At 41.8% G+C, this 68,123-nt stretch overlaps 4 protein-coding genes and 1 long non-coding RNA gene across 8 annotated transcripts; 1 reads left to right on the forward strand and 4 right to left on the reverse strand.

Annotated features, from left to right (window-relative positions):
• LOC8059226 (GTPase-activating protein GYP7) lies at window positions 2,476-6,188 on the reverse strand. The gene is made up of 11 exons (XM_002466004.2): window positions 5,804-6,188; window positions 5,622-5,717; window positions 5,318-5,421; window positions 4,938-5,209; window positions 4,579-4,701; window positions 4,395-4,483; window positions 4,196-4,301; window positions 3,990-4,087; window positions 3,193-3,453; window positions 2,950-3,033; window positions 2,476-2,832 (listed from the first exon to the last, which is right to left on the reverse strand). Exons 1-11 carry the CDS (start codon window positions 5,900-5,902, stop codon window positions 2,812-2,814), a joined length of 1,353 nt encoding a protein of 450 aa, XP_002466049.1. The 5' UTR covers window positions 5,903-6,188; the 3' UTR covers window positions 2,476-2,811.
• On the reverse strand, window positions 13,752-15,464 carry LOC110434520. 2 transcript variants are annotated; one of them, XR_002452025.1, is made up of 3 exons: window positions 15,135-15,464; window positions 14,702-14,967; window positions 13,752-14,304 (listed from the first exon to the last, which is right to left on the reverse strand). It is a non-coding gene; the product is annotated as an uncharacterized LOC110434520 (long non-coding RNA). The 2 variants fall into 2 exon arrangements; XR_002452024.1 differs by having other exon boundaries at window positions 14,702-15,461.
• On the reverse strand, window positions 15,628-33,759 carry LOC8059546 (ABC transporter G family member 48). Of its 2 annotated transcripts, XM_021458660.1 has the most exons (20): window positions 33,330-33,759; window positions 33,006-33,126; window positions 28,659-28,741; window positions 28,116-28,200; window positions 27,737-28,027; window positions 27,572-27,662; window positions 26,541-27,441; window positions 26,270-26,430; window positions 26,055-26,158; window positions 25,766-25,931; window positions 25,548-25,673; window positions 25,227-25,333; window positions 24,798-25,130; window positions 24,391-24,681; window positions 24,200-24,283; window positions 17,849-17,982; window positions 17,280-17,507; window positions 16,996-17,167; window positions 16,302-16,556; window positions 15,628-16,208 (listed from the first exon to the last, which is right to left on the reverse strand). In XM_021458660.1, exons 1-20 carry the CDS (start codon window positions 33,533-33,535, stop codon window positions 15,933-15,935), a joined length of 4,215 nt encoding a protein of 1,404 aa, XP_021314335.1. In that variant the 5' UTR covers window positions 33,536-33,759; the 3' UTR covers window positions 15,628-15,932. The 2 variants fall into 2 exon arrangements, with proteins under 2 accessions (XP_021314335.1, XP_021314336.1); XM_021458661.1 differs by lacking the exons at window positions 33,006-33,126; window positions 33,330-33,759 and adding an exon at window positions 29,031-29,284.
• Window positions 44,756-54,618, forward strand: LOC8059547 (glutathione S-transferase T1). 2 transcript variants are annotated; one of them, XM_021450934.1, is made up of 8 exons: window positions 44,761-44,930; window positions 51,592-51,607; window positions 51,679-51,752; window positions 52,027-52,087; window positions 52,556-52,609; window positions 53,369-53,448; window positions 53,872-54,077; window positions 54,150-54,618. In XM_021450934.1, exons 1-8 carry the CDS (start codon window positions 44,879-44,881, stop codon window positions 54,360-54,362), a joined length of 756 nt encoding a protein of 251 aa, XP_021306609.1. In that variant the 5' UTR covers window positions 44,761-44,878; the 3' UTR covers window positions 54,363-54,618. The 2 variants fall into 2 exon arrangements, with proteins under 2 accessions (XP_021306611.1, XP_021306609.1); XM_021450936.1 differs by lacking the exon at window positions 52,556-52,609 and having other exon boundaries at window positions 44,756-44,930.
• Window positions 54,779-60,602, reverse strand: LOC8059227. The gene is made up of 10 exons (XM_002466006.2): window positions 60,131-60,602; window positions 59,819-59,911; window positions 58,708-59,684; window positions 57,796-57,884; window positions 57,481-57,584; window positions 57,287-57,386; window positions 57,138-57,213; window positions 56,898-57,012; window positions 56,296-56,827; window positions 54,779-55,497 (listed from the first exon to the last, which is right to left on the reverse strand). Exons 1-10 carry the CDS (start codon window positions 60,381-60,383, stop codon window positions 54,999-55,001), a joined length of 2,838 nt encoding a protein of 945 aa, XP_002466051.1. The 5' UTR covers window positions 60,384-60,602; the 3' UTR covers window positions 54,779-54,998.

The following is a 68,123-nucleotide window of genomic DNA, read 5'->3' on the forward strand; positions in this document are numbered from 1 at the left end:
TATTGCCAAAATACTGACAGCTATTCCAGAAGACCAACAGCCTCGCGTTCCCACTTCACAAGTCATTTTGTGGAGGCCTTTTCACATTCTTAGTCTTTTCATTTCTATCTCGAGTTTACACCTATCTAGCAGAGCTGTTGTCCCCTAAGACTCATTGCAAACGAGGATTTTGATAATTAGAATACATACCACTTTGTTCAGCTGTGTGCTAACAAATCTGGAGAGGGATTCTCTACCCATTTGCTCTTGTGTTTTCCCTTATGGAGATTATGGAAGTGGCCGCGTCATCGGCACCCAATCCGTGCTCCTGATCTTCGTGTTTAGATTGCATAGGTTGGTTCTTTGAGAGTGTGATTGGATGAATCCTTGGTTCAGGCTGCCGTAGAGAGACGGAGGTTGGCTCCTTGTGCGTGTCGTCAGGTTGCATTAGTTATCGCTGCTTGCAGTAAGTTATCCGCCGTTCTTCGGCAAGTTATCAAGATCAAGATCCTACGTCGTGAAGATTGGGACAACGACCTCATCACCTCTACCTTAAGCTAGCGACATGGTACTAAACTTTCCACCCCCTAGGAGGAACCATAGCCCTTGGATCAAATCGACTTAAACGTGTGCTCAAGATTACTCCTCAAAGGCGGTGGAGATAGGATCCGCAAGGTTCACCCTGATTGGTGGACTTAGTGGGGCGGGCGCCCCTGCCCTTCGGGCGGGCGCCTAGCACCTGGACCCGTTTTGCCTCATGTTCGATTTGGAGCCTCATCGAACCTTCTAGATTACTCCTGAGTTGAAGTTCGCAGTATTCTCTCTATGTAAACCTGACATGTGGACCATCTTTGGTTGTTTTCAGCTGACACCCTGCAGAAACAGACAATCACCAAAACTCGTAGAATTCTATCAGTGATAACCCTATATCTACTAGGTGTTTGCATATAGATCTATTTTCATGTCTAGTTGACGGTTAAAATTAGGAGTTATCTACCGTCAACAACTCCCCCAAGCTTACCCTTTGCTCATCTGTGAGCAAAGATAACTCAGTGATGCATCAGGAGTTGCTACAATGCTTTCACGCCTCAAAAGTACACATGCGTTCAAACAAGAACTCTCCTCCAAAATAGAGTGAACTATTCTAACTCAAAACTTACTCGTATTACCTTCCACCATGGGTGATATGACCACGTCACCAAGCAAGATGTCACAAGCTCCAAGTCAAGCTACACCCACTCAAGTTTCACCTACACCCACTCAAGTTTCACCTACACCGACACCATCTCTAACGGAAAAGTTGCCGATGAACGTGTGTTTAGGAGATTCGGTTCGAGAAGTTGAGGGATTCGAGGTGCATGCTGTAGATCCGGGCTAAGGTTGTTTGGATTTGGTAATTAATTGCTGTCAGAGGGGAGTAATTGCGGAAAGACATCATTACTGAAGAGAATTTCGGAGCATTAATGATTTTATACTCCGAAATTGGGGGCATGTGTTGATACCGTTTTTTGACACGTATCCGGACAGATAGTGGAACCTGGATCGGCAGGTGGAAAAGTAATGGTTGATTGTCAGAAGAGTTACCGATGGGTTAAGATGCCGATGATAAAGCGGCAGGATGTGACCAAGTCCAGGGATGATGATTGATCTATGCCGATGGCCGATGTTGATGGTTGCCGATGCCGATGGAGGGTGATTTGTCGATGATAGCAGAGGAAGGCGCAGGGAGTGTCAATAGGGTGGTGACGGTGTGCCGATCGCCTATGGTGGATAGATTAATATTTTCCATAGTTATTAGAGTTTGTTTTACATACGGATTCCGTTCGATTTCGAATAAGTCCTAGTCGTGTCTAATTGTAACTCTTTTAGACAGGGTATAAATGTAGACCCCGTAGCAATGTAAGGGACAATCACAATCAATCAAACACAAGTTTTTACATCTTTTCCAGCATCTAATTTTCGACGACTTCGTCAACTTGCATATTTTCTTTTTACTTACGAGTTCTTAGGAATTCATCGAGTCAACCTCGGCGAGTTCTCAAGTTCTGCATGAATACCTCTTGACCGTGGCATCCGGGCGTATCGCTGTTGTCGGGACCAAAGTATTCGAGTTATCACCTTTGTCGGCTGTAAGGTTAAATCGGCTGGCACGCCTTAACATTGAATCGGGTATTAGCCTTTTGTGTTTGCAGATCCACTTTTGCATCAACAAATGTGCTATGTGTTAATGGGATGTTCTAGTGGGTGATGATGTGGATATTTTGCATGGCAACAAAAATAGCTAGTGAGATTTATCTTTATAAGAGATATAGAAAAGAACAACTTCAAGAGACTATATCCTTTAGAATCGTTAGGAATAGAGGTTTTGTTGGGAAAAATACCCTCAAAAAGCTTCTCTAAGTGGTTATCCGAATATAGTCATACTCTATTCTGAATTTCTCGCTAGTCAAAGATAACAAAAATAGCATATTCTGGATTTCTCAGTAGACAAAGATAGATAACAAAAATAGCTCTCTAGAGTATACACAATATATTAAAAAGTTGTTAGAGAGTGAAAATATATAGAAAACAATTTTATACAGATGATTTTCCAAATGATGATTCAAAGTGTGAAATTTGAAAAGACTCTTAGACATGCTCTAAGTGGAAGGAACAAAAACATGGGGTAATACTCATGCCAACAATTACCCTAAAATCTCTAGATATGCTGCTGCTCTTTGCAACCCAGTATGGCGAATATTGGCGTGCAATCTCGGTACGTATCTCGCCATATGATGTTAGGATCTTTGCAACCCTGTGTTGCGTGCAATCTCGGTATCTCGCCATATGATGTTAGGATTTCTTTTCCTGCAACTGCCAAGAGAACAAATATATATTGCATACGATTAGCAGGCAACTAGGAGTAGTAAAGTAACGCAAATCCCCACTTATAAAAAGATAAAGAGGAAACTTTATCAACAATTAATTCACCTTTTTGTGGTACTTCCTATGAAGCTTCAGTGCAACAACACAAGCCCTTTTCGCGTCCAGATTCCCGTTAACATCATTCAATATCTGAACCAAGCAAAAAAGGAAATCACAATTTACATGAGGCTAAATTCTGCCAAACTTTAGATGTGGGAGCAATTAGCGATGCCGCCTTTATCCTTATGCATCTCTGTTGTAAAAACAAGCGAGAGTTTCTAGGTTAAGTAATCCCTTCAGCTAGCTTACCCTAATAATGTCATCAATCCCTCGAGCCTCTTGCAGAAGCTTTGGACTGTTCTCTTTCAGGACACTAGCAACCAGGAAAACCGAAATAGGGACAGGTCCATCGCCACCATTTGCCCTGTTCTTCATATTCTCCCTCTCGTACTTGCCAAACTGACGTATTGATTTTACCTTTGGTTTAAATCCTTCAATTTTGTGGACTGCAGCCCCAGTCTCTTCATAAGTGGAGCAAATGTCAGGATCATATTCTAGAGCCCACATCATCTGCAGATACGATTCAGAACAATATGGTCATCAGTCGTCAAACCAATTTCTTCATACACCACATGCCAAATAAAATAAGTTCGCCTACCTTCCTATGGTCTCTGAACAGTTACCAATGGACAAACACAGCACATTTGTTTAGCCTTCATAAATCATAGGTGGAAAGATCTCATAAATACAATTCTTCACAATTATCAAAGTTTTAGATCATTTTCTTTGGTGAGGTACTGTAGAGTTTAATTCTATTTGTGAGAAGATTAATATATACTGAGAATATTTGATGATATGTACTGAGCCATACGAGTGCATGGCTTGGAGGGCAACAAGCCTCTCTAAGAGATAAGACAGGTTATGACAGGGTTGCAATCAATCATAAACTAACCACATCTGGAGATGCCTAATATAATCTAACACCATTGAACATAGAGGGCTTCACAAATCTTCAATTTTTGTCTCTTTTTCTTGACAAAAATACGTTGGCAGCCAACGTATTTTTGTTCCAGATTCAAAGTCACATGTCAGGATGTAACATTTACCTCCCAAAGGTACAAGGAATCCCCAAATGATAGTTCTCGCCGGAACAATACCATGAACATGCGGAATGCAAAGAGATAGTCACCCCCGCCAAGTGTTTCTGTGTTGAGGAGTCAACAAGAACCAATTGCAGGATGTAAAAGCAGCAAATTTTGACACAGAATTGAATGTCTAACAGTAACAGCCCGTACAAGTCTTTGTTCCATACCTAGGTGGCCATGCAACTTTGGATCAAGCACCTGAATGATAGAAGCAAGATGCTGAAGCTGGTTTTCCACCCCAACTGACTGCTGTGTACATCTGAAATTGCCTCGCTTGAAAATTTTAGAAAGATGGTGATTAAAAGTTCAGAAGAATGATGTCACAGGGAAAAGCATCGGACAGCTAGATGGAGAAGAAGTTTTTACCAGCCTACGCATCAATCTCTCAAAGCACCAAAATGCATCTGCTTCATCGTTGAGTAGCACTATCATGGGTGAACATAAATCACTCATCCCTAATTAATTAAGAGGGGTGGAGAAAAAAACCTTATTATGTCAGATTTCCTTGCGGGCAATAAACAAGGCCACTGTGCAAGTAAGAGGCACTGACCTTGACAATAACCAACTTCTTTGTCGATCCATGCATAGACAGCAAGAATATCCCACAACTTTGAAAGATTATCTTTGTTCTCGTAAAATACCATGGTGCGGTCAGTGCGCAGAACATCAAGGCCTACCATGCAGCAGTTATGTAAGGAGGAGAAAATAATGGCAGACAGTGGCGAAGCTAGAGCAATTTAGAGGGTGGTGCATTTTTCTTGTAGATGTAAAAATATAAGCAACAACCATGGTGAAAATTTAATTTTAGCAGTGTTTTTTTTTTAAAATTCTTGTGGGTGCATTTGCACCCACAAGCTATAACATAGCTTCGCCACTGGCAGATCATAGGAGGAGAAGAATCGACCTTACCTATTTGATGTAATGTAAGCTTCCAGCCAATGATTTGTTTATCCAAGACAAGGTTCATGGAGTTGTTATCAACATCAATTCCATTTCCACTGCTGCCATTGGTGGTGGTGGTGGTAGAAGTACCTTGCGTGTCTGAAGTAGCCTCCAGTAATACCAATGGATCCTTGATAGGGAATCCATCCTCAGTTATAACCGGGGCAGTGATAATTTTACCACTGCCAACATGAGAATCCATTTCTTTGCATTCTTCCTTCCATCTGGCATACTGCATCCTGATCATTGTTGTTCATTCAAGGAAAAGAATATACATTCAGTCCACTGGTTGAGAAAGGAAGGGAGGTACAGTAGCAGTGAAGAGAAAGGGTGGTTCACCGATCGACCTTCTCCGCTCCCTAATCTGGTCCCTCTCATCGAAGGTGCTGCCAGGGTCAAAGCAGCCGAGCAAGAACTCCCAAACCTCTCCCCTGATTGCGGGGTGCACACCCTGACATATTTTTTTTTATTTTTTAGGAAGGGATTAGTGAAATGAAATTTGGTGCGGGACGGATGTGAGCAAGGATGGACTCAAAATTTCATTTCATTTCAGCCTGACATAGAATACGTACGTAGGCCTTGTTTTCAATTTATTTATCTATCTATATATAGTGAAAAATTAAAATGGAACTGGAATGAACTGTAGCCTACCCCTCTCTGTATGCGGCTGAGAACAGAGGCGATATCCAGGCATCCGTCACGCGTGAAGGCAGCATGCCATTTCCGAACGCTCAGTGTCTTCCCCGCCTGAAATGAAAGCAGTGAAAACAAGTCAACTCAAATTAACATGGGGTGGGGATCTCGACTCGAACCAATCGGGGGCTACCACTCACCTTGATCTTGAACTTGGTGTTGGGGACGTTTTGGCTGCAATCGGGGCGGACCTGGTAGAAGGAATCGGCGGCTTGCCCGCTGTTGCCCCATTTCTTCATGGATTCCCTTCCCTTCCCTTGCCTTCTTTTACCTGCTACTAGAACCACAACTATCCGCAGCTAGTAGCAGCAGACCGATCCTCTTCCTCTCAACAAGTATGTATGAATGAACGGATCAAGAAGAGTAAGGTCGTACGGGGGGGCGGGAGGAAGAGAGCTGAGCTGAGCTGGATCGAGGGAGATAGGGAGGGAGGAACCGGGATCCCGGGAGGAAGATGCCACCGAGCGGTTGTTAGGTTGGGCGGGTCAGCTCCAACCGCAGAGGCTACAGCTACAGCTAGCGGGCGCTGCGCTGTGCTGCACCTGCACAGGCGAGCTCTTTTTTTTTTTCAGTTTCCTCTTGACCAAAAAAAAGAAAAGAAGGAACAGTTTTCCAGTATAGATGACTAGGTAGCATAACCGTGCGTTGTTATAGGATAGCTAAAATTTTAAACTAAAAATATACAGATCACATAATAACATAACAATACTGTAAAATTAAATAACGATGTTAAAAATGACATTTAATCCAAAAGGCAAAGTTCGTGAAATCAAATTCAAAGCTCTCATGACTATAAATTCAAATTCCAATGTTGTTCGAATACAAATGACTTCACATATATGCTATCATCCTATAAATAGATTTTTACATGAGTATGTTGAGGATTTTTTATCTCTATCTTACAGTTCACATTCTATACAACTAACAGAAACCTTCATGGGGTTTGCTGCTTTCAAGGTGAAAGACGGAACACAAACCTGATTCTGGTCTCACACTTGGTTAGAAAATAAACCTCTAAAAGATATATTCCCAGCATTGTTCAATATTGTAAGAAGAAAATAAGACTCTATAGCATAAGTACTTAGTTCATCTCCACCAAATATTTCTTTTTGCCGAAATTTGGTAGGTGCAAATCTAAGGGATTGGCACAGAACTGTAAATTCTCTACAAGACGTGAACTTACATGAAGAGAGGGACATCTTTGTTTGGGCGTTATATTCATCAGGAAGTTTCTCATTAAAATCCATGTATGCTGCCTTAATTAACAATGGGATTAGAATCTCACAAGATATTTGGCAAATTAAAATTCCTAAAAAAAATATAGTGTTTGAAAAAAAGGTATGATCTTAACTAAGGACAACCTTGTTAGGCGACATTGGCTTGGTGACACGAAATGTGGCTTCTGTCACTCTCCAGAAACCATTCAACACCTTTTTCTAGATTATTTTTACGCCAAATTATTATGACAAGCAGTACACATATTGTTTGGTATTTCACCACCCCAAAGTTTAGATGATATATTTAATAGGTGGTCCAAAAGGGGTAATAAAAATCTAAACACAATGTTATTAACAGCAGTAGCTGCGCTTTGCTGGACTATATGGATAATGAGAAACGATGTGATTTTTGACAAAAGCAGACCAAAATTTTTTTTGTAGGTACTCTTTAAGGGAACCCATTGGCTTCGACACTGAGCACAATTGCAGTGTTGTAAAGTTATGCGGAATGATCTTGTTTCAACTGGGCAATTTCTTGAGACGTCAACTTTGCAATTCTTTAGTTCCAATGAATGGTTGTCAACTAGATTTATTACCTCTTCTTAGTTAGCTCACTTTTCCATTGTGTTCTTCCAATCGTTTTGGATTGTAAGCTTTCTTTAGTTTGTGTGCTGGCCTACGAGCAAGCTTTATAATAATTGGCATGATTCTATCTATTGATAGATGAAGCCGGATAAACTATCCATTATCTAAAAAAAATAGGAACATAAGAGAGAGGTATTTTTATTTTCTTAAATACAAATGATAGCTTGAAAGGTCCAAATGGCTAGAGGGAGGTGAATAGCCTATTTAAATTTTTTACAAACTTCACTAAGCAAGTGAGTTAGTAAAACAAATGGCAAAGCAATTCTAGCACTAGCTCAATTAAGCTATACAAGCCGCCTATACAAATTAGTACAAGACTAAACACTAAACCACAACAACAAGAGAAGGCTACACAACGACTCTACTCTAAACAATAACTAAGCTACACAAGCTAAACAAAGAGCAAGGTAAGCAAGTAAGTAATAGAATGAAGAGTGATTGTTATACCGACGTTGTAGAGTAGAGATATATCCAATCAATCACAAACACAATCACAATAAAGAATCCTCGGCACAAGATGACACACGATTTTTTACCGAGGTTCACTTGCTTCCTAGCAAGCTTGTTCTCGTTGTGGCGATACACCCACTTGATGGATCACGAGCTAATTGGCAATTCAAAGCCAAACCCTCAGCGAGTGACGCACATCCACTCACAAGATGGGAATCCTCTAAGCCATGAGCAATCCACTAGAGTAGCCAATTGCGATCTCTCGTAGGGAAGGCTCAAGAACCCCTCACAAATCACTTGGCGAGGCTTGAAACAATCTCCAATCATGAGCTCAACACCTCCGCTGCTCCATGTCGTCTAGAGTGTCAGGAAACACCCAAGAGTAACAAGAAATCCGTAGCAAACTCAAGGATCAAGTGCCACTAGATGCAACTCACTAAGCAATGCACTTGAATCTCACTAGGAATCAAGCAAGGAGATGAGTAGAGTGAGTGTTCTCTAGCTCAAAGTTTGTCTCACGTGTTCAAAGGTGCAAGAGAGTACCCCCAAGGCTGGGCACCTTCTATTTAAAAGCCCCTCAAACAAATAGAGTCATTAGCTCTTTCACTGGACAAAAGTCAGGGACACCGGACGTGCAGCCAGTGAGCCATCGAACACTGGAACAGAGTGTCTGATGCTTAGATGACAGCCATGTGTCACCTTTTTGAAACTCATGTGTTGATCTCCAACGGTCATATACAAAGCAACAGACACGGTTAAGTGGGAACCAAATGCATCTGGTGCACACTGGACCCGTACGCAGAGAGGGTGTATTTTCATGTGGGGTCACCGGATACGGACCACCAGACGCTCTCCTAAGCACCAGACCCTTACTCAGAGAGCATTGCAAATGCATAGGGGCATCGGGCGTGTCTGATGCAACCTCACCAGACGCTCCCTAGCGTCAGATGCTCTCTGTCAGAAATGCTCACTTGCGTACTTGCTGACGTCATACTTCACTAGATGCGTGAACAGTGTTCGGCTCGCGTTCGATGCTCAGCAGATGGTGCGTGAAAAACACTCCCACGATTTCTCTAAAGTTTCCACCGGCATAATAGAAAATATGCGTTTTATTTTCTCAAAAGCACCGAATCCCCCTTCGCAAGCTCGGTAGGAGGGAGAGAGGAACCAAAACCCCTCTCTACCCTAGGAACTCCACCTACTTTGCAAATGTGTTAACACCACCATGTGAAAGTGTGTTAGCATTTCACAAACATTTTGTCAAAGGAGTTAGGTTAGCACATGACTAGATCCTAATGCATATGCTCAAGATATGGACCTAGTAGCACTTGACTCGAGAGATGACCGTGATTTCCCCTCTTAGTAGTCTGCTATCTATATTAAATCCGGTCAAACACTTCTCTACTCAACTTAGACTGGCAAAAGTAAAACCCTATGTTTATACATTTGTCCTATGTTTATACCTTTGTCTTGATCACTTAAGTCCTTGTCTATCACCATGATCTCTACTCCATGCTTCATCTCTTTGTAATCATGTGGCCACCTTTCCATGCCACCTTGCACCTTCATCACATGTGTTGCTATGTCTAACTCAAATCACTTAAACACAAGGCATTAGCAACTTGGTGTCATTAATTACCAAAACCAAATTTGGAGTTTCATAGCTCCATAGCATATAATAGAGAAATATTAAACAGAATTAGTTTCAACTATTGTATAGGAAAATAAAAGCCATGATCTGAGTGTTTCTTATCTTCTTCCATCAACAATCACAAAAACAAACGTGAGATTATATGGCAAGAGCATCCTGTAGAACAATGCTACTAATAAATAAATAAATAAATAATCCTAAAAGGTTAAGAAAATGTGGGAAGAACAATAGTATTTAGTAAATGTGAGGAAAAGAATAGAAGAAAGGCATAAACATATACAACTACAAGGGTGCTGATCTCTACTTATGGCATGTATATACAACTACATGTGGGCGTATACTCACGGTAGTAGTTTATCGGCAGACAGGTGCAGAATCTACGAACTCGATGGTGATGCAAGACATAGATAAGGTTTTTATCTAGGTTCGGCCGCCGTATAGGCGTAATACCTACATCATGCGTCTGATTGTATTGATCTGGTACGAGTTGAAATGTCTAAGGGGGTCCCTTGTCTCTCCTTATATAGTCCAGAGGGCAGGGTTACAAATCTGGAAACTAATCCTAGTCGGTTACAATTGTCATAGATGATGCGATATCAATTACTATTCTAACCAACTAGAATCCTGCTTGATCTCCACGTCTTATTTCCTTGCGTGAAACTCCAAGCAGTTGGATCAAGCCTCGAGGTGTCTCGTAATAGGCCAAATCTCTTGGCCCAAGTTTAGCTGTAAGGGTATAGGGGTTTATACCCCCACACTATGTGAATCAAATTGAAGCTTGATTGATCTCAATATCCATATCTAGAAGATATTCAAGCAAGGATCACAATATTGAATAAATGGTTTTTAATGGATGCTTAGTATGATGTGACTTGAGTATAGCTTGATAAGGTGAAGATAGCAAGAAAAGGGCTTTAAGGGACTAAGCGAAGGTGAAGGGCGAGCAATGGTTTGAGCACTGAGGTACCATGGCTAAGGTGAAGAAGATAGTACTTTCATTGAGTCGAGAAACTAATCAAGCTATGAGGAGTTATGTTATATTGAGGATCGAATCTTTTGTTAAAGTGACTTGAAGCTATGAATTGAACTCATATGTATGGAAATGATTTAAGTCACATGCTCAAGGTTAGTTTGCTCAAAGAGATGAGACAAAGGTGATTGCAACCCCTTATGAAGAGATATTGAGAAGAAATGGCATATGAAGACATTAGCGACTTAAGTGGTTGAAATAGTTATATTGTCTTTATCTTGAGTATAGGTATGTCGTGCTATTAATGGGGATGCAATACGAATATAACATTGAACTCCTTGTTGTTCTGACCTTATGAAACAGGGAATGGCACTCCGGCTATTTGCACAGCGAGAGTTGTGTCAATGAGCTCCCACAAACTGATTGCAGTAAAGCCATTCACTCGTTGATATCTGCAACATAGGGTATACTAGATGTTACAGACCTTAAGTCTTGAGGTTGAAAGCCATTCATCATCAGTAATAGCTTAAGCTGAAGTCTGAACACCTCACACCAAACAAAAACTAACTGCTAAAAAGAAAATAATTGTTCTTGTGCATACACAACAACTCCAACTAACCTTTGTGCTTTGAATGAACCAATGTAGATACTAACATGCTGCAATGTTTTTTGTCTCTCAAACTTATCCTGAACAACTACCTGCCTACCTTATCTTGGAGCAACTTCCTGCCTTTTAAGTATACTGCTATATCTTGAGCAATTAAGTAGCCATTAGTCAATGTTTCATATTTATCCGAAGGGATTGTAAAATGAGTATATGCATATTGGTTGGTGACTTTAGTAGTCTTGCTATTTTCTAGTTTAGCGATGTTTCCTGTAGTCAGTTTTTGTTTGGTGGCTTGGTGCAGATATCAAATTATGATGTCAATGTCTAGATTAGTGATAGTGCTTGCACATTTAAATTTGATCCTAGCTGATGATATTTTAATAATCCCCTCCGTGATTACATATGGAAAACACAGTGGTAAGGTGATCTTCCTATGGGCGTGTTTGGCCGCACGCTGGCTCCGGCTCTGTGGTAGCTCTGGCAGCTTATACGCACCAAACAACGCCAGAGGAGCGTTTCTGCACCACGAACAGAGGAGCCAGAGCCCTTTTTTGGTGTACGGAGGTGGAGCCATGATTTGCTGCTCAGCCGCTCTGGTTTTGGCTCCGGCGACGGAGCCCCATTTATGTTGGACACCAGGTTGTTTGTTGTTACTTCTTTTCATGTGGTCGACCTGGTCATGTAAATTATCATGCTTTATGATCAATGTTGCTTTTGACTTGAATGTTCTATCTCTCTTGCCCTTTTCATGTGAGGTAGTTTGGCCTATATTAAGCAATGTTCAGGTGTAAGCTAAATGTCGATAGGCATAGTAAGGATGTAGTTGAATAGTTGAATAATTGGGATCCATGTTTCATTGTGGGTGCCACCAACTAATTAATGAATTTGTTGTTGGTGCTTCTCTTGTGGTCAAGTGGTTGTTCTGTTGGTTCAGAAGAAAATCCACGGAGAGGGAAACAACTTGGATTCATACATAGGTTATTGTGGTATTATTTTTTTTCTTGTTGCAATGCATGAATATTTATCTAGGCTTGAGCGGTCATGAGTTGCTTGTGATCTCTTCTCTGGGGTTGTTTTCCGGTTGGTTACTGGTTTACTGTTGCTCAAATTATCAAGACATTATTTGTTTATATTGCAACAAACGAAAAGGTCTATTACAGTAGAGTTGGTGAGCCTGTGATGCTACACCATATGTGACTGTGTTAATTTCATAAACTTTATTTTTTTATTAAATGCCACCTTAACGTTAGTATTTAATTTCACAGTATTACTATCTTATCGTGTGATCTAGTATAAAAATTTAGTTGTCATATAGCAACGCACGAGCATACCACTTAGTAAAGAAAACATGTAGGAATGAGGGGCGTGAACACTAGACCAGCCAATAAAGCCATAAAGGATACATGCAGAAATGATTTTTTTTAGAGGAAAATCATGGCCTCATGGGGAATGTTGGATCGTTAGCTAGATTTGAAGGGAGCAGAAGCTCACGGTGAAACGAAAACGAACCCCCACACACTACGGCTGCTCTGAGCCTCACATATGACTCGGCTCACAGGACATGTCACTTTTGTTCATCATTTTTTTAAAAATATTTTCCACGTGGTACCATTGAGAAAACAAGAGGAATATTATATATACATATATATATACACACAAGTGATATTCTACACCCTAGGTATAAAATACTATTCTATACCAAAGTGTTATACTGAACACAGTATTGTTCAGTATTTCGTGGTCCTGGGTGTACATTGGATGATACTGAACGTTGTGTAGAATAATATTCTACTCCAAACTGCTATACTGAACAAAATTCAGTATTGTTCAGTACTCGTGTTATTGTTTAGTATTTCGTGGTCCTGGGTGTATGACTTGATGATACTGAACGTTGTTCAGTACTGCTCAGTATTTTTTCTACTCAGTTTTGACTTGCGGTGTAGAATAATATTCTACACTTAGAGTGTAGAATAGCGCTACCTAGAGAGAGAATGTGTGTGTGTGTTTTTTACTCGTACGAGTAGCTACTCGCACTTTTAGTACGCACGGGAGGGTAGGAGTCCCGCGAACGTTAACGGAAGGCTGTATATCAGAAAAAAAAATCCATTGACACATGTTGATTACTTCCATGAAAAACGAATCTAGCTTAAATTATTTACTTGGGTTGGCATGCAATTAGTTACTATCTTTTTGAAATGTGTGCATTATAAATAGTAGTATGTGTATATACTTAATTTTTTTGAAGTATGGTTGCATACTTTAATAAGGACAATGAGTATATATTAATATTAATTTGTATTGTTTTACGTGAACAAATATGTACGCATACTTTAATAAGAAAAAATAAGTATATTTATACACTTGTATTTGGGAGTATATCCATATACTTAGAGGAATATTTTAATGTTTATCTTTAGGGTATGTATTTTCGTCCGGTTTTTAGGACTGCTGTATGAGCACTTGTTTCTTGAGAGTATGTGTACATACATGGAGATACTGTAGTAGTATGTACTATTATTTGCACCAAAATAGTATGAACAAATACAAAGAGAAAATGTGAACATATAATATAACACTTTAGAAAAATATAGAACAATGTAGAAGTGCCGCAATTATAATCTAAAAAAGTATCTAGTGGTACAAACATATCCCAGAAAGTATGAAGTGATAGCTCAGTGTAACAAAGGAAGTATCTGAGGATACTCAAATCTAAAAGTTATCAATTGATGTTTTGATCTCATCTAAAAAAGAGTATCAGATGATACTCTCATCTATCTATAGATAAAAGAAAGAAGTAGCGTGATTACACTGATGCAGATCCTCTCCTGGACGAGTGATGTACTATTCTTTGATCAGATTATAGTAAGAATATTGTTCCTAGTCATCCGAAAGGAAATAATCAAAGTTCGTGCTTTATATATATAAGTATGTACACATACTTCATATTCTAAGTATGTACACATATTATATATTGTATGTACACATACTTCATACTCTGAGTATGTAGCCATACTACATAGCAAGTTCACTTCGTCAGGTATTCCAATGCAAATTATCCACTTTGTTGGCTGCCATCAGTTCAGAAAATGTAGGTTCGCAACCTGCATGAATTAACTTTATTAAATTACATATGTTGCTTATTTAGAAATCTTCAGAACCTAGCTTTATTAGTATAATATCATACTTTCCTCCTTTGGTAGAAGAACAAATATATGTCTTCCAAGATAGCAAGAATTGAGATTACTACAGTATGCAAATTTGGATTAGTATGTGAAGAATTTTCTCAGGGAACAAATTAGTATCCGTGATACCTAGGTTTAAGACAAGTATCAAAGTGGTACAAAATAATCTAAATTGTATCAAGCGATACACTAATCTGAAAAAGTATGTATAGATACGCTAATCCTAAAAAAGTACGTACCAATATGCTAATCAATTGCCCCAGATTTGCAAGCTACAATAAACAAATGGATCATAGCATGAAAAATTAGGACGTACTGTCTCAACCAAACTTGATTCCATCGACGTTGTCTCAGCGGCAGCGCCGCCACACAAAGCATGCTTCTGGCTCGGCAACTACGCGACCAGCCAGACCAAGCATGCTACTGGGACAGAGATGATGCATGCGGCCAGCACGAGGCACGCGGAACTGCTCGGCAGGGATGGAGCCGCCGGATGCCAGTTCCTTCAAGTGGATGCCATCGGGGAGATGAGGAAGCCACCGCAGCTGCAGCCAGGAGAGGGAAGCCCCGCCGCCACAGCCCCTGGTGCGGCTTGTCGCCAGATCGAAGGGCATGGAGGAGGGGGCACCGTCAGATCCATGGGGTGGGGGAGGGTACACCATGGAATAGAGCAAGAAGAGAGCGTTGCCGCTGCCCGCTAGGTGGAAGCGCCGCCATCGGTAAAGTCGAGGTCGGGAGGAATCACTAACTTCGCCGCGGCCGAGGAGATCCGCCGGGGGAGAGGCCCTGCCACCGCCTTCGGCAGGGAAGGAGGCGTTGCGGCCAGATCCACAGGCGATGCTAGATCCTCGACGGTGGCGATGCTTGCATCTCCGGTGGGGACTGAAGGTGGAGGGAGGAGAGGAATACGAGCTGTGGCGGCACAGAGCCGGGACAGGCTCAAGTTCGAGCATTGTGGATGCCGTAAATGACGGTAGATTTTGTTATATACTTTGGATTAACGGGTTTGTTTATTTTCACCCACGAAAGTTTCTGTAAACACGAGCGCCATCGATGGAACGCCGTCATTGCCGTTACATGCGTCTGCATGCAGGATGTTTCGTGTGCGTGTACTACCGAGTAGCTACACGTCCGTGTAGAAAGGAAATTTCCTATATATATATATATATATATATATATATATATATATATATATATATGCTATTCTACACCTTAAGTGTAGAATACTATTTTACACCAAACTGTTATACTGAACAAAATTCAGTATCGTTCAGTGCTCGTGTTTCAGGATTGTTCAGCATTTCGTGATCTTGGGTGTTAGACAAGATGATACTGAATGTTGTTCAGTACTGCTCAGTATTTTTTCTACCCAGTTTTGACTTGCGGTGTAGAATAATATTCTACACCTAAGGTGTAGAATAGCGCTATATATATATGGTAACTCCTAAAAAAATCCTCTTAATGACACATTTCGACTGCACTTATTTTGACTAGAACTAGAACTTACGGCAACCGATTACAGATTCCGACGGCCCGTAGAGGTGGAGCTAACGTTTTTGGAAGTTGAAGAACTTGATGGAATAACCGAATACGAAGAAGAATGCAATGATGTAGGCGAAATGGACGAGCACAACATAGCCGAGGAAGTCATGCTGGATGCCGAGATTATCCTTCAAGAACTGCTTCACCACCACGGGTTTCCCACTGCCACCGGGAACTGAAAGCTCACCTTCGTTCTCGCCAAACTGAGATGCAACAACACCGTAGATGGTCCACGAGACAGGGTTCGCCCAGTAGTACCATCTCCACCAAATTGGTATTGCCTGCAGCAGTGGCATATATAACTCATAAGATCAGAGTCACTCAAATTGGAACCCAAACGCACACGGCTTAGCCTAGACGAGTAGTTTGCTCACCGGTCTAACGATGAGGAATCCAGCAAAGAGGTTCCAAAGAGGTAGTGCAAACGTGATAAAAATGTTTGCGAGCAATGCAGAGGGAGTGCATGCTACTAACATCATGCCGAACAATGTGAAGTAGTTGAAGCTTGCAGTGATGAAAAACAGGAAATAGAAGAATTTATCTGCTTTCCAGTCGTATCCGATCATCGCATATATGATGACTGTGTACAGTATCCCCTGTAAGACGTTGTAGATGACCTCCACACATGTCTGCCAAAACCAAATGTCAAATAAAATCGTAAAGGGATGGATTTATTAGTGATAGCTCACAGATAAGATGCCCATATCCACATTGTTATGCGACCTATGTTATGTCATACAGTAATGAGGTAAAAGGGGCTAAAGGAAATTTCATTCCTTTTACTCTGTCAAAGTCACTAAAATTGTTCTTAATTTAGCAAGTATACCCTGCTGTTTTTTCCTTTAATTATTATTGGCCACATTTGAACTATAAAAAACTGAGAAGGCTAGTATTATACTGGTTTAGTAATTAGTAATACTGTTTCCATTTGATCTACCAGCTGCCAAATTCATCCTCTACCCAGAAGCATGGGCTCCTACACTTATTTGAAATAAGTTCAATGCATCCAAAATGATTATATTTCACTCAAAGTGACTATCATATTACCAAGAAGGTTAAAGGTTTTACCTGAGCAAATGCATAGGATAATGGAGAGTACATCCCCGCTGCTTTTTCACGGTAGAAAACTGCTCGCTCAATCGATACAACAGGCTGAACCGTGATGCAATTTGAAGCCCCAAGAAAGAAGGTAGCAGCGTAAGTGGCTCCAAGTAGATTGTATAAATCTTGTTGTGAATCTCTGTGTATCATAAATAGAAAACCTAAATGTATTATTGCCATCATAAATGCCAGCATAGAATATTCAAACAATTTTAGTTTCAAATACAGCGTCAAAGTAGCTAGGCACATACATGTTCTTTCCTTTTTGCCAAAATACTGTACCAAATACAAGGCCAAAGAGAAATGTCATCAGATAGCGCATAGCATTGTAGGGCGGATTCTTCCAATAGGAACGGTATTGCTTCCAAAAGTTTGAGATGCATTGGCCATAAAAATTCTGTGAATATTTTGTAGGAAATGACAGGTCCTGGTAGTCTGGTGGGGGAATACTCAACTCCTTTATAAGCTCTTGATTTTTCCTGATCATAGTTATGAAGGGAGAATATTTGTCAACAATATAAAACCATATTCCCTGCATTTCACAATTATTGTCCAATTCTATTCCTAGCACAAACCAAGGAATCATCTAATCTAGGAAGTTAGATGCCATAGGAACCAAATTTTTTATTCCACAATGGACAAGCAATATGAAATCATGCTCCCCAAGAAAACAAACAATAATATAAACGTGGGAAGTAAAATGACACCAGAGGCCATTTTTCACTCTCTTTCAGTTACTTTTTTCCTTGTGAAAAACAAGGATTGGTAGAGCAAATCAGTGATAAAGAATGGCCTTGTTAAAAAAATTGAGGGTGGTTACCTATAAAGCACAGAGTTAGCATAAATTTCAGCAAAATTCATGTTCAGTCGAGCCTCAGATAGAGGAGAGCTAACTTCCAGCACCCATGTTGCAGGATTATATCCTTCTGTGATCTTTGGAACACCTGGAATCGCCTGCAGGAAAATGAGATCAACAAAAGTTAAAATGCCCACTTTTTGGTACACCCTGCATGACTTCATACAGTTCATGAATTGTTTGGTCTTTATATATATATATATGTTGGTGTAAATAGTAGTTTATAAGAGGGCCTTTATGTAATATTGAGAGGATAAGAATAGAATGACACTGTGCTGGGATGAGCCAGCCAGAACCTTCTCCAATTTCCTCAATATGGTATCCAGAGCCTTGGTTAGGGTTACCTCCGGCGGCGGCGGCGGCGGCGACGCGTCCTGGTGAGCACTGGCAAAGGCGAGAGCCTGCGAGCCACTGGTGTCGCGGGGAGACGCGCGAGAAGGCGCAAGGCTCGTGTGTGTGGGCACAGCGGGCGCGAGGCTGTGCGGCGAGTGCAAGCACGGGCGGTGGCCTGACTCTGCGCGAGTGCTGGTGCAGGCGGACGGAGCACGAGGCGAGCGGCTGCGCTGGTCCAGGGTTTGGCTCGCGCGGGCCCAGGGGTGGTTGCGCGAGTGCTGTGGCTCGAGGAGCAGGCGTGCTGCGTGCCTGTGTTGCTAGCCAAGTGGATTTTCTGCCTGCTGGTCTCGTGCCTGAGTGCTGCTTCTCTTGGTGAGGAGAGGGAAAGGAGGGGCAGAGAGGAAGGAGGTGAGAGAGGAATCAGGTGCTGGTGCGTGCGTGTACTGCAGCTCAGCAGAGGAAGGAGGTGCTGGTGCGTGTGCTGCTCAGCAGAGGAAGGAGGTGCTGGTGTGTGTGCTGCTCAGCTGCTGTAGTGCTGACGCCCTGCTGCTGTGCAGATGTGTGTTGCTCTGTGAGTGAGGGAGAAGAAATTGATTTGCTTCCTGCTGCTGCTGTGTTACTCCCTTGTACCAGCTGTGCGGGCTACTGATTTGGAGTTGTAATTGGGTAGAAATTTGGTGAAGTGCTGCACTTGAGGTGAGGAAGATGGATCCAGATGGGGAAGCAAAGAAGAAAGCAGAGGATGAGGCAAATAAGGCTCAGAGTGGTGACAAGAGTGGAAGTGACCCCCTAATTACTAAGGGTGAGATGAAAAGTGAGATGAGGTCTATGATTCTGGAGCTTCTGGAGATGGGCATAATTGGTTCCAGACCACCTGAGTTGAAGCTGGAACTAGTGCCAAATGATGTGAAATTAGAGGGAAGCAAGAATTATTTGAGCTGGTCTAGAAGAGTGCAAGTGCTCCTAGGTGGAAAAGGGGTAGAGCACTATATGGCGGAGGAATGTGTTGAGCCGGCTAACAAGCTTAGCCCTGAGTGGAGAGTTTGGCATACAACGAACTCTACCATAGTGGCGTGGCTATTGGCATCTATGTCACCATCTGTGAGTAAGATGGTGGAAGCGATGCCCACTGCAGCACAGATATGGAAGACGCTGAGTAATATGTACTCTAGGCGAGGGAATGTGATGGTGATGATGGAGATTCAGAATAAGGCGGATGCAGTGAAACAAGCAAGACGATCATTGGAGCAATATGCTAGTGAGTTGCAGTATTTGTGGGGGGAGTTGGACCACTATGCTCCACTTCGTATGAGGGATCCACAGGATATCCAAGACGTTCAGAATTGGGTAGAGGACAGAAGGGTGACTCATTTCCTGAGAAACTTGGATCCTGAGTTTGAGAGCAGGAGGGCTGCTTTTTGTCATCAGGATAGCCTACCTACCATGCAGGAGGCTGTGTCAGCCATGGTTATCGAAGAGAGTAGGCTTCGGATGATGAGTAGTAGCAATCCTGTGATGTCGGCTTACACCACAATGGCTGAGAGGGAGTGCTTCAACTGTGGAGAAAAGGGGCACTTGAGTTATAGTTGTCCTCTTCCTAAAAACTATGGTGGAAGAAGTGGTACTCGTGGAGGTCGTAGTGGTGGACGTGGCGATCAAGGAGGTGGTCGTGGTGGCCGTGGAGGAGGTCGTGCAGGGGGGCGTGGCAGGGGCCGTGGTGGTCCTCAAGCCAATGTCGCTACCTCGGAGAGTGGTTCTCAGGTCACTATTGTTACCACAGGTGATGTTCCATCTGTCACGTTGACCGGGGAGCAGGTCAAGCAGTGGGAACAATGGCAGAAGATGAAAAGATCTGAATGTTCCAAAACTACTTCAGATGGTCCTGTGATTGCCACTACCAGTCACTTTGGTAACTTTGCCAACTATGCCCACTTGGGCAAAGGTACTCAGGCACAGGCACTTGCATCCACATATAGGCATAACATAGAATGGCTTATTGATTCAGGAGCTTTCAAGCATGTCACAGGCATATCTAGTTCTTTTAAAACTTATACTCCACACTCCTATTCTGAAACTATTCAAACTGCTAATGGTACATCTCAACCCATTCATGGTGTAGGATCTGTAGAGTGTACTCCATCCCTTTACTTATCATCTGTCTTGCATGTTCCTTCCTTCCCAGTCAACCTCATCTCTGTTAGTTCACTAGTTGATCAATTCAAGTGCATTGTTACATTTGACGAAAACCTTTGTATTTTTCAGGAGAAGAGGACGGGGAGAGTGATTGGGACTGGAGTCAGGCATAATGGGTTGTGGATTATCAACCAGGAGGAGTCAGCATTGGCGGTAGCTGTTGGAGCACAGGAGAGGGATATCTACTTGCTTCATTGTCGGTTAGGACACATGCCTTTTGAAAGCTTGAATAAATTATATCCTGCTGCGTTTGAGGGTGTGGATAGAAACAAACTTGTGTGTGATGCATGTGTACTTGGGAAGCATACAAGGTCAACCTATCCTAGTATGGTCTTCGTAGTTGTGAACCTTTTATGATGATACACTCTGATGTTTGGGGTCCCTGCTCGGTTACATCTTTGAGTGGGTTTAAGTGGTTTGTCACTTTTATTGACTGCCATACTCGTATGACGTGGATCTACATGCTGAGGGGTAAGCATGAAGTTTTCCGATGTTTCCAAGACTTCCATAACCTGGTTGTCAATCAATTTAATGCCAAGATTAGAATTATCCGTACTGATAATGGAAAGGAGTATATGAATAATGATTTTGTGGCATACCTATCGAGCCATGGCATTATTCATCAAACCACGTGTCCTAATACTCCATCACAAAATGGTGTGGCTGAAAGGAAGAATAGACATTTGTTGGAGGTAGCAAGGTCACTGATGTTTCAAATGAATGTGCCGAAGTATCTCTGGAGTGAGGCGGTGCTGACAGCAGCATATTTAATTAATCGTATGCCATCTAGGATTCTTGACATGAAATCTCCAGCTGAACTTTTATTAGGACAAAGGGAATTCAAGGTACCACCCAAGATATTTGGTTGTGTTTGCTTTGTCAGGGACCATAGACCTTCAGTTGGCAAGTTAGATCCACGGGCGATAAAGTGTGTTTTTGTTGGATATTCATCTACACAGAAGGGTTACAAGTGTTGGGACCCTATTGGAAAGAAATTGTTTGTGAGTATGGATGTGACATTTCGTGAGTTTGAGCCATACTACACAAAACCATGGGATCTTGATCCGTTGTTGGAAGAATTCTCTTCAGTCACTGAGAGTGACAGTAGAGAGGGGGAGAATGAAGGAGCTGCTGCTCAAAAGAAAGTAATTGTTGGTGGTGCTATCCCATGTCAAATGGATGTGTCTAAAGTTCAAGAGGAGGTGGTGGATCAGGATAATGTTGTGGATATGAGGAGTGGTAGCCATGAGAATGGAGAGATAATCGATGGTGAGAGTGAGGAGGTGATGGTTGAAGGGGGTGAAGAGATGATTGATGGGACGGACCCATGTTTAGCGGAGAATAGGGAAACAACTTCAAAGAAGCCAATTGTGTACCAAAGGAGGCGGTTCAGGAGTCAGGGGGAGCAAACAATTGAGAAGGAGCCAATAGTGTACCAAAGGAGGCGATTCAGGAGTCAGGGGGAGCAAGTTGGTACACCACAGCCACAACAGCCTGTTTTACCAGTCCCAAATCTCTCCTCGGACCTTTCTCCATTGAGCTCCACGACCCAATCTGGGTCAAGTGGTAATATATCTCCTACTCTTAAGCATGTAGACTTACCTCTGGCACAACGTAGAGATACTAGATCTAATTTTGGAAAACCTCTTGTTCGCTATGGATTTGAGCATCCTACTACAGATCATGACATTGCTAATTTCCTCTCATACTCTCGTCTGTCACCTGCATATTGAGCATTTATTGCATCTTTACAAACAGTGCCTATTCCAAGAGACTGGAAGTGTGCAAAACAGGACCCTAAGTGGAAGGCAGCAATGGAAGAAGAGATGCATGCTCTTCAAAAGAACAAGACATGGGAATTGGTCCCACTTCCAAAAGGGAAGAGAGCAGTGGGATGTAAGTGGGTCTTCACTGTGAAGCAAAACCCTAAAGGAGAGGTGGATAGGTACAAGGCAAGATTGGTTACAAAAGGATATAGTCAAACATATGGCATTGACTATGATGAGACCTTTGCTCCTGTGGCTAAGATGGGTACTGTGAGGACCTTAATCTCCTGTGCTGTAAACTTTGGTTGGCCTCTACATTAGATGGATGTAAAGAATGCATTTCTTCATGGTGACCTGCAAGAAGAAGTTTATATGGAGATCCCACCGGGGTTTGCAAATAGTCAAACAGTTGGGAAGGTGTGTAGACTTAAAAAGTCACTCTATGGACTAAAGCAATCACCTCGGGCGTGGTTCGACAGGTTTAGGAGAGCAGTTTGTGGTATGGGCTACACTCAATGTAATGGTGATCATACTGTCTTCTATAAGCATAGAGGGACATTTATCACCATTATGACGGTATATGTGGATGATATTGTGATTACAGGAGATGATGCAGAGGAAATCAAATGCTTGAAGGAGAATCTGGGAAAGGCTTTCGAAGTAAAAGATCTTGCACCACTAAGGTATTTTCTTGGGATTGAGATTGCTAGGTCACCTAAGGGGATAGTTCTCTCTCAAAGAAAATATGTCCTTGATCTGTTGACTGAAAACTGACATGCTTGGGTGTCGGCCATGTAGCACCCCGATTGATAAAAATCATCAAATCAGTGCCCAGTGTGGAGATTCTGTGAACAAAGAAACATATCAAAGATTGGTGGGAAGACTGATATACCTGTGTCATACAAGACCTGACATTTCCTATGCAGTGAGTGTGGTGAGCAGGTATATGCATGATCCAAGAACAGGACATATGGAGGTTGTTTACAGGATTTTGAGGTATCTAAAGGGAACCCCTAGGAGAGGATTATGGTTTAGAAAGAATGGGCACCTAGATTTGGAGGGCTACTGTGATGCAGATTGGGCAAGTAGCAAAGATGATAGGTCTACCTCTGGGTATTGTGTATTTGTGGGAGGCAATCTTGTCTCATGGAGAAGTAAGAAGCAAGCAGTTGTGGCTCGGTCCACTGCAGAGGCTAAATATAGGGCAATGGCTTTGAGCTTGCGCGAGATGTTATGGTTAAAAGGCTTGTTGAAAGAGCTGCGGGTGTTGAGGAATGAGATCATGATGCTTCACTGTGACAATGTTGCTGCAATCAATATTGCAAATAATCCGGTCCAGTTTGATCGCACTAAGCATGTTGAGATTGATAGATTCTTCATTAAGGAGAAACTGGATAGTGGGATCCTAAAGCTAGGGTATGTAAAATCACGTAGTCAGTTAGCGGATTGTTTCACAAAAGGCTTAGGACCTAGTGAGAATGAGTTGAGTTGTAACAAGATGGGCATGTTAGATATCTTTAGCCCATCTTGAGGGAGAGTGTTGGTATAAATAGTAGTTTATAAGAGGGCCTTTATGTAATATTGAGAGGATAAGAATAGAATGACACTGTGCTAGGATGAGCCAGCCAGAACCTTCTCCAATTTCCTCAATAATATATATATATATACAAGTGCTATTCTACACCCTAGGTGTATAATACTATTCTACACCGAAGTGTTATACTGAACAAAATCCAGTATCTTTCAGTATTCGCGTTTCAGTATTGTTCAGTATTTTGTGGTCCTGAGTGTACTACTAGATAATACTGAACATTGTTCAGTACTACTCAGTATTTTTTCAGCTCAGTTTTGACTTGCGGTGTAGAATAATATTCTACACCTAACGTGTAGAATAGCGCTACCGTATATATATATATATATATATATATATATATATATATATATATATATATATATATATATATATATATATATACACACTTCTCGATCCCCAAACTCAAACACATAAGAAAAGAGGTCTGACCTCAAAATATTCAACTAATTTGTGAGAGTGGCGACCAAGTTCACCAGCATAAATAACCTGACCTCCACGTTTCAAAAGCAGAAGCTGGAAAACAAATCAGTTGTGAGGATATCACATTGGTAAAAACTAAAACATTAAATGGTTTCTAGATGTGCACACACAGAGTTTTGAGGGAGGGAGAGAGAGAGGACCTCATCAAAAGACTCAAATATGTCGATGCTGGGCTGATGGATTGTGCAGACCACAGTACGCCCAGTGTTAACTGTATTTCTTACTGTACGCATGACAATTGCTGCAGCTCGAGCATCGAGACCAGAGGTTGGCTCATCCATGAAGATGATTGAAGGGTTTGCTACCAGCTCCACAGCAATTGTCAGCCTTTTTCTTTGCTCAGTTGATAATCCACTAACTCCAGGGAGACCCACAAGAGCGTCGCGCAACACATCAAGCTCTACAAGGGCCATCACTTCTTCCACAAACATCTAAGTGGTTGAAATTTAAATAAATCGGTCAGAAACAATTGCTGCTTGGAATTTCAAATATATTTAGAACAAGGTATATTCAATTCAGTAAGAAGTTCGCTGGTCGCTTTAAGTACCTTTTTCGTACCATCATCAATGTCTGAGGAAAGACGCAGCCAGGCAGAGTAGGTGATGGATTCAAATACAGTAACATTCGGAGAATGGATATCAGTTTGTTCACAATAACCACTAATCCGGGCAAAAGTTTCTTGTTTCTTGGGGAAACCGGACAGGGTAATATCTCCTTCAATAGCTCCACTAGTTTTCCTTCCTGCCAGGACATCCATTAAAGTGGTCTTTCCAGCTCCACTCACACCAACTAATGCTGTCAGAACCCCTGGCCTAAAAGCACCACTGATATCAGAGAGCAGTTGTAAACGGCTTTCTGTGAATCCTTGTTCCTTCATTTCCTGAAAAATAAGATCTGAATATCAGATATTATGATTTTAGATAGAATCTTTTTTTCTAATTCATGTCTGCCTTCAAGTTTTTATATATTTACTTACTGCAGGCATGTCAACATAATAGTTTACATGGTTAAAGCAAAGTGAAAGAGGCTGGAAAGGCAAAGTGACTCGTGACTCAGCTAGTGTGTTTGTTGCTCCATTAGTGCCTGCACAAACAGGATACAAAGATATGCACAAAACATTAATGCTTACAATATTCATGCATGGGAAACAGAAGGCATCAATACCTTGTAAATTAAAACAGGAAAAGTTCAATCAATAGACTAGACAAAAGAATGTTTTGGAGTATGTAGTAGTCTAATATGCATGTACAAGATACGCTAAAATAGATTGAAACATGACATCTACATGCGTTTGCACCTGGATCACTGTATACAGCTTGGGATATTTCATCTTCGCTTCTTGCATCTTTGCTTCTTCCTTTCAATACCATTTCACTTACATCGTCTTCACCTTCTGAAACTAAGGCATTGGAGCCACTACTAGCTGGAAGGAACGAAACATATAAAAAAATAAGTCCCGGCTTACAAAAAAGTGTCCACCACAAATACAACAAGAAAAAAAATAATAGTGCTTACGACTTAAATATGTAAGGGCCCAAATGTAGAGCATGTTGAACAAAATAATGAATCCTATAAGGGCTCCGATGGATAGCCAAAATCCCCATTCTCCAGTAAACAAGCCTTTGGATTTTAGAATTGCTTTGCCTACTGTTGGTGCATCAATAGTCGTGTCATTGTTTGGCTGTAGTAAAAAGGCTATCATTAATCCAAAATTAAAATCACCTTTCCAAGATTAGTATATTGAGTCCTTGTTATCTGAGCCTCAAGAAGAAAACGAGTAGGTTCATAGAAAAAAAAAACTTACAATAGCCCACCTACTAGCAAGGAATTCGTTGATAGATATTGCATTTTGACTATACATCATAGGTGATGCCCAATAACCCCAGATCCACCATGGTTTGATGTCATCTGTTAACATCGTAATCAGAGGTCAAAAGGTTACTTCCATCCATATAAATGACAGGATTTTGCTGATCTCTCGTGCCTAGAGAAATAAAAAATGAATGACAGCATACTTACTTCTACGGATGACAAATCCTCCAAAGATGAAAATAATGAGCAGCACAAACATCCCAAAAGTATTGGCCACAACCATTGTTTTCAATATAGCACCAAGAAACCGGAATAAAGCCATTGCCATTTGGTGTGTGGCAAAGAAAGCTATAAACTGACGAAAGAACCTATTACCAAAAGAGAGATGACTCATGAAGCTACTGTAATGTCCCACAATAACAAAATGACAAAGTCCTATTATGTAAATGATGAAAGTTGGTAGAAGGATTATGGATACCTTCCTGCAGCAGGTGCAAAGCCCATCACATAGTACGTGAGAGCAACCCATACTGCTGATTCCACGAGCGAGACAGGAACTTTTAAGATTATGTTTGCCACTCCTAAGGTCCATGCAGGGAAGAATAAGAAATCCCTATGTTTGTAGAAAACTGGAAGCTTCTTTATGGTCAATTGTAGCTCAGCAAACCCATTGAACATGATCGTTATTAAACCAAAAGTCAGAGCCCCAAAGAATTTGGTGCCATCAGCAATCTGCCCATGGGGCATCTTTGTTCTGAGAAACACAGTCATGGACATGAGTGCAAGGATGATCAGCTGGGTGACCTTGAAAATATAGATGAAGGAGTTGCGCTTCATCAATAGTTGCTCTCTCGACATCACTGCCTTGAGTGATTCCCAGCTGGAAAGACCATATTTTCTGGTGGTCAACGCAGCAGGATGGGTTTTGGACTTTTCAAAAGGAATTTGCAACTCCTTCTGCATCTGCTGGCATGCATGGAATGACTTGAAACGTTGTGCAAAGTCTGGTACAGATACATAATGATACTGCTCCTGATCAAGGTACCAGTATTGCTGTTGGTCTTTCTTGGAAGTAACCTCTTGAAGAAAGTCTGCAACACCTTTCCTGTCAGGGCACCGGAAACCGGCAGACTCAAAGAATTCCAATATATTCTCCCGTGGCCCATGGTAGACTATGTATCCTTCTGATAGCAGGATTATGTCATCAAAAAGATTGTAGGTCTCTGGCGGTGGCTGGAGCAGAGAGATCATGACGGTTTCATTCATTACATGGACCAATTGCCTCATAAACTTTACAATCTGAAATGTGCTTGAGCTATCCAGACCAGTTGATATTTCGTCCATAAATAAAGCCCTTGCTGGTCCCGTTAACATCTCCCCTACACAAAAGGAATAAAGAATAGACAGATCCTGAGATAATTTGCAACGAATTGGGGCGCCAACTATAAATTGATGACTCGATCACAGGTATACGTAAGGGCGCATGGTTTGCAGGCTTCGCATGCATACCAGTTGTCACACGTTTCTTTTGCCCACCAGAAATTCCTCTGATCATCTCATCGCCAATAATAACATCAGCACAAATGTCCAGCCCAAGCACCTGAGAGAGAGAGGTTTCAATAAACTCTAAGAACGTTTTTTTTTCCCAGCCTATCAGTAACATCAGAATCATACCTTGAGAGTGAGATCTGTTATAATATTAGTCTCCTGTCCTTGTACTGCAGTAGCTTTCATGAAAGCATCAATCTCAGGATCTGGCTTAATGCCTGCATCCCGCTCCCTTCTAGCAAGTTCTGCTATCATCTCATATCTGGCACCAATGCCTAGGCATCGCCTGGAGAAATCCAGCGTCTCTCTTACAGTCATCTCGGCATTGTGGAGATCATATTGACCAACATATGCGCTAGTCCTCTCAGGATAGAACTCTGAGATTGGATGGCCACAATACGTGATGCTGCCAGAGACCTGTTTTGCAGTAGAAGGATTTAGCATGTGACATAAAAGCATAAGCCAAACTGACAGAATGGCACAGGATGGCGGATTGAAGTTAAACCTTGAGATTTTTGTCAAGCTTGCCAGCGAGTGCTCGCATGAGCGTGCTCTTTCCTGAGGATGGAGGCCCAAGAAGAAGCGTCATCCTAAAAGGGGAAAAAACTAGGTCAGTACTTGCTCTAGAGTGCAAGAAAGTGATGTATGTAGTTATTTGATTACATGGCTGCAAAGCAACAAAACTCATGGATGGGATTTTATTCTAGGATGATTGATTGGCATGATACCCTTGACTGACACCGGGTATACACAAAAAAGCATATCTATATATTCCTTTTATAAAGAAGATGAATGAGAAGATGAGAACTTGAGAAGGATACATGACATTTTAGTCTATCAAATTCTTCTTTTCGCCTTTTTTATAAATAAACTAACAGGATAAGAAGTGTATTAAGAAATAAAATGTTACTGCTAGATAAACCAATCACTTTTGGTTAGCTGACTAAAGCAGATTGGTTAGGTTAGAAGATTCAGCCATCCAGGGAGCAGTTGGATTGAATGGTGACGTAGTAGCACAGCACCAACAAAAGTAATGAATGGTATGTACCTGGAAGGCTTGAGGATACCATTGACATTCTTAAGTATGGTGATGTTCCTCTTGTTTGAAGAACCAAACCGTCCAATGAGACCCTGCAACGCATCACATCACATCAGTAAGTTATTACTATATTACATGGGAAACTACTCTGTTATAGCAGGTATCACCATCAGTCCATCACATCAACTCGTGATCACATCAGAAAATCATATTGATAACAACTGGCATTGATTGGAGAACATGCTGTCAACATTCATATCTTATATACTGGATGGAAATAAATAGGGTAGAGGGAAACAAAAGCAGTTGCTGATAAGGACAGGCACCGACCGACCGAAAGATGGACGGGGGGAGCGGAATGGAGGATGAAATTCAAGCTACCTCGCATCCATAATCTGATTCCCCATTCTCGATCTACTCGCACCTCTTCATTTCTTAGCTTCTTTTTGTGAGGGATCGGGATTTTGGAAATAATGAGGCTGAGCCCCCGATTCCATCGGCACCCCAGCTACTGCTGCTTCTCCGCCTCTTTCTCCGGGCTCCGGCGGGCGGCGGGCGGCGGCGGAACAGCAACGTTTTGCGCTATCGGCCCCAGCGAATAGAAAATTGATTATGTTTTTACAAGGGAACCCTTGTCATCTAACGAATAGAAACTTGGCACCTTATGGGGTGTTTAGCTCCCTTTCATCTAATGTGTTTTGCTCTATTATTTTCCATAATGAAACTAAATATTATGTAAAATTTTTGGTAAAAAAATAGCTGATCTCCAATTTGGATTTTAGCTTCAAGAGGCAAAAACAAAAAGCCTAAAAGAGCCTCAAGTAGCTATAATAAGAATAATAAATTTTATATTTTGAATAGAACTAAACATAACCTTAAAAATTTTGGTATCGCATTTTATCATTTTAAAGTAGTTGATATTTTGCATTTTGTATTCTACGAGAACTAAACGGGCCCTTAAATTTGTATGGTACGGGGGTCTTTTCAGAATTGGGCAATAAGGTCCTGTTTAGTGAAGGCTCGAGAATACAAAATGGTAACCATTTTGCTAAAATTTTTAGATGGTGTTTAGTTTTATTTTGCAAAATGGTGGCTAAAATTCAAAAAAAATTGGTCAAACGGGAAAACTAAATAGGCCTCTAGAATGTTGGTTCTAAGACTATCTCCAACAATCGTCACCCAAAATACAAGACCCATTTATCCTTTGGGCAGCGCTACAGATAAAAGGTTCCATATTTATTTTTAGTCTTCTCCAACAACAAGACCTAAAAGACATCACTCTCTGCAAAATGGGTCTCGAAGAGAGAGGATACCCAAATTTGGGTTATGCCTCTCCTAATACCTAAAATGGGTCTTCTGTATGGGTACTCTGTTGGAGGCTATAAATATTGTGTTGGAGACCCATTTTAGGTTTGGGTTCCGAAATGAGTCTCCTATTGGAGATAGCCTAAGAGCATCTCCAAGAGACTTTGTATATTCTTACTAAATGCTAGGAATAGCAATTTTGGTGAAAAACTACCCTCCAACAGCTACTCTAAATGGTCATCCAAATATAGCCATTGTCTGTTCCGGATTTTTCGCTAGCCAAATATAGAAGATGAGAATAACTCTCTAGAGTGCGCATGAGATTTAGCAAAACTGTTGAAAAGTAAAAAAATATAGAAAGCGATTTTTATGCAAATGGCTTTCCAAATGATAACTTAGAGAGTAATATTTAGAAAGGCTCTTGGAGATGCAATGACACTTGTTGGTGTGGCAAAGATAAGGTTCCAACAATTGAGGTCTAATGGGTGGGAAGATTTCTTAGAAAAGGTTAAATCATTTTGCATCAAATTCTCTATTGATATTCCTGCAATGGATAGCAAATATGAGCCTCATGGAAGATCCCATCGTTTTTATCGTGTACAAACAATTGATGATCATTATAGAAGAGAAGTGTATATTGGTATTATTGATAGAATTCATCAAGAGCTTGAGAATCGGTTTGATGAGGTTAGTAGGGAGTTGCTTATTTGTATGGCAGCATTGAATCCTTCCAATTCATTTGCCTCATTTGATGCTAAGAAAATCCTTAAGCTTGCAACTTATTATCCCAAAGATTTTTCAAGTTCGGATTTGAGGACACTTGAAATTCAACTTGGCACATATATTGAAGATGTGAAAATGGATGACAGATTTCAAGGACTGACCACCCTCGGTGAGCTCTCTACCAAGCTTGTTGGCACTAATAAACATGAATATTATGGTTTGGTGTACTTAGTCCTTAAATTGGTATTGATCTTACCGGTGGCGACAACAAGTGTTGAAAGAGTTTTCTCTACCTTGTGTTTAGTGAAGAATAAGGTGAGAAATAGTATGAGTGATAGGCTATTGAACGATTGTTTGGTTATCTTTATTGAGCGTGATATATTCTCTTCTGTAAGCGAGGATGACATAATTCATGCTTTCATGGCAATGAGAAAGCGCAAATTAAAGTAGCCATTAATATTTATGTAAGACCTTATCTTATATGTAATCTATTTGTGCAAGTTTCGGACTAATTTATGTAAGCTTTGAACATTAAATTGTATTGTCGCAATTTGCTTATTTTATAGTAATTTTACCGAATTTTTTCTTTGAATTTTATCGTGTTGCGCATGAAAAAATTTTTTAGGACTACCTTGGTTTCAATTTCTGGGTCCGCCACTAAAGCAGTATTCTTTTAAGGAAGAAATTAAAATTGTTATCTGAAAGGGTCTCTATGTATTAATTTTTCTTTCTTATTATTGGTCATTTTCTGTCAATCAAAATGTTATGTATGACGTAACAGACCTAATTAATAAGATATGTACTTTTTAGTGTCTCTTTTTCCTAGTTATTAAAAAAAGTCTGAGCCATATATTGTCGTGTGCGCACAAATTGCGGATCGGATCGATCGGGAAAAGAAGAAATGGCCCAGCAGATATTGATACTATGGCCTTGTTTAGTTACATCTGAAAACTTTTCAAGATTTCTTATCACATCGAAATAAAAAAATTAATTACATAGTTTATCTATATTTTATGAGATAAATCTTTTGAATCTAATTAATTCATAATTAAATAATAATTGACAAATACAAATAAAAGTGTTGCACTATATATACCTATATAGTACAACATCATCACATTTGACTTTGACTGCTGCAGCGGAATGATACGAATATAAACGGACGATTTGATCAATAATTTATTAAGAGGGTGTTTAGTTTGGGTGTTAAAGTTTAATATATATGTACTATAACAGTTTTGTCTTATTTAACAATTAGTATCTAATTATGAACTAATTAGGTTTAAAAGATTCGTCTCTCAAATTACTTTCTAGCTGTGTTTTGAGTTTTATAAATAATCTATATTTAGTACTTCATACATATGTCTGAACATTCGATGTGACGGACGGTAAATTTTAACAAGACAAACCAAACGGTGCCTAATAATATATCAATCTTGTAGTCGTACGTACTACGCAATTAATTAAATTAAATAATATAGGAGTACTCCGTTGAACTTGAAGAACACAGGTGAAAGCGACTCTTCTTTCACGTAGCATAGGAACGATAATCATCATGTACTCCTTTAATCTTTTACGCACAGCACCAACAAAAGGAACTGCTCTTTCAAAGTTTACGGAGCGTGGCACGTGATATGCCTATATATATGAAAACTCCTGTGTAACTAGTCCGTCCTACCGCACTTGGTCTACCGTCTACCTTCTCTCATCGCGCCTCCAACAGGCCACGCTCGGTCTCAGCGGGTCAGGAATTAGTAGAGACCCAATAGAGAATATATATATATATATATATATATATATATACATACACACGGCAACGTTATTCTACATCTTAGGTGTAGAATATTATTCTACACCGCAAGTTAAAACTGAGTAGAAAAAATATTGAACAGTATTGGAGAGTGCTCAGTATCATTTTGTCCAACACCCCCTTTTCCTTGCAAATGTCAACTTTACTCTGGTCGGTATACCTCGATTTCTTGACTTGCCCCGCTAGGTCTCTTATGTAAGTTTTTCGGTAATCCTCACAAAATACTGAAATACGAATACTAAACAATACTGAATTTTGTTCAGTATAGCAGTTTGGTGTAGAATAGTATTCTACACAAGTGTAGAATAGTATTCTACACAAGTGTAGAATAGCACTTATATATATATGGTTTTAAGGTGTATATGACTGGACGATATGTATATAGACGAAATATATGATCATAAACCATCTAGGTTGATATGTATATTGCATTTTTTTACACGCACATGTAGTTACTCTCATGTTTATATCTTTAGTTTTTTTTTCAAACTAAAGATATAATAATTACTAATACTAACCTCGAAAAGATTGGTGGCAGCGTTCCAGAGCGTGGGGAGGGCGCGACCGGCGGCGATGACGTCAGCCTCCACATTCAGCTGCTCATACCGAACCTCGATGGTCGGGAGCTCGATGCCAACCCTGCAATGCATACATGAATATGAGCGATCTACTAGTAGTAGCTAGCTTGTCAGCTTGATACGACGGATTCTGTAGCAGACAATTCGCTTAAGCTTATTAGTCAAATCTATAAAATATTTAGTAATTTTTTTTATAATAAATCAGTCATAGCTTATCAGCTCAATGAATAAGGATTAATTAAACACACGACGACGTGGACGTACATGTCGATTCGGTCCCTGAGCCGGCGCAGGAATCGCTCGCTGTCGTCCTGGAAGAGGCGCTCCAAGAGTTCACGGCCCCCGTCGCCGCCGGCCAGCTTCTGGATGTCCACCACCTCGACGCCGCCGCTCTGTTGTTGGTCGCCGGCGGCGAGCGCCTGCCGGAGGATGCCCTGGCGCATGCGGTCGTAGGTCGGCAGCTTCTCCATCGCGGCCCACCGCAGGTTCTCCTCGTCGTCGCGGTGCTCATGCTCCGACTGCGCTCGCCATGAATTGACTCTAGCTCCTGCAAGCTAGCTAGCTAGCTACTACTCCAATAATCCGATCCTACGACCATATAGGCATATATAGTATATGTGCATGCAGCTTTGCCTTTATTTTGCGCGCTTGCTTGGGAGTTGATGACCAACTTAATTGTTTAGCCTTCAGCTGCCACCGGACCCATGTGCTAGGCTGCTTATATAGATGGTGTGTGTGAGGCCTCGTTTATTTTTCACGGCTAAATTTAATCGTTGTCCCATTAGATGCTTGACACGTACATAAAGTATTAAATATAAACTAATTACAAAACTAAATACATAGTTTAAAACTAATTTGTGGACGAAATTTTTAAATCTAATTAGTCCATAATTATTAACAAATAATCTATATAACTACTAAAGTAACATATATGCGCTAATAATAAGTTAATTAGTTTTAATAAATTTGTCTCGTGAATTATTGGTGAAATCTGTGATTTTTTATTATTAGTATGACGAATACCCTATGTAACACCTTATGCGATATTTGATATGATATCTCTTAAACTTTACTCCCACAGCCAGAGACGTCAAGCAGCATAGTATATCTGCCGGTCAATCATATCGGTGGCTGGATTGTGTGCATATATTAAGACTTTGTTTAGTTCACTCCGAAAACCAAAAACTTTTTAAGATTCTCCATCACATCAAATCTTAAAGCACATGCATGAAGCATTAGATATAGATAAAAATTAAAACTAATTACATAGTTTGCCTGTAAATCACGAGATGAATCTTTTGAGTCTAGTTAGTTCATGATTGGATAATATTTGTCAAATAAAAACGAAAATGCTACAATACCGAAATCCGAAATTTTTTCGGAACTAAACAAGGCCTAACATTAGTTAAGTAAAAGATCGATCTTGTTGTGAAGAAAATCCAAATCTGATATATTTGAACGCGACGTGTTCGTCCACTCTACCATATACGTATGCGATGATAGCTAGATCGGATTCTTACTATGTCACCCTTTAAACTGATCAAAATATGCAGCTTTTGAAGTAGAATTCTTATTTAGTATGAGCTTTTCCATACCAAATATATCCTAGGAGGATTTTCATACACGTGCTAGGATTGGTGGTACGGTAGTGTTCTTATTTTAGTGTACACTATTTTAATAGTATTAAGTCGTCTAGCTTAAATTTGTTATATGTCATTTTTAATTAATTCTCTACTTTTGACTATATATGTTTCTAGAAAAAACTCACTAATTCTAATAATATGCCACTGAAACATATTTCATGTACAATCTAAAGAGAATAGTTCTATACTTTTAATTATATTTCTAGAAAAAAATACTAATTTGATAATACGTCATATATTGGAACATATTTCATGTACAATCTAAAGAAACTAATTCTTAAAATGATACCATAGATATTCACTACGGCCCAACGGGACACTGGTACTTTGCCGAGTGTCTGTGGCACTCGGCAAAGGTCTAAATACACTTGACAAAGAACCATAAGTCGCTGCATTTTTCATAGCTACACAACCAGTGGGATTTTAACCAGTGTCATCCTTCTCACGTGTCTTTCTCCCTAACTACAAATGAGGTAACTCAATAACACGAGCAATCCATTAGAGTTACCTTTCGGCTCTCCGTTGGAGAAGGTATAAATCCCCTCACAATCATCAAAAGATGGCTAAGAACAATCACCAACTCGTGTCAATGCTCCTCCGTTGCTCCAAAACCGCCTAGGTGGCGGCAACCACCAACAGTAACAAGAAAATCGTAGCCAACTCAATCCCCAAGTGCCACTAGATGCAATCACTCAAGCAAATGCACTTGGAACCACTCTCAATCTCACAAAGATGATTAATCTATGAAGGAGATGAGTGGAAGGTGTTTGCTTAGGCTCACAAGGATGTCAAGTATGCTAGAATACCAAGAGAGATGTCCTTGAGCCGGCCAACTAGTATTTATAAGCCCCTCAAACAAATAGAGTCGTTGGCTCTTTCACTGGACAGAAATCAGAGACGTCGGACGCTCAGAACGTGAGCCATCGTACGCTAGAACCTAGCGTCCGATGCTCAGATGACAGCCACGTGTCAACTTTTTAAATCTTGCGCATTGATCTCTAACTGTCACTTTCAAAACACTGGACGCGTCAGGTCGTATGCACCGGACGCGCCCCTCACCACCGGACGCTTACTCAGGGAGCATCGCAAACGCGTAGGGGCATCGGACGCGTCTGACGCACCCTCACCGAACGCTCCCTGGCGTCCGACGCTCTTTGTCAGAAACACTCGCTTTTCATACTTGTTGACGTCATACTTCACCGGACGCGAGAACAGTGTTCGGCCAGCGTCTAACGCTCAGCAGTTGGAGCATCCGATGCACATTTTTCACCTGTGCCAGAAACTGAGAGTGCACCGAATGCGTCAGGTCTAGCATTTGATGCCTCTGAGGCCAACGTCCACTGAGTGTTTTTCCAGTAAAAAACACTCCCGTGACTTCTCCAAACTTTCCACCGGCGCAATAGAAAATATACGTTTCATTTTCTCAAAAGCGTCGAATCCCGTCTCGCAAACTCGGCGGGAGGGAGAGAGGAACCCAAACCCCTCTCTACCCTTCAAACTCTACATCCTTCTTAAAGTGTGCCAACACCACTATGTGTGTACCAACATGTGCAAGTGTGTTAGCATTTTCACAAACATTTTCTTCGAAGGAGTTAAGTTAGCTCACCAGGTTCTAAATGCATGCACAAGAACAATGTCACCTAGTGGCACTTGATAACTGCTTAGCCAAAGAATTTCCCTTTTTATAGTACAACTATCTATCCTAAACGTGATCACACCCTCTATGGTGTCTTGATCACCAAAACCAAAATCCTAAGCAATACCTTTGCCTTGATCTCTATAGGGGTTTGTTTGTCTCTTTCTTCTTTTCCAAGTTAAGCGCTTGATCACCTTGTGGTCATCACCATGATCATCTCTTGCTCCAACACTTGGCATGTACCAACCTTATCTAATCTATACATACTTAGCATAGAGGTTAGTACTTTGGGTTTCTTCAATTATCCAAAACCAAACTAGGGCTTTCACACGGTGATTGTAACATTTTTCACAAATCTTGTATATCTCTTTTGTAGTTTCATAAACTATAAGAAATAGATATAAAATTTATGAACAAATTTATTTTTATTTTGTCAATGAAGAAATGACCAAAATAAAGGTTACATGGAAATGGTGAGAGGAGAGGCATCATCTCACCATCTTAAGCAACCTCATACATGAAAAATGCATATTGCATAATTAAATCAAATTTACATAAAAATAACATCCTAAACAATATAATTTAAAAAACTAAAAAGAAAACCTATCTTTCTCTCTCTTCCCAAGCATGAAAACATCATTCATGGAAACCACTACATATATATTTTTTGGATTCACTAATTAAAGAAAGAAACATGGAAATGGAGAGAGAAGAGACATCATCTAGCCATCTTAAGCAACCTCATTTGAGCAAATATAGTGCATACCTAGCTAGTCTACTCTCTCTCTCATGGTGAAGCCCTAGATCCAAAAAGTAGCTCAATTAAGCAAGAGGGCACAAAAAGAGGCATTAGAGGCACGAACTAACCTTTCTTAGCGCCCTCCTTCTAAGAAATTAAGATCAAAACCTTCCCCTTGTATTTTGAAAAATCTAAACCTCCAAGATGGCCTCCAATGGAAGGTGGCTGCGGGCAACAGTTCTGCCCGAGGAGGAAGAAAGGGTGTTATGGGGTATTTATAGAAAGATTATCACAGACGGTTGGCTTAAGTGAGCTGTCTGTGAAAAGGCATGTGAATCGCCTGTGTAAATCCTCGATTTACACAGGCGGTTCAGTTAAGTCAATCGCCTGTGGTAATGCATTTTCATAGGTGGTTGACTTAATTGAACCGCCTATGTAAATCGAGGATTTACACAGGTGGTTTTCTTATATTAACCGCATGTGTTATACCATTAACACAGACGGTTGTTATCTCTTGCCACACTGTTTTTACAACACAGACGCATGATAACTAAAACCGTCTGTGGAAAGATTTTGCCACCGCCGGCTTTGAGCTCTTGTGTACTAGTGGTTGTAGATCTTGAGAAGTTATACAACTTTACAGTTGAAAACTTTTTGATTTGAATTTGTTTAGGGCTTTAAAATTTGATTTGAAATTTTTTTGCCAAGTGTTTTATTTTACACTCGGTAAAAAAGTCTCTTTGCCGAGAATTTTGTTTGACACTCCGAAAAAATCTCTTTGCCGAATGTTTTTTTTTTTGCACTCAAGTGCAAAAAAAACTCGACAAAGAGCCGGATTCTGATAATGTTAGTGCATGCATTTGTTTTTTTTTTCTTGTAAATTTGATCAAAATTAAGAAAGATATATAGCAGAATTAATAATTATCATCATCACCGTTAGTTGCAACAATTTTGATAGTGATGTACGACCATGCACTACTAGCTACTATATATATATAGGAGTACTGTATACTTGGAGGAAATTAAAGGACAGATGGAGCGATAGTCATAACCAGTTGCTTCGTTGACCAAAACATTAGTACCGTAAAGATCCATCGTCCAAATTCGTTCGTTCCTCTTGCCTGAGTTGCTTTTGCTTACAAGTACGACCGGCCGGTACCGTTGATAGTGTGTGTGCTCCTCCCTTTTATCTTTAATCTTTTCAAAAATATATAATTCTTATTTTCTAAGGACTCAAACGATTTTAAATTTACTTAAATGTACAAACAAACGTGGATACTGTAACAGTTAGGACTCTGAATGTACATATCATTAAATTAACCATTAAATATATTCTTGACCGTAATATAATTAATGTGGACACTAGTGTTTTATAAACTTATAGTTGAAAAAAGCTGACTTTGTTCAAGTGAGGGGAGAGAGAGTCCTCAACAATATACAATGTATGTATTGTTGAAAATATTGTTTGCTCAAGAAAACACGCGCGCACTGACGACGCATGCACTAGCTAGAGTATCATCTCTACTGTTTCCCAACGAATTCGCTTACATGCATAATCCGATTGCATTATTTGTGCGGGAGCGCGTGCGTAAAATAAATAAAGAAATAAATATATATGGGGGCAGACTAAAGGAGGAGGACTCAGCTGAAATATTGACCGTGAAATGGACGAGCCAATATGAATCAAACAAACAACCAAGGGCGGCGGCAGCCGGGCGGCTTAGCCTGCTACTAGCTCCACCTCCGATGCAAGCTAGCAAACAGATGACAGTACGACACGTCTTAATAATAATGTGGCGGATCGATCAAATACATATATATATTGCTGGGTCGTCGTCTTTCGATCATTGCAGCTAAAGCTGAATTGAATTTGTCTTAACTAGCTGCTGTTTGTTGCTTCGATCAGTATACAATGCAAGCAACAAGTATATAATATAGAATTTTTAGTATATGCCTACGTACTCCATGATGATTTCCTTCTCTGCTGTTGATGAAGACTAGTCTTCGTCCTAGCTAGCCGCGAATCCGTGGCCAAGCCTTTCTTTTGCAGGCATGGTCAGCGAGTTAATTACGGTCCACGGGAGAAAAATATTTTGTATATGCATGTGTCATGTGTGACGGCACGGGACTCATGTGTCATGGCCGTTTTTTTTTTTTTTTGCGAGCAGTGTCATGGCCGAATTGACGGCACCGAATATCACTGCAGCTGCGATGTTTCCCTCCCCTGACCTGCCTTGTGTCGTTGAAAACCATTTGCAATGTGAGGGACGACCTCAAGTTCTGGTCAATGAAAGAGAGGTGTAGCGTGGTGGACAGGAGCATACTTCCTCCGTCTCAGAATTAAGTAATGACGTTATGGGTTACGTATAGATCAAACTACTTTAACTAGATTTGTAGAAAAATACATACAATATTTATATCTTCAAATAAATTTATTATGATAGTATAATATTCAATGATATATCTAATGATATTAATTATATATTATAAATATTAGTGCTCTTTTTTAAATATAATTGATCAAAGTTAGAAAAAGCTAATTTCTTGAAAAGCAGAAATAACTTATATTTCAGGAGAGAGCGAGTAGAACGGAAGGATAGGAGAAGGAACGTCACAAGCAACATGTCGTGGTTATGACCTTATGACCCCTTGCTTTGTCCTGGTCATCAGCTTGTTAGAGCACCTTCAATGGTTTGGCAACGTGGTTATGACCTCATGACCCCTTGCTTTGTCCTGGTCATCAGCTTGTTAGAGCACCTTCAATGGTTTGGCAATTTTGGTTTGACATTTGTTATTGTTTGCCAACTCCCAATTGTAAATGCAAAGGAAAAAATATGGCCATCTCCAATGGTTTGACATTTTGGACTTGGTAATTACCTAGTGGACCCAGCCAAATCTTTGCGCGCGTCTTTCTGTCGCACGGGCGTGTTTCTTCGCGCGTGTTTCCCTTCGCGCGAAGGGAGGCACCGCCGCTCGCAGTCGCAGGTTCGTGTCCGTCGTCGCCTTCATCTTCCTCGTGATGCATACCGTTCCTGGTGGAAGTAGCCACTACCTGGACCTCATCCCGAGCTGCTGCCCATGTTCGCAGTCGCGTTCAGGGAGGGACGACGTAGCAGACTCGATCTGTGTCTTTGAGTCGCGGCAACCAATGGCGGCACAGACTCTATTTGGCGCGAGGACTGCCACCGACGAAGGAAACGACGCTAAAGAGACCAGGCCACGCACGGAATTGACGTAGGAAAACCGACCGCAAGTGTTTGCCAATCCAAAAGCCAACTCCTAAATATGCCAAGGGGAGCCTCTCAAATGCCAAGTTTACTAAAATGACAAACCCGTTTGCAAAACCATTGGAGGAGTGATTTTTACCGTTTTGCCAAATAACATAAATGCCAAAGATGCTTGCCATACCATCGCTCCTTGTTGCTCTAGTTGAGAGAAATCGAAGAGAGTGAGCACTAATGCTTATATTATATACTAGATAATATCCCGTGCATTGCTATGGAAATTTGCAAGAGTTTAGAGAAGAATTTGTGTATGAAATAATAAAATCATAAAACTTCTCTCACACTGGCTAAGAACACATGAACATCCGAAACCTTTTTAGACCATGAATAGAATAGACATGAATTACACAACCTCAAATAGTCCTATCTCACTTACTCTGTATTCGTCCATGTCATGTCATCATGTGGAAGGACCATGCAGCCTTAGCTCTTAATCATATACTTTTATAAAGTTAAATCTCACTGTATGAATTCTCTTTTCATGTAAGGTGTCCACATTATTTCCTACTAAGTAACCCACTAAATGTTCTATCTCTTCATGCAAGGTGTCCACATCTTTCCCACTAAATCCATGTCATCCCATATTAATTACAAAAAATGATCATGTCATCTATATCATGTGAAATACTTTAAATCTTTAATCTATTAACATACAAGTCATATACATACACTGTTTGTTTCATCATCAATTCCTCTGTAATGTAACTAAATATTAGTTTTTCTTTTATTAGCTTAGCGATTTTTTACTAGATCTAATACAATAAAAATATATGCAAGTTAAATTCATATATATGTATACATACTGAATATCATATAATAATGTTATATATAATGATTTATTTTTAAGAAAATCTCACACCAACGTGTGAGAAATTCACCTAGTAACATTATTGAAACTACAAGCACCCACACCCTAGTTAAAATTACAGTAATCAAACACAATATCATATTTCATATTCATATATCACAAACTAAATTAGCCTATATATGGAGAACCTTCTCCTCTTGGGTCTTGTTTAGTTCCAAATTTTTTTTACAAAATGTATAAAACTGTACAATTAATTATTTCTTTTATCTATATTTAATGTTCTATGTATATGCCATATGTGATAGGGAATTAAAAAATTTTGTAATTTTTTTTAAAACTAAACAAGGCCGCTTGACCACATGCATGGAGCTCCTGTGACGTCCGTCGGCGATGCTGGCCGTGTCCTTGGCCCACCCGCCCTTGAACGGGTTCAGCCGGCTCAACATCCGTGACACCGACCCCAAGAAGCTCGCCTTCTTCCCTGCCGCCGCCGGCACCAGCGACGACAATGACGACGACGACGAGACCTCGACCCGCTCCCCTTGCTGTGCTGCTGCATCCCCGACACGTAGGCCCGCATCCTTGTCAATTCCGACCTTAGCGCCTCGTCTCATTGGCCAGCTTCTTCTTAGTTCTCACATCATCGTCACTCGTGTCGTGTCCATTGTTGATGGGATCAAGTGGTGGGAGGATTTTAGTGGCTCTAATGTTAATGCTTTTGGTCGGCGACACCGGTCCAGAGTGCAGATCAACGTTGCGCAACATCTTGAGGATGAAGCGGTGGCCACGCATCCGTGCGCAGTGGCACCGGTGGGCTCACTCCCCTGTGTAGTGTTGGCGATTATGCATGAGCACTGGTGGGTGGCTCCAATGCAGGCTTTGGTTGTCGGGCAGCAACATCAATGTTGGTATTTGTACACAAAAAATTCTACAAGTGCACGAATACCATTAGTTTTTATCTGGGAGTACTCTAAGCATCGTATTTATCCACAGGGAAGTAATGGTTAAGGAGACTGATAATATACTATTATGTATTTATTAACTTAATATACCAACAAAACTAAAGTAGAGGTAAGTGATAAATGATAGGAGTTATATAACGACACACAGAAGAATTCCATGATAAATAAGTTGTCAAGATAAATTGAGAGGACAACGAGAGAGTTCAAGGTTCATATATACTTCTCTATTACTTTGGTTCAGGGACGGAGCCAATGCTCGGGTAGGGCGGGCTCGAGCCCCTCTACGGCTGGTGTGTACGTAGAGCCCCCTGAAGCCCCTCAGGAAAATTTCACGTATCTATGTATAGAATAGGAATGGCTGACATATTGTGGGCCTAATTTATATGATCTATTATCTTCTAAATTTATAATTTAGAGGTTCATATATATTTGATTAATCAATTTTATCTATTTCTGTAGATTGCTATTTTGAATGAATAATGTGTGTCAACATTAGGTGCCGTTTATTAGCTTCATAAATCGTAGTTGGACCTTTTGGTATGAGTGAATTGCATCTTTTATTTTTTCATGATGTATTTTATGAATTTTATCATTAATCGATGTTTCCAATATAAGACTTTCAAGCTATGATATATTTGTCTATTGTGGGTGCTCATAGTAGAGCTAAGTCGTCGTAAGATTTTTGTTCAGCCAAATATAGCAATCACACAGTAACACTTCAGGACATCAAAACACTAGCCATGGAAAAGGATTAAAAGGAGGCTAGAAAGGTCTATCTACTGTCCTACAATAACCAAACCGAACACGGTGGACTACGTCGGCCGTAAGGTTGTCACCATCTAAGACTATCATAACTATTTATAGGGTTGGGTGCAATCTTATATAACCTACAGGCTAGACACCACGTCTATACTATCGATTACTACTCTAATCATGTACGATATTTAGAGCACCCGAGGCGAGCGGAGATCCTATGCAAAGGCATGACAACTATACTAAGCGTACAAATGAAAAACATAAAATTAAATAGAGAATATAATATATTAAAGCATAAGTCTTACAAACAAAGATATATCTGACCTTTATAAATTTCTCTAGAACTAGAGCACAGTTGTTGGGTATCATAATCTGAGGTACCCAAAGCAGAAAGCTAAGAACCTCATTCTCCCCTTTTAATAATAAACCAGAAAGGCTAAACAATCATTTCTCGCTTCACCGGAGACCTGATCACTAGGCCTCGGTGAAGCCAAGACCAGCCTATCAGTTCCGCCTCACCCGAGACCTAACCCTCAAGCCTCAGACAAGGCCGAACTATCTCCACCTCACCCGACCCCGGGGCTCGAGCACCTTCTTCCATTGGTGCGCTCGAGACTTTCTATGACGTCATCCACTACAAGACCGTGGTACGGTAGGGTCAAATCCCCACACCCGCGCCCACGCCGTGTAGATCAGGGAATGACAAGGACTATGCTACCCACTCTCGTCCTGTGCTATCTGCTCTCATCATTATGCGTACGGCCGAGACTAGAAACAATGTTCAGATGTCAATTGGGGCTCCTATGGCCACGCATCTGTCAAACTCTAGGGCATGGTCTGCGGGAGAGGAGGCCTCAGAAGTCCACACCGGATATTGAACAGGGGTTGGCACGACCACTATAGGTACAGACGTCCCATCCACATGGTCGGTATGGCTTGGCTCAGAGGCTACAGGAACATGTGCGCCCATACGACGACTACGACTAGCTATAGCACAAGGAATAGAGAGCCACTCCACCACCGTACGACGCCATACCTCATCCTCGCCTCGGATCAAAGTCATAGCACCATAACACATACACATGTATCTACTGTCTCCCCTTGTGAGCTATAAAAGGAGGAGGCAGGATCCCATTCAAGGGGAAGACCACAACAAGCCATAGACACACACAAAGACATCCACTGGAAAGCAAGAGCATGCTGCCACTCGTGTTAACCTTCTCACTCACGGTGTCGAGATCTGGAATTGATTCTCTCTCTCTCACACATAGCTTGTAACCCCTACTACAAGCACCTCGATGCTGGATAATACAAGATCTCCACACCTCACTAGATGTAGGGCATTTTTGACCTGAACCAATATAAATCGCCTATGTTCTTCCTGTACCACTATCTTGGAGGGATCGAGTCTATTAGTTTGTTTAAAAAATAATGGTTGAAAGTATTGTTTGTTGATTTATTGTGAGAGAGAAATACTATTGAACGATTGATAGATTAAACGAGAAAGCTCGAGCGAACAGCTTTGATAAGGTTGGAGCGGGTGTGGCGGATTTGCAGGTGCTAGTAGAGTATTTTCTTGGCCGTCGACTGATACTCGGGCCTTGTTTAGTTTTTGCAAAATAGACATTGTAGCAGTTTTATTTATATTTAACAAATATTGTCTAATTATAGACTAACTAGGTTCAAAAGATTCGTTTCATAAATTACAGATTACAGATAAATTGTGTGATTAATTATTTTTTATTTATATTTAATGCTCTATACATGTGCTGTAAAATTCGATGTGTCGGAAAAATAAAATAAATTGCAAATTTTTTTAGGTCCTGGGGTTTGGAGACGCGGCCACGGGCATGCGGGGTATCTTGTACCCGTTGCATCTTTTACTAGCTGGTTTTTGCGTCTGCGCTCGTCCGCGTTCTGCCAGGTGCCAGCAGGAGAAGAGCAGATTTTAGCAGAGCAGCAAGGGTGAAGCTTCGCTCATCGCTATGCAGCCCGTCAAGGTGTACGCCGACCGGCGGTCGCAACCCTCCCGAGCTGTCATCTGTTGGTTTGATCTCCCACCAATATGGCCCAACGGCCTTATTGGGCCTTGTCTCGCGCCCTGATCGGGGGCGCCCAACCCTATATGGTTGGTGGGCCCCCGTCGCACTGCGCTATAAATAAGAGGTGGGGGCCGGCGGCACTGTTCACGAGTTGAACTGTGGCCACTCCTCCCACCGACATCCAAACCCGAGAAAATCCTAATCCGATCTAGGGTGCGCAGCCAGCGGCGGGAATACTCACCGACATCGGATCCACGGCGTCCCGACGTCCGCACCGACACCACCGTCAGCGTCATCGCGGATCTTCATCACCAGCGACGTCATGGCTTCGGGATCGACCTCCGCCGCGCCTGCTGCTCCTTCCGTCGATGGTCTAACCCTATCAACCCGATCTATTTATTCTTTTGCATTTACAGTACTTGTAGTAGATCTCGTATAAGATATGCTTTTGTTGTTTACAAAAGAAAAGATATGTCCCGTCTAGATCTATTACTAGTTGATCCTGTACAGTTTTAATCTATCAATGGTATCAGATCGCCTAACTAGTTAGTGGATCCAGATCGGGATAGAAAGATCACAGAAAAACCAAACCCTAACTCTAGAACAGAGAACAAAAAAAAAAAAAAAAGAAACAGAGATCTACGCCGCAAAGACACCACCGCGGGGCTACTCGACGGTGCCGCGCGCGGCTCCGGCCGCACGCGTGCTCCGGCGAGGGGCGCCGCAGCGGCGCTGCTCCACTTCTTCCTCGGGTCCAGTCGCAAAGGGCGACCACATGCTACTGCTACTCGCTTTTGCGGTATGGTGGCAGAGAGAACAAGAGAGAGAGGGAGAAGGGTAGCAGCCGGAACAGTCCCGGCGGCGCAACCACCGGCGCCGTGGCCTCCATGGCCGCCGACGAGTCGGGTGCTGCCCTGGCGGCGCTGTGCAGGAAGAAAGAGAGCAGAGAGAGAAAATGGAAAACAAAATGAGCTAGGGTTTGAGGGAGCCGGCCGGCTGGGGGCTTTTATACCCACCGATTTTCGCTCTCAGCCGTCGGATCCAAATGGATGGATCAGATTCGCTGCCACCGAATCGGGCCAGAATCGGCCCAGGCGGGGGCGACTTTCCCGGCCCAGGCCCAGGTTGCGGCCTGGGACCGCGGGGCACCTGCGCTCTGCTCCACTCTTGGGCCGTTTTGGCCACTGGGCCGAGACCAGATGACAAAAAAAAAAAAAAAAAAAAACCCGGCCGCTGGGCCGCACAGAGCCGGGCCGCGCGCGCGCCAGCCGCTGCTGGGCCGCGTGGGCCGCGAGTGACGCCAGGCCGAAATGGCCGGTTTTACACAGTAAAATAGCACAGTTTTTTTTTCTTTTTTCTTTTTCTTTTTCCAGAAGCAGTTTTATGCATATTTAATTAAATTTTGCACAGTTTTCATTGCTTTTCTCTGCATAAATTTTGTCCAACGATAATTTTATTCAGAGAACAGTAAGTATTCAGATGTTTCTGAAAAATAGATAAAGAAATTATTAAAGTTTCCGCTGCGTATTTACAGATATTTGTTTCACTATTAAATTCGAACCAACGGGAGAATTTAATTTTGAAAATAGATATGTTTTCCAGATTATTATAATATTGTTATTATTCTGACCAACGTTGATTAATGGCAGTATTATGATGTAATTAAAAGATTATTATGCATTAATTCTATTTCTGCCCAACGGTGATATAGTTTTATTGCATAAACAGTTGTATGTTTTAATTTTGACCAACGTTGATACTAAGGCATACAATTGTGATTATTCATGTTCTCACCCAGAGGTTTGTGTTTCAGGAGCTTACTCGTTGATGACGTTCATCAACACCATTCCACCACTCAAAGGGGACAACTACGTTGAGTGGAGGAAAAAGATCGACATGGCCTTCACCTTTGCTGAGGTGGACTGGGTCCTTGACACAGAGCGTCCCGTCCAGCCCGTGCCACCTGTGCGGGCAACAGATGAGACAGATGATGCATGGCAGAAAAGAGAAAGAGAGTTTGCTCCCATCCAGATGTCTTATGACCTTGAAAAGAAAAAGTGGGAATCAGCAAACAAGAAATGTAAAACGCTTGTACAGAACACGATGGAGTCTCACATATCAGATTCCATTCCAGTAGTAGACAGCGTTAAAGATTACCTAGATACTATAAAGAGGCAGTTTACTGGCTCTACAAAAACGTATGCAACAGAAATGATCAAAGAACTGATCTCACAGAAATATACTGGTGGTGGCACTGGTATTAGAGAGCACATCCTTAGAATGAGTCACTTGGCATCTAAAATCAAAAAGTTCAAGGATCTCACCATCACTGACGCTTTCCTTGTTCATTTGGTTTTTGCGTCGTTGCCAAAAGAATTTGAAACCTTTGTTGTTAACTACAACATGCAACCAGAAACATGGGACTTAGAAAAGACTATTGCTATGTGTGCTCAAGAAGAAGAGAGAATCAAAGCCTCAAATGGTGGTTCAATCAACCATTTGAGGGACAACAAGAAAAAGATTTACCATTCTCCTTCAAAGAACAAGGGAAAGGGCCCTATGCAGCAACAGGGCAAGCCTTCCACCCAGCACCAGGGCCAGCCTACCATGCAGCATCTTCCTCAACAGAACCAGTTTGTAGTGAACCAAAACCAATGTCTCTACTGCAAGAAAGAAGGACACTACAAGAAAAGATGCCCTGATTGGCTACAAATGAAACTCAGATCATGTGGGGTTCAGCTCGACAAGGACGACAACAAGAAGAGAAAGACACATTAGAGTGGCGAATGGAGTCAGAGCAGATGTTGAAGCTGTTGGCGATGTCTCCCTGGAGCTTGCTAGTGGCTTCACACTTTTACTTAGAGATGTCCTTTATGTTCCTTCGCTTCAGAGAAATTTGATTAGTGTTTCACGTTTGGACGATGATAATTTTGCTTGTCATTTTGGTGATGGCAAGTGCCAGATTTATTGTAATAATGACTGTGTTGGTGTTGCATTCCAACAACAAGATCTTTATTTATTATCGCTTCGTGAAACAGTGAATTCCGTATGTGATGCTACAGAAAACACGTCCTTGTCTCAGAGTGAGAATAGAAAAAGAAAGCGAACTCAAGATGTATCGTCGAAATTATGGCATTGTCGTTTAGGCCACATTTCGAGGGGGAGAATAGAGATATTAGTAAAGAATGAAATTCTTCCTCCACTTGAGTTCTCAGAATTAGATCAATGCATAGACTGCATTAAAGGAAAATTTGCAAAGAAAATTAAAAAGAATGCCAAAAGAAGCACTGGGATTTTAGAAATAATCCACACGGACATCTGTGGACCGTTTCCTGTGAAAAGTATGGATGGCTATGACTCGTTCATAACATTCACAGATGATTACTCCCGATTTGGGTATATTTATCCAATTAAAGAAAGAACAGAGGCATTAGATAAGTTCAAGATATTTAAGGCTGAAGTTGAAAATCAGCACAACTTAAAGATTAAGATAGTCAGATCCGACCGTGGAGGGGAGTACTATGGTCGGCACACCCCTTATGGCCAAGTTCCTGGACCTTTTGCAAAGTTCTTACAGGAGCATGGCATAGTAGCCCAGTATTCTACACCGGGCGAGCCTCAGCAGAATGGAGTAGCTGAAAGACGCAACCGTACCCTGATGGATATGGTGCGAAGTATGATTAGTTACTCTACATTACCACTAAGTTTGTGGATGGAGGCATTAAAAAACCGCCATTCACATTCTAAACGGAGTTCCCAGTAAATCGGTGCCTAAAACACCGTACGAGTTGTGGACAGGAAGAGTTCCCTCGCTAAGCCACTTGCGTGTGTGGGGGAGCCCAGCTGAGGCTAAAGTATTTAACCCAAACATTGGAAAGCTAGATCCCAAAACAGTCAGTTGCCATTTCATTGGCTACCCAGAAAAATCAAAGGGTTATCGTTTCTACTGTCCAGACAGATATACAAAGTTTGTAGAAACGAGACACGCCGTATTTCTAGAGGATGAGCTGATCAGGGGGAGCGTGGTAGCTCGAAAGATTGATCTTGAAGAGAAGCGGGTGTATGCACCCACTCCGATGATTCAAGAGCCATTTTTTGAATTACCCATAGTGAATGCACCAACAGTGCCCGACACTGTGATGCCAGAAACAATTGCTCACTCTCCTGTGGCAACAACAGATGAAAATGAGGAACCTGTCCTTCAGGAGCCCATAGAAGAACCAGTTGCCACAGGCGAGGGGGAGCAACAACAGCCCCAACCAGATCAAGTGCCAACTGTGGAGGCACCGAGAAGATCTCAAAGAATCAGAAGGTCAGCTATCCCAGATGACTATGAAGTTTTTAACACAGAGGAATTTCATATGGAGGGTGATCCCACCTCATATGATGAGGCCATGAGAAGCGCCAACTCACAGAAGTGGCTAGAAGCTATGATAGAAGAGATGAAATCCATGAACTCCAATGGAGTTTGGGATTTAGAAGAAATTCCTAAAGGAGCCAAAACAGTAGGCTGTAAATGGGTCTACAAAACCAAGTATGACTCCCAAGGGAACGTAGAAAGATTTAAAGCGCGACTTGTGGCAAAAGGCTTTACGCAAAGAGAAGGGATTGATTACAATGAGACTTTTTCTCCAGTCTCATGTAAGGATTCCTTCAGGATCATAATGGCTCTAGTAGCACATTATGATTTAGAATTACATCAGATGGATGTTAAGACGGCTTTCCTACATGGGGATTTGGAGGAAAATGTTTACATGGCACAACCGAAAGGTTTTGTCATGGAAGGAAAAGAGCGAATGGGATGCCGCCTAAAGAAATCCATTTATGGATTAAAACAAGCTTCAAGACAGTGGTATTTGAAGTTTGATGAGACCATAAGAAGTTTTGGGTTTAAACAGAATGTAGAGGACAACTGTGTTTATGCAAAGTTTAAGAATGGGAAGTACATCTTCCTAATCTTGTATGTGGATGATATCCTACTCGCAAGTAGCGATGTCGGTCTACTGCAGGAAACAAAGAAATTCTTGTCCTCGAAATTTGACATGAAAGATCTTGGTGAAGCATCATATGTTTTGGGCATAGAGATTCACCGAGATAGAACGAAGGGGGTATTGGGATTATCACAGAAAGCATATATAGAAAAAGTTCTAGAGAGATACAATATGCACAAATGTAGTGCATCACCTGCACCGATAGTCAAGGGCGACAGATATGGGGATTTTCAGTGTCCCAAGAATGAGTATGAGCTCAACCAGATGAGATCAGTTCCATATGCTTCGGCTGTTGGAAGTTTACAGTACGCTCAAGTATGTACTCGCCCTGACTTAGCTTTTGTTACCGGGTTGCTTGGCAGATTTCAGAGTAATCCAGGTGTGGAACACTGGAAATTAGTAAAGAAGGTCTTGCGTTATTTGCAAGGAACAAAGAGCCTCATGCTTACATACAAGAGATCAGATTCCCTACAGATAGTAGGATATTCAGATTCAGATTATGCGGGAGATAACAGAAAGTCCACGTCAGGCTATGTATTTACTCTCGCAAATGGAGCCATATCGTGGAAAAGCAAATTACAGACGGTCACTACATCGTCCACAATGTATGCCGAATTTGTAGCATGTTTTGAGGCGTCGGGGCAGGTGAACTGGTTAAAGAAGTTCATACCCGGTTTGAGAGTGGTTGATAACATCTCTAAACCACTACAGTTATACTGCGATAATAATCCAGCAGTAGAATATGCACACAACAATAGGTCAAGTGGTGCTGCCAAACACATTGACATAAAGTACTATGTTGTGAAAGATAAGATCCGGGATCATGTCATAAAGCTTGAGCATATAAGCACTGAAAAGATGCTTGCGGATCCGCTTACCAAAGGCTTACCACCCAGCGTGTTTAGAGAACACGTAGCCGGCATGGGTTTAAGGGAAAGCCTATGACTCCTGGACAAAGAGGCCCAAAGAATAACAGAATTTGTTTCAGATCAGAGAAGTGTATTCGTAGCTGTCAAGTCTATCGGCGATAGACCGTGATGATGACGCAGTTCTATGCACTAATTTGTGATGAAATAAATAAGGTAAAAGAGTTTGAAAAGAAAGAATACAGACAAAGAATAGAGTGAGATCAAGGGGGAGAATGTTGGTTTGATCTCCCACCAATATGGCCCAACGGCCTTATTGGGCCTTGTCTCGCGCCCTGATCGGGGGCGCCCAACCCTATATGGTTGGTGGGCCCCCGTCGCACTGCGCTATAAATAAGAGGTGGGGGCCGGCGGCACTGTTCACGAGTTGAACTGTGGCCACTCCTCCCACCGACATCCAAACCCGAGAAAATCCTAATCCGATCTAGGGTGCGCAGCCAGCGGCGGGAATACTCACCGACATCGGATCCACGGCGTCCCGACGTCCGCACCGACACCACCGTCAGCGTCATCGCGGATCTTCATCACCAGCGACGTCATGGCTTCGGGATCGACCTCCGCCGCGCCTGCTGCTCCTTCCGTCGATGGTCTAACCCTATCAACCCGATCTATTTATTCTTTTGCATTTACAGTACTTGTAGTAGATCTCGTATAAGATATGCTTTTGTTGTTTACAAAAGAAAAGATATGTCCCGTCTAGATCTATTACTAGTTGATCCTGTACAGTTTTAATCTATCATCATCATCTTCTGCAGGTAGGAGTATTGCTGTGGTTCCGTTCCGTTCATCCGGCCGCCGATTATTCATGTCCGCCACCGTCTTGCAGGGTGAACCAGATCGATTTCGAGGAGGTCACGGTGGATCTGTTCAAGTCTCAGCACCTCACCCCCGAATTCAGAAGTACCATCCTCAGACCCTTTCCTGACACTCCCCCCTCCCCTCCCCTCCCCTCTTTTCTGATAGGTAGAGATGAGAGAGGGAGAGTTCTTTTGCCTTTCTCAAATTCAGCGGCAGTTCTGTGTAATAATACGTAATATTTCGTATTTTCCTATGTGCTTTCCATTGCTGTACGGTCTTGCTTGCTTGGTTGACTGTGGGTAAATCATGAACCTCATCTCATTAGTATTTGCAATGTTTCTCCATGTATGCTGATACGCTTTTGCTCTTCTTTCAGAAGTAAACCCCATGGGACAGGTACCTGCAATTGTTGATGGAAGATTCAAACTATTTGAAAGGTATACCCTTTCAAATCTTACACCAACTCTCTTGATTTATTATTTGCTGAACAACCACATACAGAGAGTCAGAGACTCAGTGTGTTTTACTTGACTCTGGCTAAAAGGTCTTTAGATATTAAATTAGAAGCAGAGGCATTTTTATTTACAAGATTGAATAGGAACCACACAACTATCTGATGCCTAAAAGGAAATTTCTAGACCTTCCAATAAATCTGTTTAATTACTTATGATATAATTAGGGTCACAAGGAAATTTCTAGACCTTCCAATAAATCTGTTTAATTACTTAATGATATAATTAGTGTCACAAGGAAATTTCTAGACCTTCCAATAAATCTTTTTAATTACTTAATGATATAATTAGGATCACCCGGTTATATTACTATATTCTGTTATATGCAATTATTTTTGTACATCCTAGTTGTAGCTATGATACTTGATGTTGAAAGTTTTCCCTTTGTGGCAGTCATGCTATTTTGAGGTATCTTGCATCGGTGTTCCCTGGAGTATCAGATCACTGGTGCGTTACATATTAGTAGTGACACTAAAGCTTTATTATTTCCACAAGTGTTGCTTTATCTTTTTTATTTATAGGAATATTATGTCTTTTTATCGTCATTGTGTTACATAATAGTAATGACACTGAGCATGTGTTTGGTTCTTAATGTAGCTATGGCCATTTTATATGTGTCACAAATACTTTTTCTTTGTTGGAGTCTTTTAACCACTGGATCGTTCAAGTTAAATGCTGAGTACAATAATTAATTAGTAACATTTTAGATTAGATACCACTAAGGTTCGAACTAAGAGAGGAGAACAATATAGTGACATCTCAATTATAGGTTCCTACCCGTCGAGTGTAATCTCTCTCTCTCTCTCTCTGCGCACACATTAAATGTTAAACAGTGTTGTGAAAACTCAAAGGTACCACGCCCCTCCCTCCAATGCCCTCTTCTCCCTTTCCAATGAATCTAAACCTATAACAGGGGATAATGTGCAAAGCATATTGTTTTGTGGAGGGTGACTATTTCAGTGTTGTAAGAAGTGTTAGGCACTATGTGGCAGTAGGGTGCTGTCCAGCACCTAATCCCCAATTGGGTAGTGGTTACTAGGTGCCTAGGCAAGAGGGTGCTGTCTAGATTGCCTAGTGTCAGATTCTCTTGAAATGTTGTGTTTTCATGGCTTTATTGGGACATGATAATGTACTAGTCTGTTGTGATGAGAATTATATCTTCCTTGGTAATTTTATAGTAACTGTGATATCTTTTTTGATATATAGGTATCCTGCTGACTTGTTCACTAGAGCCAAAATTGAGTCAATCTTGGATTGGCATCACACGAATTTGCGTCGTGGTGCAGGTGAGATCCAACATTACTCATGGTTGGTTCCTCTAGGATACTCTGGCGAAATCATTCAATGATGGGCTAGTTCATAATCGGATCATCCCATATTTTCCTTATTTTTGTACCAACCTGGTGCTTATAAGAGACACGTTGATTGCAGACCAGCCCATTCTATTCCTCAAGCTGAACGTGCCACAATTCCTGCAGAACCTTATGCTTGGAGTTGGCATTGAATGCTTATTGACCATTGTTTTCCTCAAAGCAGAACCTTAGATGTGTTTACTAGAGATTATGCCAATTGAGTTTACCTGTTAGTGAAATGGAGCGACGCTTCAAGCAAAACTGTAATAAGAGCATCTACATATTCCTGCAGCTACATAATCACATATATAAATTTGTCTCAACTAATAAGCCCTTTTGATTGTTTGACGTGTGCAGCAACCCTTGTACAGCACACTGCATTGGCTCCCTTTCTTGGTCTTACGACAAGCCCTGAGGCTGTAAAACAAGCAGAGAAACTTCTAATGCAGTCACTGGGGGTGATTGAATCGGTGTGGCTGAAAGGTGATGCAAAGTTCTTGCTAGGTAACCCCCAGCCATCGATTGCAGATCTGAGCCTTGTTTGTGAGATAATGCAATTGGAGGTATGCCTGTTTCCTGCTGTTGCTATCTAGAGTGTTATGAGATTTTTTTTTAACGGCAATGTGGCTTTGCAGATCCTTGGCGATGAGGTCCGTGACCGATTTATGGGAGCTCATGAGAAGATCCTCATCTGGATGGATAACGTGAAGAAAGCCACGAGCCCTCATTTTGAGGAAGTCCACGAGCTCCTTTTCCATGTGAAGGCACGCATGCTGCAAAGCAAGGCTGCCGCATCAAACCAGGCTTTTGAGCCAAGCACAAAGCTCAAAATAGCATCGAAGCTCTGACCAAAGGGGCAAGGGTTGTGCTTGTTCAGTTGTTCTAGGGTTGAACCCTTAAAAGAAGGGGAAACATACTGTTGTAATAAGTATACAGAGTACTCCAGGCCTCCCTCCAGGGAAAGCAGAATAAGCGACAGAACATTGTGGTGCATTTTGTGGACACCCTACCGAATGGGTTATGGAAAGAGAACAAAACTGGACTTGTATAGTTGTATATGAGAATTGGTTATTCATTCACAAATGTACGATTTTTCCTACTACAGCATCTATAGCTGAATGCATATCAATCAGTAAATGGTTGAATCATTATTTACCTGCTTAACATGGTCATGCATCATTTAGGTTTAATAGTAATTATTATTATATCTATTTGGATTTGGAATTTGGACCTATAATGCTTCAGTGCCTTTGAAGCCTTCACCTCAAGTCATCATCGTAACAATACTAATAACAAGAAGCGGCAGCTCATCCTGCCTGTATGAGGATTCATCAATCCTGTCTGTACACAGCACGGACTTATTCCACGGGAACTACTGTTCGTTCCAGCATGACTTCAGTAAACTCTGTAACACCCACCACCCCAAAAATTTATTCCAAGGGAATTTACTATTGTTCTTGGTACAGAGGCGACACAGCCTCCCTCTAGTCTGATGTCTTGAATCTGTGTGAAAACTTTTCCAGGCCGTCCTTGCACTCTTCCATTACCCTCTTCGACTTATCTCCAAGGGTTGCACCAAACGCAGATACACTGCCCTGCACTTCTGCTGATACCATGAGTGCCTTGGAAGCAGCAGAAGCCCCAAACTCGGAACACCACTGCCTTGCATCTGCAGCTTGCTGCTTTAGGCTTGCAATGAAGGACCTCACGTGTTGCATCACCCTCTCCAGCGCACCACGAGACCGCACTTTCATCTCAGCTGACATTGACTTTAGCTTCTCCAGCAAAGATTCTGCCCGGTTGATAACCTCATCAACTGGATGTTCTTTGCCAGCGTTAGCCCATGTGACTCCTGCTGAAGCGTCATCCTGGAGTCCTCCTTCAACAACAACTTTGATTCCTTGACGCTCCCATTGGTTCCGGGCATCCTCAAGGGCTCGTGCATGCTCCCGGGCCTTTTTGGCTTCCTCCTCTGCCCAAGCCCTGGTTAAAGAGGGTGTGTCAATATACATCGGATAGCTGGCATCTCACATAAAAAAATGTGCTCTAACGGAGCCTATTAACTAATATCATGTGGTATGAAATGCAGATAATGAACAGCTAACAGCCTGCAACTGAGGAGTTATCTTGCAGCTGGAATCCAAAAGATATTCCCTCCACTCCAAAATGGAAGCCATTTTAGTTTTATCTGAGTCAAACATCACTAAAGTTGACCAATTTACACAAAACAATTGTGCCCGAATCTACAACATCAAATTAGTTTAATTAAATCAACCATGAAATATGTCTTGATATGGCATTTATTTGGTACTGTAGATGTTACTTTTTCCATAAACTTGGTCAAAGTTAGAAATATTTGACTTAGGACAAAACTAAATCGACCTACATTTGGAAGTGATTGGAACAGAGATAGTAGTTACCATAGACTTAGGGCCATATGTATTTTTTTAGTTCCAAAAGCAGTCATATCTAGCAATCACTAGCAGAATTTTTATAATGTTCTTTGTGATTATGTGATACCCTGGATGTTCTAAGTTTTCAGCATCATCGCTACAGTTAAAAGTCCCAAGAACAAAGTTGAGTGTCCAAAACTCCAAATTATAAGCACTTAAGATATCCAGAATAATAAAAACTTCATCTTAACACTCAGCTAGATGAGAAACCAATAACAACCTTGTCTATACTAGCATGCAGAAATACTATACGACAAAAGAAGGGTTGGGGTTTAGGGTTCAAAACTAAATTTAGTGCAGAGAAATCTCAGATGCCAAGAATTCTTGCCTTGCCAAAGATAGCGCCTTCCTCTCCACTTCAAGCTCATATTGAAGTTGCACAACAGCCAAGTTATCATTCTCAATTTCCTTTTGGAGTTTTTCAATCCTACTCTTCTCAAAGGAGACCTCCACCTTCTTGCTCAGTACATTCTGCAGCTGTTCCTCTACTTCACTCCTCAACTTCAACAGAACTTCCATTTCAGATTCAACAGCAGCTCTGCCCCTGAGCAGAATGTTCTTCTCTTCCTCTCTTTCTTCCCTCAACCTATCCAGCTCCATCCTAGCTTCTTCAGCTAGTTTTTCAAGGGTCTCTACCTTTTCTCTTTCCTCCTTAAGCTCCCTTTCAAACCTTGCATTAAGATCTTTCTCAACCTGAGCAACCAAGGCACCATGTGCATTTACAGCTGCTTCAGCTATTTTCTCTGCCTCAATACGAGCAACCTCCTCCAGAACCACTTCACCAGAATCACCAGTTGAAATTGCTAGGGCAGCTTGTCCCTTCGTCACAGGTTTGTTCGGTTGGAAAAGTCTTGTGAAACCTTCAAGAGAAGAGCTTTAGCGATAACCCTGAATCCACACCAGGAAGATCAATTATGTAAAAGAGCTTACCGAAGGAAAGAGCTGTAATGCTCTGGTCTCCAGCACCTAAGTCAGCGACCAAAGCTGGCCAGGCAGCTGTGTTTATCTTATCGATGTCTATATAGCCAGATACTTTGAACAAACACTGCCCAGAGAGAGAGAGAGAGAGAGAGAGAGAGAGAGAGAGAGAGCATTAACATAAGCATAGACAGCTGATGCCAAGATAGAAATCACAGAATTTAGATGATAAAAATATTTTCTATTTCTTACATTTCTGTCAACTTCAGGCAGTTGCCTCCTATCCAGAACCATTTTCCAACTCACAAGGTCTTGACGTGACAAAGGACTGAAGGGAAGACAACTGATTAGGAATTTGATAGAGCGTATGAGGGAGGCACATACAATTGAAATATCATCACCTCTCGGGGGAAAACAAGATATGATTGTCATGAACATCTTCTGGGATATTCATATCAGATCTTGAAAGCTTGCTAGAAATCAATCCAGCTTCTGCTAGGCCTATGGATATATTGAAATGAACATGAATGACATAACATGACACAATGATGATTCGCTAATCCATACATAAACTTAGCTTCAAGACGTGCCTCACCTTGTATGAAGGGGAAATCAGGATCTTCAGGTGTAACATCATCAAATGCAAGTTCAGTGACATTATCAATATACATTGCTGGATACACTTTCGAGAAAGTGTTCCTGTTTGGAAACCACAAGAATAAGCTGGTTAATAGAATAATCACTTAAGAGACCAAAAACTAAAATCTAACAGCACAAGGCAATAACCTTAAACATATCAAGAATGTGAAGGCATTTGCTCAAATAGGACAAAAGAGAAACGGAACTATACTGCATATTTGCAACAAGTACTTGGGAGGTCAACTGATACAAAGGAATAATATATATGCACCTTGAAAGGCAATTGCTCGCGACTACCAACCATCGAGCATACTCGCGCCGGGTACACAAGTCACCAGCTCGAGCACTGGGTTCGATCACCTTAGAAAATGACAAATTATTAGGCAAAGGAGTTCCATATAGTTTCAAAGATTGTCTATCTAATCAACTCCATTCTTAGTTTACATCATGCAAATGAGATGGCGCAAGATATGAAATGACACTTATCCACAATGGGTGAGTTTCGATTGAGGGAAAAGTTGGATGGGATGAGCCAATGTTTTGTTTGGTTCAATGGATGAGGGATGGATGGGATGAGAATAGTCAACTATTTATCTCTCTTAACTTCAAATAATAACAGTTAATGGTATACAATCAATGGGCAATTAACGCTAATATTTTCATGGTTACTATTAATTTATAACAGAATAGGTTAATTATCATTAACTTCACTCCAATAAATACTAAGTGACAGAAAATAAACTAATTTTCATAATTAACACTAATGTCAATATGGTAACCCATTACTAATTAACAACAAAATAGACTAATTATCACTAATCAGTTATTCAAGATCAAGGTTAGCAAAGGTGGATGGTCTCTGGCCATTTTTTTGCTAACCATCTATCAAAATATTCCCTTGATATGGATTTCCTATCCACCCTGCTCCAGTGCTCCTAAACCAAACACCTCAAGACCGCCATCTCCCATCAAACAAACAAACACATCCAATCCTAAAGGACGTTCAGGTTAAGGCCCAACCCTATGCTCAGCAAACAATATTGGTTCAGGGATAAATAGAGGTTTTTATATATCCTTTATTAGACCATCCAAAAGTTACACACAACAAAAAACTATTCAGAGATCAAGACTAAAATAACAAGAATCATCACCAAACTGAGTGACAGTGACTCCCGAAAGATACCTTTAGAATCTGCAGTGCAGCTATAGCATTTTCCTGGGTTGGGTCAACAGAAGCTGGAACCACAATCTGCCCCACGGGCACCTGTGAAGCAGTGGATACTATAGATGGGGCAGGAATTCCAGGAGAAGAAAAATATTGGTCAGGTGGTGTGGACTTGAATGGTTTGTTTTGGTTTTCTAATTCACTTTCTCTTTCATACAGATCTTCTACTATAGTTTCCTCCCCATCTCCTGGCTCACTAGTCCCTGTAGCCATAGATAACTCATTTGATCCAAGTGGATGCATCTCTTCGGCACTTACATGTTCCATATAATCAGGCAATCCGGATGGAGAAAATTCATCTTTGTCATGAGTTTGTGGGTTCTGCTCGACACCTTTGTCTTCTGGGTGAAATGCAGCAGCAACGGCACTGTCAGCGATATCTTGGATGAGCACAACACCATCTGAATCTAGCACCATTGCATCTGAAGTTAAAGTTTCATCCAAATGCTCGTTTTCTGGCAAAGCCATTTTGAGATCTGATGTTTCTTCTACGTTAGGAATTCCCTCCGAGGGGTCTGCAGCATCAAGTGTGCTAGATGGTGCAAAAGAAACCTGAGCATATTCTGATGAGATGGGCAGAGGAGGTGATGCTGGATTTTGATTACCATCGGATGCAATGAGATTGTCAAACTGCTGCACTTCTTCACCGACAAGATGATTACCGTTAGTAACAGGTTCAGTGTTCTGCAACGGGTGCCCCACTTCATGTTCAGCTTGCACCCCAGGAACCTCCTCGTTTGACTGTAGAAGAGGCGCCAGGAATTCATCTGTACTTTTTGTTTCATCAAGGCTGTCATTGTTTTCCTCCCAATCCGTTGGTAAGGAAGCTTGGGCATCTTCTTCCCTGACACTGATAGCATCATCCTCTTTGTGGGAGTGATAATCAGAGTAAGATTCCGTGGCAGCAGTCTCTGCAGGCAAGTTTTGCATTTTTGCTGCATAGAGAAGCGACAGAAAGCAGGAGAATGAGCAGGATAGGGAGGCTTTGGTTGTCAGAGATGGAATGAAAATGTAGGATGTTTTTGCTAGGTATAGGGGTTCGTAGAAAGGGAAGGGAAGAGATAAATACCAGCTGCGTGGTTGCCACTGCTTCTGATGGAGACGGCAGCAAAGGTAAGGCCGGCGAGGAAGAAAAAGGCAGCAAGTCCAGGTCCTAGAAGTCCTGAGGAGGAGCTACCATATCCGAGTGTCAGCAAACCACAGGAGGATCTATCATCAGTAATAAACTTAGTTGAAATTCGATTAAAATTAGGCAAATTGGGGTGCAAGTCCTGCATGCCTAGATTGGATTGGCATCAATCAACTCAAAGGTTTAGGTAGCTAGATAGTTAGTAAGGATAAGGAGGAGCAGAAGATGGATGATGGATGGAGTGAGTCTCACCTCCTGCTGGGCCGAACCCTAGAGTAGATTTGTCGGCGCCGTCATCGGCACTATCGGAGGACCAGCCAGCGAAGGAGTTGGGCGGGGACGAGCCGGGACCGGGAGACGCTCGGACGGGGCGCAGGCGCAGGCGCGGGGTGGAGAGCAGGAGGAGGACCCGAGCAGGGAGTGGAGCAGGGGCCGAGCGGCGAAGAAGGTGGAGCTGGAGACAGCATGCCATCTTGGCCGGGTAGGCAGCGACAGGGGCCGGCATCTTGCTCTTATTTGTGGCCGGGTGCCGGGAGGATGGCAAGCTGAGAAGAGAGGCGCGTGGCGGCGGCGGCGGCGGCGGCGGCGGTGGTGCTGTTTCGGCTCCTTTTTCTCTGCTCGGCTGCCTGGCCGTGGCCGGAGCAGGAGGACGACGACGACTCCCCGGCGTATAATATGAAGAGATAGATAGATAGGGTGTGAGCTGAGCACCCACCAACTTAAGACTACTCCTGCGGTCCAAGTCCTTCTGTCTCTTTTTTTTAAAAAAAAAATGATTTGAGGATGTCCTAGTCCTACTAATCTACTCTATTTTTTTTTAGAATTTAGTCTTTTTCTTTTGAAGAAAATCAACATTTAGAACCTGTACGATATAAACTCAGTTTTGGATCTAGGGATCGACGCCGTGAATCAAGGCGTCGAGATTACTTCCTAGCCTAGCCCAGCATGCCGCCTGCATGGCTGCTAACATTGGCAGAGAGCTCGACGCCATAGATCACGCGTCGAGCACGATGTCGTACATCACGGCGTCGACCCTGGATTCAAAGACCAACGACCAACTTTCTCTAACTAGGCGTGTTTCATTTGTTCTTCATCCCTCCTAGATTGTTCCTCTCCCCAACCCGACCAACAAATTTGAATCCACTTCGACCATCAAAACTTCGATTTGAACCATAGATCTTCAAGAGGAAGGTCTTACTTTTTGACACAATGATTTGTCCTGTAGTAGGTGTATTTTTTTACTCTTAGTTACACCGTTAATAGTTTTTTGAAGGGATTATTAATACTTCTATTATGCAATCGTAGGATGCCACGACATGGAAAAGGTAGGTAACCTTTGCATATGTTTCAATATTATTCATTCAATGTTGCCCATCAAGTGGTAAACCCTAGGTTTAGGTTTAAACGTTAATTGCTTTCATTTATTAGAATAAAATTGTTTGAGTAGCTATGGCCGAACGATCAGATGTCCTTATGCCCCAAAGCCTCTCCCTAGGGGTGTTCCATTACATATGTGCTTCTATGGTGATCCTTGCAAGGTAGACATTTCTAAAGACGAGAAAACCTATTGGCAGAGGTATTAGATGTGTTCCAATTTTGCATAGGAGCCTACACCAAAACAGTGCCGCAGTAACTTTATTGTGAGAAAAAAAAATCTATTGTGCATTGAGTATTTTGTGTCATATGAAGCATGATTGAATTGTTCTATAACTTAATGCAGACCCCTCCACCATTGTGTGATTTTGAGCAGTGGATCGACATTGAGATTAAGGAGTTTGACAAGCGTCTTCTACAAGGCCTAAAGGAGTGAGATGCGGAGCGTGCGAAGATATTAGAGAAGAGACGCAGAGAGGAGGCTCTACACAAGGAGCACAAGGAAGAGGAGAAAAGAAGACATGTTGTTGTGTACAGGGAGGAGAGGGAGAAGAAGCTTGAGCGTGTGCGTCAAGCGAAGGTAGTGATGGAGGAGAATCCTGATTGCCAGAGGAAGGGAAAGTGGTCTCGTTGCACTCAGTAGTTACATGACCTGCTAGTTCTATGTTTGGTTCATGAACAATATTGTTTACTGCTGGACTTTGCAATATTTTACCATGTAATGCACTTTAGGAATGTGTTATTTTGTTGTCATGTAAAATGTTACTGAACCTATCACATTTGTTAATGGTTTCGTTATTACTAGTCATTATATTGAGTTGAATATTGCAGAGGCAATGAAATGAGTCAAAGTAGTTCAAATAGAAGTTAACGAACTAGCAGACTACATAACTCATAGCACACAACACATGTAATGGCATGTCAAAACATGCACCAAACTAGAGTACAAAGGTCCTGGACTAAACCTAACATGCATTAGGTAATTTAAGCAATTAACAAGCACATGAAATGACATGCGAGATGAGTTCAATTTGACCTAGTAGTGTGGCCATATAGCAAACTGTGTTGCACCTTCTCCATAGTATCCTCCCATTGTTGGTGGTGGGGTGGTGGTGGTGGTGAAGGAGGTCCCTTGTTCTTGTTCTTGTGATTAGGATAGGTGCAGTATGAATCATTGCATAGTGTGTTTTGTGAATCGATAGCATTGTTGTTGTTGTCCTCTTCGTCGTCCTTGCAGCTGCTGCTAACTTCCCTTTCTAAATCGAAGATATGGTCCTACAGGTAGTAGATGTTCTCTACATGCGGATGAATATGTCTAGGATCCACCCACCTGGTGAACCCACATTTTTCTTTTGACAAAAATGACTGCAATAAGTATGTCATATAAGCTTTAGTACAAGAGAGTAACATATTGAAGGTTGAACTAGTAATATGACTTACCCATGCTCGCGGGCATTTGAAGAAACAACGCCCTCCATCTATCCCCTCAGTGTACATCTACACCAAGCAATCCTCACCATGCATGCATTTTGGCCACTCTTCTTTCCGGTCATCATATCCTCTCAATGGTGCTTCTTTTGGGAAATCATGTTTGCTCTTAATGGGGAACCTATCATAAACTGCTTCCTCAAAGTCTTCAGGACCAAGAGAACCCTCCCATAGAAAGGGATTTCCCTTCCGCCCCATTCCCCTTTCCCTTTCCCTTTCCCTTTCCTCTAGACGACTGAAAGCCCAAGTTTGGTTTTGGTAATTAATGACACCAAGTTGCTAATGCCTTGTGTTTAAGTGACTTGAGTTAGGCATAGCAACACATGTGATGAAGGTGCATGGTGGCATGGAAAGGTGGCCACATGATCACAAAGGGATGAATCATGAAGTGAAGATTATGGTGATAGACGAGGAGCAAAGTTATCAAGGCAAAGGTATAAACATAGGGTTTTACTTTTGCCGGTCTAAGATGAGTAGAGAAGGGATTGACCGGGTTTAGGATAGATAGCTGACTATCAAGAGGGGAAATCACGGTTATCTCTCGAATCAAGTGCTACTAGGTCCATATCTTGAGCATATGCATTAGGATCTAGTAAAGTGCTAACCTAACTCCTTTGGCAAAATGTTTGTGAAAAGCTAACACACATGCACTTTGGTAGTGGACACTTGTTGGTGTTAGCACATTTTCAAAGGAGGTGTTTTTCCTAGGGTTGAGAGGGGTGTGGGTTCCTCTCTCCCTCCCGCCGAGCTTGCGAGGCGGGATTCGGCGCTTTTGAGAAAAATTAGTGTATTTTTTCTATTGCGCCGGTGGGAAATTTGGAGAAGTCGCGGGAGTGTTTTCTCACTCACCGGACGCTGAGTGCGGAGGCACCGGACGCTGGCCTCAGAGTCCGGTGTGCTTGACCTTGCTAGGGTTTAGCACCAGACGCACTCTGAGAGCATCCGGTGGTTAGCGTCCGGTGTGCGAGCGTTTTGCGACCCTCTCTGCGCATGGGTCCGGTGAGCACCGGACGCTACCGGTGCTTAGCGTCTGGTGACCCGCAGGTTTGCGGAACTCTCTACGCATGAGTCCGGTGTGCACCGGACGCGTCCGGTGTGGACCTGCAGAGCGTCCGGTGATCCGCAGGTGACCGTTAGGATCTGACACACGAGATTCAAGAAGGACACGTGGCCAACCCCTGAGCACTGGACGCTGGGGGTCGAGCGTCCGGTGATCACTTGGTAGCGTCTGGTGCCCCCGTTTTCTGCCCAGTGAAAACAGCCAACGACTAGTTTTTGAGGGGGAGGCTTATAAATAGTTGGTGGCCGGCTTTGGGAGGTCAGCTCTTGCACTTTTGATTACTTGAGGCATACTTTGAGCTAGAGAACACTCCCTCCACTCATCTCCTTGCTTGATTGCTCATCCTAGTGAGATTGAGTGAGATTCAAGTGCATTGCTTTGAGAGTTGCATTTAGTGGCACTTGATTCTTGAGTTTGCTGCGGATTTCTTATTACTCTTGGGTGTTTCCCGACGCCCTAGACGGCTTGGAGCAACGGTGGTGTTGAGCTCGTGATTGGAGATTGTTCCGAGCCTCACCAAGTGACTTGTGAGGGGTTCTTGAGCCTTCCCCGCGGGAGATCGCAATTGGCTACTCTAGTGGATTGCTCGTGGCTTGGAGGATCCCCATCTTGTGAGTGGATGTGCGGCACCCGTTGAGGGTTTGGCTTTGGATTGCCAATTAGCTCGCGATCCATCAAGTGGGTGTATCGCCACAACGAGGAGTAGCTTGCCGGGAAGCAAGTGAACCTCGGTAAAAAAATCTTGTGTCATCTCTTGCCGAGGATATTCTATTGTGATTGTGATTGTGAGTGATTGGTTGGATATATCTCTACTCTACAACGTTGGTATAGCCATCACTCTCCACTCCCTTACTTACTTGTATATCTTGCTAGTTGTGTAGCTTGTTTAGTTTAGTCTTCTTGTTTAGGAGTGTAACTAGCCTTCTCTTGTTGTTGTGCTTTAGTGTTTAGCCTTGTACTAGTTTGTTTAGGTGGCTTGCATAACTTAGTTGAGCTAGTGCTAGAATTGCTCCGCCATTTGTTTTACTAACTCACTTGCCTAGTGAAGTTTGTAGAAATTTTAAATAGGCTATTCACCCCCCCTCTATCCATTTGGACCTTTCAACGACCCTTCGGACATTTCTACTTTAACTTAACTAACTTAAGTGAGTAGCAACACTCTCACCACTCCGTATATATAGGCACCCTGAGACTTAGTAGTTGTTGTAATGCGGAATAAATGCACCTAAAAAGCCTGGATTCAATTACTGAAAAGCCTAGTTGAAAACTAAAAAATATATTTGAAAGGTCATCTAAAAAGGCTATATAAATACAAAGCCTACCAGTGTACTCTATTTGAAGTGTGTCTGACATGATAAATTAGTGGAAAGCCTACATGCTAACAAATACAATGCCTACCAGTGTACTCACTTGAGAAGGTTGCATTCATTTGCTAAAAAGTATATTTGATGTTGACATGTTGATTCAATGAAAAGCCTAGATTTGTTCATTATTTCTAAAAAGTCTATATTCATGTACAATATCAGTCGCTGAAAAGCCTACACTAGGAAAACAGTGTATGATATGATTTGGACTACACATGTGAAGTACATTGATGTCTTTGCGGTAGTGTAGCACAATGAATGATTCACGAAAAAAATATGTAAGAATTACCCTTGTTTTAGGACCATCCATAGTTATAAATAGACATCATAATATAATACAAACATTGACTCATCCAAATAGCACAACACAACCACATCTGCCATCAGACCCTATAGTTCAAATAGTCCACAAAGTTCATACAGTCCCATATAGTTCAAATAGTCCACAAAGTCCATACAGTCTCGATACATGCAAAATAAGAAAAGTTGTGCCATCAAATCTAAGTTGCTAGCATAGTGTTACCCCACAATTCATCGTCACTGCCTCCTAGTCTTACCCTTACGGCCTTACCCTTGTGGCCAAGAGCATTGGTGCTTGGAGTGTACTTACAAGGCGGACAGCGTCGCCTTGTTCCTACAACTTGTGTAGGTTGAGTAGAAGGAGCATTAGGGAGCTGAGACGACCCAAGCTTATCATAATCACTCTCCTCGGCCACCTCCTCTTCGTCCTCGTCATCGTCGCTTTCAAAAGTGTCCATGGTTGCCCGAGACGAGCCCTGTCCTCTAGATCCTAGTGACATGGTTCAAATGATGTGTGCACATAAGTCAGTATATCATGCCATGATTATTGCTCAATTCAAGTAAAGAACAAATGTAATATAATTATACCTCCCAAAGAAGATGTACCATGGCTAATAGGTGTGTTCTAGTGTCGTTCATGTGGCCCATGCATGTCCATCGGAGCAGTAGTACCACAACCACAATGAGCTATAGCACGCCGCAGCCTACGTGCTAGCCTCTGTCATGGAAACATGCAATTAGGCCTTTTATGCGACAACACCATATAATTGTACATGTCCAAGGAAGTTGTGAACTAGTGTGGACTTACTCTAAGGAAGTTGTTTAATGTGTGCTCGTTGACACCTACACTTGGAAATCGTTCGATGTCAACCATAGATTTCTTTAACGCACTGCCCTGCAAAATAAAACAAATATTAACTCGCTATGGTCTTTAATGTTGTTATAATGATTGTACTATACAAAAGTTTAAAGATCATTTACCACTCGATCCAAGACCAATGCTGCCTCTACAAGTACATGAGTTGTGCCTAAGTCTACCGCATTTGCCACATTGATTTTGCTCGGGGTCAGTAACAAATGGGGTTGCTCTCCCTCGCCTCGTCCTACCGAAAACCTAGTCCATGACCATCTTGTGCCTCACCCTCTTTCTGTTCCACGTTTGTTCCAATGTGCACCTAGATCCACAATGTACCTCGGGCCAATGTATCCTGGCCATTGCCTCTCCTCTAGGAAAGGCTTGAAACGGGGCGACCAAGTAAGCACAAAGCTATCAACACTCAACTCCCACGGTATCTTTGTCTCATAGTCAAAGTTGTGATGCCTAGCTGCTGCAATATAGTGAGAACAAGGAGAGTGGTACTGTCCGGGTCACCCACATCTGTATGAAAAATCACTAAGGACAACAATATAACTCCTTGATGGTCGGACCTCACCATCTGACGTTGTACTACCCCTTTCCGTGACCTAGTACTTGCCAGTGGTGTGGTCAAAACACTCAACATCATGTGTGCTAGCCCTTTCCTTTGCCTTCTAAAGGTGCTTCTTAGGTTAAGGTACCCATTTATGATTACTACTCTGTAGTTGCAATGCTTGAGCATGTCTATCATTGAACCATGCTACTAGGCTATAAAAGGTGAAAGATATAATGGCATTAACTGGCATGGCACGTATACCCTTGAGTACACTATTAAATGACGCTGACATGTTGCTAGTCTGAAACTAGTACCTCATCCACCATCATCATGGGATCTTGTCCATTTCTCAGGTTCTCTCATCAATCCTAGCAGCCATTGCCTACCTTCTGCGTTTGTTGTTGTCTTTAGCTGCTCCAACTTCTCCTTGAAGAACGGCACCTCAAGCATGCAAGCAACCTCCTCAAATAGAGAAAAGTTGTCCTTCGTACCATCCTTCTGAAGTAAATTCTCGGCAAGGTGCCAAGTACACCAATGGTGGTGCAAAGGTGCACAACCCAGAATCTGCTCCTGTATGACACTAAGTATGCCCTGGTGTCTATTAGATATGACACCAACCTCCCTATGAGGGCTAATGACATATATCTGAACAAGTCGCATGAACCAACCCCAACTATCTTTGTTCTCCCTCTCCACCAAAGCAAAAGCCAAAGGAACCAATGTGTTGTCTGCATCATAGGAAATGGCTACCAAAAGTGTGTCCATATACATGCCAAGCAGAAAAGTACCATCAATTGATAACATTGGATGGTAGTGCCTGAGGGCCTCGACACACTAGGAAAGCATCAGAATGCACGAAAGAATATCTCTCTCCTGTCCTTCCATTCATTAGGCTTCAGAATATACTCATAATGTATGCCTGGATTTGTTGCTTTCATTGCATTGACCATTGCTAGCACCTGCTCGTACACCTCCCCCCAGTCCCCATACATCATCTTCTAGGCCCTTTGCTTTGCCATACTTTATATCATAAATTAATATCTTCTGAGCCATGTCCATAATCATTTTGACCTTCAAGTTGGGTTGATCCTTCAAAGTTGTGTATAACGTTCTAGCAATAAGGGTAGAGATCAACTGTTGATGGTTTTGTTGTATATCTGTCTAGGCACAAATGTGTGGACCTACAATTTTTGTGATCTTGAACTTCCCTGTGGCCTTCTATTTGCGAGCACAGACCCTCCAATTGC

Source organism: Sorghum bicolor, chromosome 1, assembly GCF_000003195.3.
Source record: "Sorghum bicolor cultivar BTx623 chromosome 1, Sorghum_bicolor_NCBIv3, whole genome shotgun sequence".
Lineage (NCBI taxonomy): Eukaryota > Viridiplantae > Streptophyta > Magnoliopsida > Poales > Poaceae > Sorghum > Sorghum bicolor.

Bases quoted from the DNA above. Each gene is read 5' to 3' on its own strand.
- LOC8059226 (XM_002466004.2), bottom strand. From the start codon at position 5,902: ATGAAGAAATGGGGCAACAGCGGGCAAGCCGCCGATTCCTTCTACCAG. The intron at 4,302-4,394 runs GTAAAAACTTCT...AAAATTTTCAAG, and splicing joins AGAGATTGATGCGTAGGCTG to CGAGGCAATTTCAGATGTAC. The intron at 3,454-3,989 runs GTAAATGTTACA...TCGTATCTGCAG, and splicing joins ATTCCTTGTACCTTTGGGAG to ATGATGTGGGCTCTAGAATA.
- LOC8059546 (XM_021458660.1), bottom strand. From the start codon at position 33,535: ATGGAGAAGCTGCCGACCTACGACCGCATGCGCCAGGGCATCCTCCGG. The intron at 26,159-26,269 runs GTAAGTATGCTG...CGATGTTAACAG, and splicing joins AGGATTTGTCATCCGTAGAA to ATGACATCAAACCATGGTGG. The intron at 25,131-25,226 runs GTAAGTAAATAT...CTTATTTTTCAG, and splicing joins ATTATGTTGACATGCCTGCA to GAAATGAAGGAACAAGGATT.
- LOC8059547 (XM_021450934.1), top strand. From the start codon at position 44,879: ATGCAGCCCGTCAAGGTGTACGCCGACCGGCGGTCGCAACCCTCCCGA. The intron at 52,610-53,368 runs GTGCGTTACATA...TTTGATATATAG, and splicing joins CCTGGAGTATCAGATCACTG to GTATCCTGCTGACTTGTTCA. The intron at 53,449-53,871 runs GTGAGATCCAAC...TGACGTGTGCAG, and splicing joins GAATTTGCGTCGTGGTGCAG to CAACCCTTGTACAGCACACT.
- LOC8059227 (XM_002466006.2), bottom strand. From the start codon at position 60,383: ATGCCGGCCCCTGTCGCTGCCTACCCGGCCAAGATGGCATGCTGTCTC. The intron at 57,387-57,480 runs GTGAGGCACGTC...ATATATCCATAG, and splicing joins TGATTTCCCCTTCATACAAG to GCCTAGCAGAAGCTGGATTG. The intron at 57,013-57,137 runs GTAAGAAATAGA...CTCTCTGGGCAG, and splicing joins TGCCTGAAGTTGACAGAAAT to TGTTTGTTCAAAGTATCTGG.